The sequence below is a fragment of the Mesoplodon mirus genome (genome assembly GCF_964341445.2).
Source record: "Mesoplodon mirus genome assembly, chromosome: 6".
NCBI classification, from domain to species: Eukaryota; Metazoa; Chordata; class Mammalia; order Artiodactyla; family Ziphiidae; genus Mesoplodon; species Mesoplodon mirus.
In genome coordinates, this window is record NC_138982.1 from 145,505,183 (window position 1) to 145,566,130 (window position 60,948).

Sequence of the window (60,948 nt, forward strand, 5' to 3'; positions counted from 1 at the left end):
GACCTGGAAACTCCCTCCACGCTTTCTGCTCCTGTGCAGTGTTGGCTGGGTCCCCGTCCTGTCACTCCAAGGTCATGCTCTTCCCAGCGCCAGGCCATCAGCACTTCCCAGGCTGGCTCCCCAGCTGGGTGAGGGCTCATCCTCTTGTCCACTTAACATGTCCTGATCCTGCAGAGGATGGGCCTGGCAGGGGCTGGGCAGGGCTGCAGGCTGTGGCCAGGAGATACCAAAACCTAAGAAGATGAAATGGCAACTCCCAGGCTCAGAGAAAATACTCGAAACACTTTCACAATATCTGACAAATATCCATATCTGGAATATGTAAAGAACTCTTGACAAATTAATGATACAAGCAAACCATTTTTTAAAACAGGCAAAAGACTTGAACAGACATTTTGCACAGGAAGATACACCAGTGGCCAATAGCACAAGAATATTAGTCATCAGGGAAATTCAAATCAAAGCCACAGTGAGGTGCCACCATATACCCAGCAGAATAGCCATAATCAGACATCACCAGGAGTTGTGAGGATGTGGAACAACTGGAACCCTCACATGTTGCTGGTGGGGATGCAAAATGGCACAGTTGTTTTGGAAAACTCTGCGCTCCCTAAATTCATATCTACCCTATGGCCCAGGAATTCCACTCCTAGCTATTTACTTACCCAAGAGAACTGAAAACCTTGGTCCAACAAGGACTTGGACAAGAAGGTTCACATTAGTTTTGTCCACAGCAGCCCAGATGTCCTCAACAGGTGAGCGGATGAACAAGCTTGGGAGTTTCGGACAGTGGAAGGAATGAAGAACCAGCACTCACAGCCACATGGAAGAACCCAGACGTACTCAGAGTGAAAGAAGTCAAATGGGTAAAGTTTCATACCAGCCTGTTCCCTTTATAGAAAGTTCCAGAACAGGCAAAAGGAATCCACAGTGACCCAAGGTAGATCAGAGGTCCCTTCCAAGAGGTGGCACCAAGGAACTTTCTGGAGAGATGGAAATGTTCTGTATGGTGATAGGGGTGTGAGTTACACGGGTGGGCCCACCTGCCAGACTCAGACAGGCACTCAGATCCGTGCACGGCACGGCAGGGAAACTATAGCTCAGTAAAGGCAAAACGGGGACTCACCAAGGAGAGGAGCTTGCAGATTCATCTTGTCACGGCTGTAGCGCTCTAGAATTTCTACCGAAAATAAAGGTCGATTTTATAGAACCAGTGGTCTAAGAGCAGAACAAGAGAGAGTTCCCGGTGCTGCCTTTCCCGGCTGCTCCCTCCCCCTGCTCAGAGCCCCCTCTCCAATGTCAGCACCCAGCCTTGCCCCACCCCACCCCACAGGCCTTGTGGAAACATAGGTTGCTGGACCCTCCCCAGAGCATCCGACTCTGCAGACCTGGGACTCTGCACTTGCCGCTCCCAGGCAATGTGGATGCCCCAGGAGCCACATTTTGAGGTGGAGGCCTGAGCCAGACAGAGGGGTGGGCCGTGAACTGGCCGTGCTCCCAGCCACACGTTCCGGGGGCCACGCGAGGCCGTTGGTGGCTCCAGGCCTCCCTCCCAGCTCGACCATGGGATCCCCGCCTGGGCTGGGTCCCTCCCCAGGTGCACACGCGCTGGGCTTCCCCCTACGCTGCTGCCCTCTCAGGGGGTGTGCACCTCGCAGCCCTGCCCCCACCTGCCCCCCTCTCCTGGGCTGCACCCCACTTCTCAAATGGCTCTGGGGTCGGCAAGCTCACTGGTGACCTGTGACTGGCTCAGTCCACAGGCCAGCCCTCAGTCCCACGTCACGTGGTCCGCCTCCCAGCCTGACCCTCCCAAGGCTTTCCGGTCTCAGCTGACGACGACCCCATCCCTCCCGTTACCAGGGCTCCTCCCTGCTTCTCACACCCACAGCCAACCTTTTCTTTTCCTCTGTCTCTTAGTATTCTATTTTATTTAAAAAATTTTTTGTTGGAGTATAGTTATCTACAATGTTGTGTTAGTTTCTGCTGTACAGCAAAGTGAATCAGTTATACAGATACATTTATCCACTCTTCTTTAGATTCTTTTCCCATAGAGGTCATTACAGAGTATTGAGCAGAGATCCCTGTGCTCTACAGTAGGTCCTTATTAGTTATCTGTTTTATATATAGTAATGTGTATATGTCAATCTCAACCTCCCAGTTTATCCCTTCGCCTCTCCCCCCTTGGTCCCCATAAGATTGTTTTCTACATTAAGCAAATCCCTCCCCAGACACACCCAGTGTTGGACTGTGCCCCACCCCCCCCACCTGGTCCAGGCCACCATCGGCTCTCTGGTCACTGGGGTGGATTCCTGTTGAGTCTCCCTGTCTGGTTTCACTCTGAGAAGGGTCAGACTCCCAGGATGAAGTCTGCAGCTCTTATCACCTGCCCGCTCCCCGCTGCTCCCTCCTGCCCACACTGCTGCTCAGGACACACTGGCCTCCTTGCTAGGCAGGTGCCTCCACAGGGCCTTTGCACCTGCTGCCGCCCTGCCCCCCCCCACCTGGAACACCTGTTCCCCAGAGAGCACATCTTCAAGGGCTTGGTTCAGAGTCCTCCTCTCAGGCTGCCTCCCCTCCCGCTGCTGTAAAACCGGACCCCACACCCCACACCCACCTCCCCTCCTCCTCGCTGTCCTGTTTCCTCACCTGCACTTATGCCTCTAGTATGTACGGGCCTCTTACCTGTTCTGTGCACTCTCAATCCCCTCCCACTAGAGCAGGAGCTTCTTGGGCAGGGAGCTTGGTCTGTTTTGTTCTCCTGGAACACTGGCGGGCACGCAGTAGGTGCCAAATAAATGCTTCCTGTGGGTCTTGGAGTCACACATCCACACATCACTTACCAGCCTCCTTCATACTCTCGCTACCATGGACTACGGGCTGAGCTGGGTGGGGCTCCTCGGCCCTTGTCCACACCCGGCACACCTGGCACAGCTGGGATCCAGGGAAGGGAGCATGCCCGCTGTCCTCTCGCTGACACCTTTTACTCAAAGGAGGAAGTGAAGAAACCCTAGAACCTTCTGTCATGGCAAAACCACCTGAGCAGCTATGCACAGGCTGGACAAGCGTACATTTAACACATGCTCGAAAGCAGCAGTGTTAGTCTGGGAAAATGATAGATGTGCTTTTCTCTATTCCTCTAGCTAAGTCTAACTCAAACCCCTGGACATTATATACAAAACTAATATAAGAAAACTCTGAAAGGCAGAGAGGGGAAGGCAGACCAGCCAGGGCCCTCAGAAAAACTTGGTGATGAGTCCCCTGTTTTGTTCTGTTTGTAATTTTTGCCTTTCATACCCCAGACCTGCTATTGGAGATGCCAGCAACACAGAAACACCAACAGGCACAGCCAAAAAGAGCCATCCAATCTGTCGAAGGCCCGAATAGAATAAAAAGGCTGACCCTCCCACAAGTGAGAGGAAGTCCCCCTGCCTGACTGCCTTGAGCTGGGACATCTTTTCTGGCCTTTGGATTTGAACTGAAACCTTGTCTCCTCTGGGGTCTCCAGCTTGCTGACTGCAGATATTGGAACTTCTCAGCCTCCATAACCATGTGAGCCAATTCCTTATAACAAATACATATTATTTATATAACCTCCTATTGGTTCTGTGTATTTAGAGAACTCTGACTAATGCAGCCTTATTTGAAGTGTTTCAGTGAGCAATTACAAACACATTAGAAACAAATGGAAAGTTAGCAACTCTCAGTTAAGAAAGTCTCTGGGGGACTTCCCTGATGGTCCAGCAGTTAAGACTCTGTGCTTCCACTGCAGGGGGCACGGGTTTGATCCCTGGTCGGGGAACTAAGATCCCACATGCCACAGGGCCAAAAAAAAGAGAAAGTCTCAGCAAAAGACAAATATACATACATGAATATATATACATATACATGATATAAAGAAGGGCCAAATGAACTTAACTAAATAACTAAAAATTTTAAACCGCCCTGGAGCGATCAGATGAAAGGATAAGTGGCCTGGAAGGTAGGACAATAGAAATCACCCGATTCAAACAACACTGAGAAAACAGACGGAACAAAGTGAACAGAGCCCAAGGGACCTGCGGGGCTACACAAAAGATTTCTGTCCTTAGAGTCCCAGAAGAGGAGAAGAAAGAAGATGGCGCTACAAAGTACTTGAAGAAACAATGACTGAAAAGTTCCCAAAGTTCCGCAAAAGTCATAAACCCCTATACATTCAGGAAGCTGAACATACAGGATAGGACCAAAGAAATACACACCCAGACATATCATAGCAAAGATTCTAAAAACTGAAAATATGGAAAACTCTTGAAAGCAATGAGAGAGATCTGACATCTTGCGTATAATAGAAAAAAAACAATTTGATAAAAAGTAATAAAGATTTATTTTTAAAAAATCTGAATGTTACCAATTTCAGAAATTAGAGAGGCCAGGGACTTCCCTGGTGGTGCAGTGATTAAGAATCCGCCTGCCAATGCAGGGGACACAGGTTCAAGCCCCGGTCCGGGAAGATCCCATGTGTCACAGAGCAACTAAGCCCATGCACCACAACTACTGAGCCTGCACTCTAGAGCCCGCGAGTCACAACAACTGGGCCTGCATGCCACAACTACTGAAGCCTGCATGCCCAGAGCCCGTGCTCCACAAAAACAGAAGCCACCGCAATGAGAAGCCCACACACCACAACGAAGAGTAGCCCCCACTCGCCACAACTAGAGAAAGCCCATGTGCAGCCACAAAGACCCAACACAGCCAAAAATAATAATAATAAATAAATAAATAAATAAATAAATTTTTTTTAAAAAAAGAAAGAAATTATGGAGGCCAGAAACAAGGGGCACAATATTTCTCAAGTGCTGAAAAAGAGCCCTCCCAACCAGGATTCTACATCCAGTGAAAACCTTCTTCAGGGATGAAGAGAAATCAGGTCATTCTCAGATAAAAGAAACTGAAAAAATTTGTCATCAGCAGACCAACCCTGAAAGAGTGGCTAAAGAGTGTTCTCTGAACAGAAAGAAAATGATAAAGAAGGAATTCTGGAACATCAGAAAGGAAGAAAGGACAATGAGAAGACTAAAAATATGAGTAAAAACATTTTCTTTCTTCTCTTGAGTTTTATACATTTATATTTGACAGTGGAAGCAAAAGTTATAACACTGATGTAGTTCTAAAAGTATTTAGAATAAATATTTAAGAAAATTATATTATAACTGAGGAAGCTAAAAGGATGTAAAGAGAGATAAGCTTTCTACACTTCACTGAAACTGGTAAAATCTTGACCAGTAGACAGTGATAAGTTATGAATGGATAGTGTAATACCTAGAGCAACTACTAAAAATTTATGCAAAGAATATAAAATAGATAAACAACAAGGTCCTACTGTATAGCACAGGGAACTATACTCAAAATCTTGTAATAAACTATCATGGAAAAGACTATGAAAAATAATATATATATATATGTATATATATATATATATATATATATATATATATATATATAAAGCTGAACCACTTTGTTGTACAGCAGAAGCTAACACAACATTGTAAATTAACCACACTTCAAAATAAGTAAATAAATAAGTTCTGCAAAGAGATACACTCAAAGACACTACAGATAAATCAAAATAGAATTCTGTAAGATGTTCAGGTAACCCACAGGGCAGGAAAAAGTAATCAGAGAAAACAAACAGAAAACAAAAGTAAAATGGCAGATTTAAGCCCAACATATCAATAATTACATTAAACTTAAATGTTATAAACACACAAACTAAAAGAATTTGGCAGAGTAGTTTTTTTTTTTTTTTTGCTTTATAACAAATTTAATCAGTTATACATATACATATGTTTCCATATCCCCTCCCTTTTGCGTCTCTCTCCCACCCTCCCTATCCCATGGCAGAGTAGTTTTTAAAAAATGACACAACTGTATGCTGTGCACAAGAAATTCACTTCATACATAACCATAAAAGTAGATCAGAAATAACAGGATGGACAAAAACAGGTATATTATGCAACCACTGATCAAAAGAAAGCAGGCATAGTTCCATTAATACCAGATAAAGTAGACTTTAAAGCAAAGAAAATGACCAGAACAATGAAAATTGACCCTTTATCATCATGTGATGAAACAGTCAATCCACCAAAAAGACACACAAGCCTAAATGTGTGTGCAATAAACAACAGAGCAGAAAATACATGAAGCAAAACTAATAAAACCTAAAGAAGAAATAGATAAATCCAGGGTAATTGGAGGCTTCAAATCCTCCTCTGAGCAATTGATGGAACCATGAGACAAAAAACCAGAGAAGCTCAACATCACCATTGGCCAGCAGGATCTAATCAACATTTATAGAACATGCCCCCCAAATTACAGAATACACATTCTCTTCAAGTGTCCACAGACATAAACCAAGATAGACCATCTCTTAGGACTTAAAACAAGCCTCAACACACTTAGAAGAATTGGAACCACACAGTATGTGTTCTCTGACCACAGTTTGTGTTCTCCTGGAATCAAACTAGAAATTAATAGCAGAAAAAGAACAGAAAAGTCTCCAGACACTTGGAAACTAAACATCACACTTCTAAATAATCCATGGATGAAAGAGAAAGTCTCAAAAAATACACTGAATGAAAAATGAAACCAGTACATATCATAGGTTGTGGGATGTGGCTCAATCAGTGCTGAGAGAGAGAAGTTTGTAGCGCTAAATGCAGACTTTAGAAGAGAGGGTTATAATTATGCACTCACTTCAAGAACCTATAAGAATAAGAGCAAAATAAACCCAAAGCAAGCAGAAGGAAAAGAATAGTAAAGATAAGAGCAGAAATCAATAACATTAAAAATAGAAAAACAACAGGGAAAATCAGTGAAACAAAGAACTGGTTTTTTGAGAAAATTTTTTTAAAAATCAACAAATGTCCAGAAAGACTGACCAAAAAAAAAAACAAAAACAAAAAAAGAGGCAGAGAAAACACAAATTTCCAATTTTAAAACTGACACAGGCAGTGTCACTGTGGACCCTAAGGACATCAAAAGGAAAATGAGGGGAGATTATGAACAACTCTGCACTCATAAATCTGACAACTTACATGAAATGAACCAATTCTTTAAAAACCACAAACTGCCACAACTAACCTGATATAAAATAATTAGAAAATAGCCTGTAACTATTAAGGAAATTAAATTCCTAATTTAACCCCCCTCAAAAAAAAATCTCCAGGCCCAGATGGTTTCAGTTGGGTTTCTACCAAACATTTAAAAAAGAATTAACACTAATCCTACACAATCTCTTCCAGAAAATAAAATAGGATGAATATGGCCTGATTCATTGTATGAAGCTAATATCACTCTAATGCCAAAACCAAACAGATAGTCACAAAAAGAAAACTATAAGCCAAAATACCTTGTGAATGTAAATGCAAAAATCCTTAACAAAATATTAGAAAATCAGATTCAACAAGATATACCATGACCAAGTGGAGTTTATTCCAGGGATGCAAGTTTGGTTCAATATTCAAAAAAATCAATCCATGTAATTTGCCATATTAACAGCCTAATGAAGAAAAATCATATGATCATATCAATCAATGCCAAAAAAGCATATAACAAAATTTAATACCCATTCATCATAAAAACTCTCATAAACATAAGAATAGAAGGGACTTCGTAAACTTGATAAAGGCCATCTACAAAAAACCTACAGCTTTTCCTCTAGGATCAGGAACAAGGCAAGGACGTCCACTCTCATCGCTTTTATTCCACATAGTGCTGGGAGTTCTAACCTGTGCAACAAGGCAAGAAAAGGGAATAAAAGGCATACAGATTGGGAGGGAAGAAATCAAACGGTTCCTATTTACAGATGATAAAATTGTCTTTGTAGAAAATCTCAAAACAAAATAAAAACACTCCTAGAACAAATAAAATGAATTCAGCAAGGTTGTAGGATGTAAGATGAACATGTGAAAAATGATTTGTATTTCTAAAGGTTTTTTTTCTAATGAATAGAGACACAAAAATTAAAATTAAAAGCACAAAACTACTTACGCTTGCTCAAAAATTTAAATCTTAGGTGTAAGTATAACAAAACAGGTATAGAACTTGTGTGCTAAAAACTACAAAACATTGATAAAAGAAATCAATTAAGTTCTAAATAAAGGGAGAAATATACACACATGAATTAGAAGACTTAACGTAATAAAGATGTCAATTTTCCCCAAAATTGTAACTTCTATCAACATCCTAGCAATAATTTTGTAGATAGAGACAAGATTATTCTAAAATTTATATGGGAAATCAAAGAAACAAGAGTAGCTAAAACAATTTTGAAAAAAAATAAAATGGGAGGAATTGGTCTACTGGGCTTCAAGATTTATCATATAATTACAGTAGTCAAATATTTGTGGTATGGATGGATGGACATACACAGAGATTAATGGAACAGAATAGAGAACCCAGAAATAGATCCACACAAATATGCCCAACTGATTTTTTAAAATTGTGGTAAAATATACATAACATAAAACCTACCATTTTAACCATTTGGAAGTTTAAAATTCAGGAGCAATTAGTACATCAAAATGTTGTATTAATCATCGCCACTGTCTATTTCCAGAACTTTTTCATCATCCCAAACGGGAACCCCATACTTATTAAGCAGTGACTCCTTCCCCCGCCCCCACCTCCTGGAAATCTGTTTTCTTTCTCTGTGGATTTGCCTGTTCTGGGTATTTCACATACATGAAGTCACACAATAGGTGGCGTCTTATGTCTGGCTTATCACACTTAGTCTAGCATTTTTGAGGTTTATGCATGTTGTGACTGAGTGATATTTTATTGTATGGGTGGACAACACTTTATCCATTCTTCTGTAGATGGACAGTTGGGTTGTTTCCATCCTTTGGCTGTTGTGAGTAATGCTGCTCTAAACATTTGGGTACAAGCTTTTGTTTGAGTATCTGTTTTCAATTCTTTTGGGTGTACACCTAGGAGTGGAATTGCTGGTCATACAGTAATGTTATGTTTAACTCATTGAGGAGACAGCAAACATTCTTCCAGAATGGCTGCACCATTTTACATTCCCACCATCAACGTGTGAGGGTTCCGATTTCTCTGCATCTTCTCTAACACTCGTAATTGTCTGTTTTTTGATAAGAGCTATCCTAGTGGGTGTGAGGTGGTATCTCATTTGGTTTTAATTTCCATTTTCGTAGTGAGTAATGATGTTGAGCATCTTTTCTTGGGGAAACAGGTGCAGAGAGGGTCACACAGCTAGCTGGAGGACAAGAGGGTGCTAAAGTCCTGGCAGAGAGTCCCCAGGAGACTGAGCCTCCCCTGGTGCCCCACCACCCAAGGAGTCCTCAGGGGGCAGCCCAAGGGCCTCTCCTGCTCTGTTCCTCCAGCTGAGGCCTGGGCTGGCGTCCTGAGGACCCTGAGGGCATTCTAACCCAGGATTCCTGACCCCTGGGACCCCAGCCCTTTTTGGGGAGCCCCAGAGACTGAAACCTCTGTCCGGGGCAAAAGGAGAAGATTGTAGTGTCCAGGCTTCCTTGAGGGGCCAAGGCCAGCAGCTGAGGGACAGGACCCCCTCCTGTTCCCACCCTGTCACTGGGGCCTCCTCCTCCCCGACATCTGGGCATATCACTCAGGGAGCATTTCCTCCTCCTTGCAAGCTGGGAGTGCCTGACATGACAGGGCCTGACAGCCTGGGCAGCCAAGGAGTGTCCTGTGTGCTGAGAGCATGTACCTGGACACCATCCATCCAAGGCCATTTACTAGTTGTGTGACTTTGGTCAAGTTCCTTAACCTCTCTGTGCCTCAATCTCCCTATCTGTAGAATGGGGATGATAATAATGTTGAACGAACAGGGTGGTTCTGGGATTAAGTAAGGGCAATTGCAAAGTACTCAGAACAGTGCCTAGTGTGGAGTGGGGCTGGCGCGTCTAGACCATACGTGGCATCACTGCACTGCAGGAGAAGCTCCTGTGCTCGCTCCCTTGCAGGTGAGGGCAGAGGCTCAGAGACTCGCTACTGAGGGGTGGGCAAGTTGCCGGGCTGCTCGCTGTCTGGAGAAGGAGCTGAGGCTAAGGCCCCGAAGGCAGTGACCTGGCTGAAGGCAGTGCCGGCCCTCGAGGGGCCCCTCTGTGGTCGCGCAGGCCGCCTCCACACACCCTGGGCCGCTCCAGGTTGCTAGCAGGTAAGGGGCTGCTATGGAAACCCCCAGCGTAGTGGAAAGTCCGAAACTCTACAGGAGCCTGTTTGCTAATCTCCAAGCCAGAGCCTGGGTGACGCCTGGAGCAGTCAGGCCAGCCTCATGACAGAGGCACCTGCAAGGGTATCAGGGCTTTAAACAGTGAAGTGAAGACTTTGCTCTTCTTGGCAGTTTTTAATTTCCCTTGAACCGTTGGCTTGTGACTAAAGCGTTCCCTAGGGACCACTCAACCCCCCAGGGAGAAAATGCACTGGGTACAGAGTGATGCTGGAGGATCGTGATGCTGAAAGAATCGGGGCTGTGCGCCAGTCACCCCAAGGCCACAAACACAGCTCCCTGGCATCTGGGTGCTTCTGTGTGTGAAATTTGGGGTCACGCAGGACAGGCAGGAATGGCCCCCAAGCCCCACATCTCCACGGCTGCACCCACGGCACTGCAGCCTGTGGGCTTGGTGCCCTGGAGGTGGGCAGTGCCAGGGCCCTGCTCCTGGCTCAGTCCCCAGAACATTCTACCGGAGAGCTAGCCCAAGGGCTCCACGCTCAGGTCCTGGCCCTTGAGATGACAATGCCCTCAGCCCTCACCACCGCCCCCTGTGCCGGCCCCAGGCTGACGGAGCTCACGTCTCCACCTCCAACACCGCTGCCCCAGGCTTGGAGCAGCCCGAGGCCCAGAACTGAACCGTCAGGGGCCCGGGCCTGGAGGTGGGGACACGAAGGCAGGGCTCCCAGGTCAGGAGGGGACTCACAGTGCCCCACCCTGGACTCCCACCTCAGTGTAAAACATGAGGGCCGACGCACGTTAAGAAGTCTCGGTGACACCCCCATCTCATCGGTCACGAGTCCTTCCCCCTGCCCCATGTGGCCGGTCCCAGCCCAGTGCTGGCCCTGACCCCAGGCTTCCTGGAGCCCCCACTCACCCTCCAGCCCCGTCCCCAGGTGCTCAGCTTCGCTCCCTAACACAACCTGGTCAGACAGCTTCCTGCAAAAGTCCTCCCAACTCTGCAGGCTGACCACAGGGATGGTCCTTCCCACGGTGTCTTGCATCCCTGCCCCATACCCAGAGCTCAGCATCCCTGCGCCCCAGTCCACTGCCCCTGCCCATGAGTTCCCATCTCGTGGACTTAGGGACCTCTGCTGCGACCCTCCAGGAAGCCTTCCCTACTTCCTCCCGGAAGCTTCTATCCCCCAGCCTCTGTCCCCCACCTAGGAAGACTGCTGGGGCGCCCCTTCCTGGGCTGTGAGCCAGACAAAGACAAAGGTTCCCATGGCCCATACACAGGCATGTCTGTCCATGGGGCCAGCTGCCTTCTAGAAGCTTTACTTTCTAACACACCTGGAGGAAGTAGAAGGTGGGTATCAGCTGGGGACTCCTAGTGGAGTGTGTTCATTTTAAAAATGAGAGGACTGGAAGCAACCTAAATGCCCACTGGCAGATGAATGGATAAAGGAGATGTGGTGCATATATACAGTGGAATATTACTCAACCATGGAAAGGAACGGAATTGGGTCATTTGCAGAGATATGGATGGACCTAGAGACTGTCATACAGAGTGAAGTAAGTCAGAAAGAGAAAGACAAATATCGTGTATTAACTCATATATGTGGAATCTAGATAAATGGTACAGATGAACCTGTGTTTGCAAAGTGGAAATAGACACACAGACGTAGAGAATAAACGTATGGACACCAAGGGGGGAAAGGGAGGGTGGGATGAACTGGGAGATTGGGATTGACATATATATACTACTATGTATAAAATAGATAACTAGGGCTTCCCTGGTGGTGCAGTGGTTGAGAGTCCACTTGCCGATGCAGGGGACACGGGTTCGTGCCCCGGTCTGGGAAGATCCCACATGCCGCGGAGCGGCTGGGCCCGTGAGCCATGGCCGCTGAGCCTGCGCGTCCAGAGCCTGTGCTCCGCAACGGGAGAGGCCACAACAGTGAGAGGCCTGCATACCGCAAAAAAAAAAAAAAAAAAAAAAAAAAAAAGATAACTAATGAAAACCTGCTGTATAGCACAGGGAACTCCACTTCGCTGTACGGTAGAAACTAACACAACACTGTAAAACAACTATAGCCCAATAATAAAACAACAAACAAACAAAAAATGAGAGAACTGAAGGTCAAAGAAGGAAAGCAACTTGCCCAGCATCACCAGCCTCCAGGCAATGCCCAGCTCTGAACCCACTGACATGTACTAGTCATACCCCAGGTCCTCCATCAGGTGGGTACCTCCTCCTACAGCCCCAGGCTTGGGACCCTGAGCAGCTGCTGCGACGGTGGCAGTGGTGCCCACTCCCCACCAGGGACTCTGCCCCCGCGCAGCCCCGTGGAGGCTTCCCGTGCTGCCTCTCCCAGCTGCTGGGGCACCTGGGCAGCCCCTGCTCGTGTCTGACACTGGGCCCCAGGTGCGGTGAAGACACCTGTCCTGGCTTTTCCCCATTTGAACAGGGCCCTGTGGGATGCTGGCTGGAACCACATTTTGGGGATTGAGTCCAGAGGCTTCTTTAAAAAGGAAAGAAAAGCCAGCAGCCTGCTGGCGGGTGCACAAGGGGGCTGGCAGGTGGCTGGGACCATCTAGCTCTCGGGTTACAGGGAAGTTTCCGTTCCTGCCCCTGAGGAAGCTCCCTGGGCCCTGATTGGCTCGGGCTGAGCAGCCTTTGCTCTCTCCAAGGAGAGCCCGGTATAATAGAGACCCGGGCCGTGAGCTCAGACCCGCGGAGGCCGGAGCAAGGCCCTGGGGCTCCCTCTTCCCGGGCCAGGCGTGCCCGCCCAGGTGCCCGGCGGCGCAGGGGGCGCGCCAGGGCCAGGAGACTGACACGGCCCAGACGCCCCACAAGTCCAGCGGCACCCCGAGGCCGCGGAACCCCAGGCGGGGAGAGGGGGCCCCCAGCCCCGCGTCCCCGACCCCGCAATGGCGGGCGAGGCCCGGGCCGGTGGGGACACGGCGCTGCGCCGCCTCCTGAGGCTGCACCGCACGGAGATCGCCGTGGCCGTGGACAGCGCCTTCCCGCTGCTGCACGCGCTCGTCGACCACGACGTGGTCCCCGAGGACAAATTCCAGGTGGGCCCCTACCCAGAATAGCGACCCAGCAACGCGCCCCAGCCTTGCCCGCGCCCAGGAGCTGGCAACGTCGCGGAAGACCCGTTCCAGAGGGACCTCCTCAGCCCCGCCTCTCCCCTCTCTCCCGCCCCTCCCCTCTCTCCCGCCCCCAAGCCCCCTCCCCGCCCCCAAGCCTCAGCGCCAGGGTAAGGTCCCTGCCGCTAACCCGCAGCCTGCCCCACGCCCTACCCGCCAGCGGAGCGAATGGTCTCCAAGACAAGTTCCGGTGCCCCCCCCAGATCCCCAAAGCCCCCTCCCAGCCTCCCCAAGCCTCCCTCCAAGTTGACCACAGTCCCCTAAGATGAATTCCAGGTGGCCCCTGACCTCACCCCAGCACCTCCCTCCCATCCCCACACCTGCCCAAGCCAAGGGGATGGACACAGGTGCCCAAGTCTCCAGCGGCCTCCTCGGGGTCACCATTTGCCCTCTGGTCCCGCGGTGGAGGTGGCAGGGAGCGGGGTACCTGGGAAGGGCAGGGCCCCCATTCCCGCTTTGCTGCAGGAGACGCTGCGTCTGAAGGAGAAGGAGGGCTGCCCACAGGCCTTCCACGCGCTCCTCTCGTGGCTCCTGACCCAGGACATGGCCATCATCCTGGACTTCTGGAGGGTTCTCTTCAAGGACTACAACCTGGAGAAATACACCCGGCTGCAGCCCATCCTGGACAGCTTCCCCAAAGGTGGGGGCACTGGGGGCTGGGGTCCCAGCTGGCTCAGCCCCCCTCACTGGGGCTGGCAGCTGGAGTCATCCTCTCAGTCCCAGCTGGACTGTGAGAGGGGAGGCGTAGGCTGTTTAGGGAGCCCCGGACACCACCTAGATAGACCATCTTGGCTTCTAAGAGCAAAGAGCTGAGGCCTCACCTGCCTGAACGGGGCGTCAGTTCTGGGCTTGAAGCTCAGCCTCCGGCCCTGCACACGCCCGCAGATGTGGACCTCAGCCAGCCCCGGAAGGGGAGGAGGCCCCCGGCTGGCCCCAAGGCCACCGTGCTGCTGCCCAGGCCCCCCACCAAGAGGAAGGCCCTGGAGGAACCGAGGGCCACCCCGCCGGCAGCTCTGTCCCCGAGGGGCAGGTCCTCCAGCCCAGGTACCCAGCTTGAGGAGCCAGTGGGGTCACAGATCCCCTCACGGAGCCCTACACCCCCTGACCACACCCCCTCCCCGACCTGGTCCGGGAGCATCTGTCCCTCCTGCTTGGCCCAGAGCCAGCCTGGCAGAGGTCCCTCTAGGGACTTGGATGGACACCCTGTATGAGCCCCGCAGCCCTTGTTGACCCCCGGGCCCTGTGAGTAGGCAGGTGGGTGTACTTCCTGTCTCCTGATGTGGACACCAGAGCCCGGTAAAGCAAGAGGACACACCAGAGTCCGGGAGACCCCACCTGGCACTCTCCCACCTGCCCCCTGGCCTTGGCCCAGCAGCGGGAGGAGGGCCAGGCTGTCCCTGCTCCCCCACAGGCTCCCAAGCCAAGGCCAAGCCCTGCAAGAAGTCAGAGAGCAATGCAGAGCCACAGCGCCTCCCGCTGGGCAACGGTGAGCCAGGTCCCAGGTCTGGGGGTCAGGGGCCCGTCTTGGGAGCTGGGACCATGCTGGCCTGGGGTCACCCCACCTGTGCCCATCTGAGGCCCCATCCTTCAGGGCCAGCTCCGACTCTGCTTCCTCCAGAGGATCCCCCCTGTCCCTTGGCCAGATGCAACCTGGGACCTGGAGACCTCCCATGGGCCCCCGGTGCCGGCCTGCGGGCAGGCTCTGGGGACCCTGCCTCCCTCCCAGCCCAGCCCAGGGCCACATCCCAGCGTCTCTGTTCATTCCCGCCAGCTGGGTTCGGACGGCTCGTACACCACACACCAGACCACACCACAGACGTGTACACACACACGCGCACGCACTCCATGGCCCGTCTCTGCACTTACATGTGGGCTGGCTGGCTGTCTGTGGAGGGGCTGGACCCCCTCCCCGGCCTGCCCTGCGTGGAAAGCAGGAAGGATTCTGCTGCCCAGACGCCCCTCACTCCCCGCTGCCCGTGCTCAGGGGCCGCCGTCCCAATAGATGACCCCCCCATTTGGTGCTCCCTTCCCCAGGAATTCAGACCATGTCCGCTTCGGTCCAGAGAGCCATGGCCGTGTCATCTGGGGACGTCCCAGGAGCCCGCGGGGCCGTGGAGGGGATCCTCATCCAGCAGGTGTTTGAGGCAGGTAGACGGCGCTGGGGAGGGGCTGCCAGGGGATCCACGTCCCCGCTCAGCTCCCTGGTGGCTCCAGAGCAGCTGCGACACTGACGAGGCAGCCCCCACTCCCTGCAGTGGGTCTGCCATCTCTGGAGGGGATGGTCTGGGCAGGGCTTGGGGGACTCCTGGACTCTAAGCTGGACAACCTGCGGCCCCGGCCCCGCCCGCCCCATCCTTGCATCTCCTTCCTCCACTCCCTGTGCTGCGACACCCTCTGGGGACACCGAGGACCCTGGGAGCTGGTGCGGCTCCAGTCTCACCCACCAGGAACGGTCCCAAGGATCCCTACAGTAGTTTCCTAGGGCTGTTATGATGAGTTGCCACAAACGGGGTGGCTTAAAGCAACAGAAACGCCAAAATCAAGGTGTGGGCGGGGCCAGGCTTGCTCCCTCAGAGGCTCCAGGGCAGTCTTCTCTGCTTCCTCCAGCTCATGGCAAACCCCACGCCCAGGCCTGTAGTCACGTCACTCCAGCTGGTCGCCACAGAGCCTCCTCCCCGTGTCTCTCTGCGTCCTCTTCCCTTCTCCTAAGGGTGCTGTCCTTGGACTTTGGTCCAGTGCAAGCCCACCTTAACATCTACAAAGACCCTACTTGCGAATAAGGCTGCATTCCGAGACTCTAAGTGGATGAGAATTTGGCAGACGTGCTTCCCCCCAGCAGAGAGTCCCTCCTGTGTTCAGCACCCTGGGCCCAGAGCTGACTGGGGTGGGGTTTGTGGGGGAGGAACAGCAAGCTGTAGAGCCTCCCTGCCAGGCCTCCCGACCCATCTCCTCCCAGGTGGCTCCAAGAAGTGCATCCAGGTTGGGGGGGAGTTTTACACTCCCAGCAAGTTTGAAGACCCCAGTGGGGGAAAGAACAAGACCCGAAGCAGCAGCCTGAAGACCCTGGTCCGAGCCAAGGGGACCCAGGCTCCTGCCCCTGTAAGCGCTGCTGGGACCGCCCCTGGGGACGCCTGGCCCTTGGCCCCCTCCCCCAGCACCCGGGGCAGCAGCGTCAAGTCACCTCCGGTGGGGAGCTCTGCTGGGGCGGGGGACTGCCCCTCCCGCCTGAGTGCCTCCCCTGCTGGTGACCCTCTCTCTTCTCCCTGGCAGGGTGGAGGCGATTCGAGGGCAGGCCAGCGGGACAGGGCCCCGGGTCCCCCTGCCCTCCCCAGTGAGCCCCAGCTGCACCAGGTAACGCCCAGAGCACCCCCAGGATCCTGAGGGCGGGGCCTCCTGCCAATTTGCCACTTGTCCAGGGTAGTCACTCCAGGGACTGCAGGACAGAGGTCTAAGCTTCTGTTCACAGGGTGGAGGACTTCATTTTTAATAGTATTTTATTCTGATAATACACAATTGTAAAAATTCACATAGGTTAGAGCAAGTGAGTCCTCCCAGGCTCTTAAAACCACAGCATTTGGCCCAGCTGCCAGCTGTCCCACGCCTCACAGTTGGGCCCTTGGTGTGGCTGTGTCCCCTGCTAGGAGCCAGGAACCCAGGCATCACGTACGCCCTTGGGCTCCCAGCACCGTTTCTGCCATGGATCCCGACACCTCCGCCAGGCGCTGTGCTGGGCCCCGGGGAACCAAGAAATGAGGAGGACTCGTGCCTGCCCCCAGGAGCTCCTGGGCTGGTGGGGCCTGGGGGGCTTGCTACAATGAGTGCGCTCATCTCTGCGAGGGGCTGCCCAGCCCTGTAGTCCCCGGGGGACTTCTGAAGGAAGTGGCGTCCAGGGGGGCACGGTGGGTGCCATCCAGGCAAGGGCGCAAGCAGGCCTCAGGCGGAGGGCACAGCGGGTGCCCAGGGCCAACGGGAACACCGCCGGGCCTGCCCCTCCGCCGCCCCGTGGCTGTGGGCATGCGGTCCTGGGGCCACCTGGAGCACAGGCACCCGCGAGGAACCAGCCTTCCTTAAGGACCGTTCTTCCCAAGAGGGGTGGCCCAGCAGGTGTTCGGGGCTAGAGTCTCAGAGGTGGAGGGGGCTTGGGGAGCCCTGAGGAGCAGGCAGTCAGGGCGGGACTTCAGCAGGGAGCAGGCGAGGGGAGTCTCTCGGGGAGGGCGCTGCCCCATCCCGGGTCCTCCAGACGCTGCGTGTCTCTCACCTGTGCCAGAAGAACGAGGATGAGTGTGCGGCGTGCAGGGACGGCGGGGAGCTCCTCTGCTGCGACGGCTGCCCCCGTGCCTTCCACCTGGCCTGCCTGACGCCCCCGCTCCACCAGATCCCCAGGTGGGCCCGGCCCCGCCCAGCCTCCCAGCCTCCTCACTTGCCCGCCCTGAGTGGGAGGCCGCCCCACAGTGTCTCCACTCCAGGGACGGGCAGTGAGGCTGGCCTGGGAGGGGGCCTTGGCTTAGGTCGCCGGGCGGTGGGGCTGGGGCCCGGGATCCTCCCACCCACCTCCCGGCGTGGCCGCGCTGTCCCCCCAGCCTGGCCAGCAGGCCCCTGAGGCCCAAGGCAAGGGATGGCCATCCCGTCCCACCTCGCCCCATCTTCCCCCAGCCCAAAGTGCCACAAGTGGCTGACCGCCAGCAGTAAGCACAGTCTGACTCCAAGTCGGGCTGGGGAGCACAGAGGCCACAGAGCTGCCCCCCAAGGGCCGGTGGGTGCCCATCCTAGGTCCAGCGCAAGGCCCCCTGCCACGGCCCCCCGGGAGAGTGCTGTCTGCTACCAGCAGCTTCCGCAGGTCAGGGCGGCCTGGGTACGGGGAGGAGCACTGGCTGGGCATTCTCGCCCCAACCCTGCCCCGCTCACCGCATGACCTTGACCAGGTCACATCTCTCTGAGCTGAAACAAGGGGCTCTGGCCGGGTCATCCCTCAGCTCTGCTCAATGCTGCCCGTCTTCCATCCTCTTCCTTCCTGCCCTTGACCGGCTCCTGTTCTACTGGGCACCGTCCCCCCATGGAATCGAGGGAGGGCCCCAGGGATGCAACGAGGCCAGCCTAGGGAGGCCCCGCCTGCAAGGCAGGGCCCGTGAGAGACAGGCACAGGCCGCTGCAGGTTTGCAGGTGTCGGGGATTCTTGGGGCTCATGTGAGAAGCACTCGGGGGACGTGCCAGGCTGGCGAGGGCTGCCCCACCAGGGGTAACTACGCCGGCACCCCGGGCTCTCCTGCTCACCAGCCGGGCAGGCCCTTCCCCTGTGGCCCTGCCCGGTCTCCTTAGTCTCCCCATCGGGGAACGGAAAGGGTGACCTGCAGAAGCCCTCAGGCCTCCCCTGTGCTGCGGGCTTGGGAGTCCACTGTCCCCTCTGTCTCGCCCTGCATGTCTCTGGCTGGTGACAATGCGAGCAGCGGGACCTGGAGGTGCTCCAGCTGCCTCCAGGGAAGAGCCCAGCGGGACCTGCCCCGGGCTGAGGAGCCCCGGCCCCAGGAGCCGCCTGCAGAGACCCCGGTACACACAGGCCCACTCCCAGGCCCCCTGTCTGTCGGCTGCCTGCCTCCTGGCCACTCCTGTGGGTCAGGCCTGCCTCAGCCAGAGAGCCACGTGCTCCCCACCCTGGCCTGGCCCCATCAATTCCACTTTCTCCCGTGGGGCCACCGGGAAGCGGCTCTTACAACGGCCCCGCTTCTCAGTCCTCTGCTTTGGGGGCCTTCGGCTCTATCAGCCCAACACAGGGGACGCACTTCCACCACCGAGAACATTCTCCAAAAATGTTTTAAGTGTTCTGTTACCGCAAAGTCACGACGGATACGATGCGTGCCCCAGCACATGCCGAGTGTGTACTCTGACAGCCCACGAGGGCCATGGGGCCCCCACTTTAGATGGGGAAAAGGTCAGGGAACTTGCTGGGACCACAGAGCCGGGAATGGCACCCGGGCCTTTCCCACCCAGTGTGGCGCTCCTCCCCACGACGCCAGCCCCCGGTTCCCAGGGCCCCATTAGTCGTTAACTCCTGGGTGGTGCTGGGCAAGTCCCCTGCAACACCTCTAAGAACTGACCCTCTGGTTCCAGGTCCTCCTGGCACCGAGGTCAGCGGGAGAGGAGGCCAGGGGACCGCCCAGCGAGCGCCCCGCTGGAATGGATGTTGCGGTCACCTACAAGCACCTGCTGGCCTCACCTCCTGCAGCCCCCCCGCTTGTGCTGGACCCCTCGGCCCTGCACCCCCTGCTGTGTGTGGGCCCTGAGGGGCAGCAGGTGAGCGGGGTGCTGGGGTCAGGGTGGCTGTCTTCAGGGAGCTCAGGGTCTACAGGGGCAGCCAGGCGAGCCTGAAACAGGACAGTGACAGGCGGGGGTAAGGAGGTAGGATTCAGATGGAGGTTAGGGGTGGGGGCCGGGGGGAGGGCGGGCGGAGAAGGCTGGAGGGAGGCCCCGGGGCTCTTGGGGTTGCTAGATTACCCAGAAGGAGGTGTGGGCTCTGCGGGGGAGGGTGAAGGGAAGGGGGCTGCTGGAGGGATTCCAGAGGACGCGACCGTTCTCTCATCGCTCTTGAAAGCCCCCTCACAAGGACAGGACGATAAAGGGGGTAGAGTTCGCAGCCCCAGGTCTCCCAGGCCCTCCTGCCTCCTCTGGAGCGGACGCCCTTCTGGGTCCCCTTGACTAGCCCTGAAGGGGGTCCGGGCCCACCAAGGGGGACCGAGACGGGGCACCTAGTTTCGCCAAGCTGCAGCCCAAAGGTGCTGGGGCGCCCTTGACCTCGCCAGGCCTGGATCCCGAAACCTCGGAGTCGCCCCCCACCCCGTGCGCCCCTCCCGTCGGGGTCCCGGGGCCGTGCGCCCCTCCCCGGCCCCCGGTGACCCCGCCGTGGTCCGTCTGCAGGGCCCGGCGCCCGGCGCGAGGTGCGGGGTGTGTGGGGACGGCGCGGACGCGCTTCGGTGCTCACACTGCGCCGCCGCCTTCCACTGGCGATGCCACTTCCCCGCCGGCGCTGCCCGGCCCGGGTGAGTGCGGGGCCGGGACCGGGAGGGGGCAGGGGGAGGGGGAGGGGGGCCGGCGCCCCCCAACGACTTTAAGGTTCCGGGGTCCAGAGGGCACTCCCAGCCCTGCCCCAGCCCGGGCAGCCTACAGCCTCTCCTCCGCTCGCCAGGGCCGCCCTGCGCTGCAGATCCTGCTCCGGAGACCCCGCCCCGGCCCCCGGGGAGGGGGCGCCCGCCGCGAGTCCGGCCCCGAGCCCCGCCCGCCCGGCTCCCGGGACCCCCAAGCTCATCGCCAAAGCCGCCGCCGCCGGCCCTGGGGCGCAGGTGAGGGGGGACGCCGCGGGGCTGGGGGTGGGGAAGCACATCTCCAGGGGAGGCCCCGGCCCGGGCGCCAGCTTCGCGGGTGCGCACCAAACCTCCTGACCGCGTGTTCGTTCTGTACATACGATATATTTGTTTAAATCGACTTCCGTCTGAGAACTTAAATCTGCCGGAAAAGGCAACCCTCCCAAGCCACAGTGGCTCTGCAGCCGCCGGTTGGTTGTAGGCCCAGAGCTCCCCTAACCCCCCAGCTGCCCTGGCCCCTTCTGCACCCCCCCAAGTGCCCCGTGGGGTGGGGCGGGGCAGGGGAGAGCGGAAGGAGGCTCCACACCACGAGCGAGCACGTGTGACTCCACCCGTGTCACCTTGCCTCCAATCCTCCAGCAGCCTCGGGCCCTGGGGCCTCGGGGACGAGTGACTAGCCTCACTGAACCCTCACTTCCCAGGGCTCCCTCAGAGCCAGGGGGTCCTGTGTGTCTCCTACTCAGAGGCCTGCAGAAGGTGGCGCATCTGCCCGACTGCCCGCAGCAGGGGCCTTCCTGACCGCATCCCTGCCCCTGAAGGATCCTCGGGGGCCCAGGGTGGTGAGGCCCCGCCCCGTCCATGGCCCATCCTACCTCCCAGTCCCGCCTTGTACTCCCCTGCATGCACGGTGGGTGACAGGGCACGCCAGGCGCTGGCCCAAGAGGGCTCACACCGACTGGCGCTCCCCCTTCTGGAAGCCTCTCTCCTCATCCCCACCCCCCTGCACTGTGTGTACCAAGCCCTCACCCGGGCTGGCGGCATCAGGGCTGGAGGAGGTGCCGGGATTTGGCCGATTTCAGCTACACACTGGGCTATTGCATGTGGTTCCACTTAGCGTGGCCGCGCTCTGCCTGGCCTGCGAGCCAGGGGGACTGCGCCACGTCCCCGGCTCTGGCCCTCGCCCCTCAGGGGCACGGTTGGCCCCGCAGGCTTGCTGGGTGGCTGAAGGGCTGGTGTGGGACCAGGCTCCTTCCTGTCGGGGCCTCACGTTTCCCATCGGTGACGGGATGCCTTCCAGCTGGTCCTTGCCCCAGAGGGGTGGCAGGGACCTGGGCAGGCAGCCCCGAGCTCGCCCACGCCCACCCTGCCTCCAGAGCCGGATGTTAGAATTCAGTTCCTGGGGTCCCGCCTGGAGGAGCACGCAGCACCCCACTGCCCTGGCACGGACACCGCCCCTAACCCCTGCTGCTGCTTCTGTGGGGATGAGCCCGGCAGGGGTGCGGAAGGTGGGTTGACCTCCTCCCTTTTCTGGGTTCCAGGCGGGGGACGATTCTGCTGCTCACGAGCCAGTTCTGCACAGGGATGACCTGGAGTCCCTCCTGAGTGAGGTAACACGTCACCTGGCTGGGGCCACACCTGCCCCCCCCAACCCGCCTCCACCTCCGCGGCCTCTGAAGCAGCCAGCTCCCAGGCCACGGGAGCAGCTGGAGACCCCTGTTCTGGGCACACTGGACACCACAGGCCCACGTCACCCCAGATGGCCCTGGACCCCCCACGCTCAAACAAGCCAGAGCGGGCCCCGAGCTGCTCCCCTTTCTAGCTGCCCTGGAGGTCCCGGGGCCTGGACCCTGCAGACCTGGCAGCTGCCGGAACCGGCACCAGGGCCAATGAAGCCTGATGTGGAGGCCGTGACTTTCCCCGGGGGTGGGGGTGGGCGCTAGGCACTCTGGGACCACGCCCCCTTGCACATCCCTCCCTCCCCCTCCTCAACCCAGGCCCCTCCACCTGACGATGAACAGCTAGAATCACTGGGAAGAAAAGGTGGCTTTTAGAAAAGGTTAAAGTCCTCCAGCCACCCCCAGACCCCAGGTGGCTAGTACGTGTCCTCAGGGGCCTGGCGTGGCACCTTGGGCATCCCTTGGGTGGAGGGCCAAGCACGGGCAGGTCCCAGACACTGAAGCTGTCTTTAGAGGCCCCAAGAGGGCCAGGGGTGACCCGAGGTGCCAATATAGGTGGGCAGAGTGGGGCAGATTCACAGGCCCCTGTGGAGCAGGTCCCCCCTGTTCTGCTGGAATATCGGGCATTCCCACGGCTCCCCCAGTCCCGCTGGAGCGTCAGGCCCTGCGCAGACCTGTGCAGAGTGAGGGAAGGAGATGGCCCTGCCGAGACACCCGGGAAGAGGCCACCAGTTGGCAGAACAGCCGTGGTGGCTGTGCCTGGGCTTACGGGAAGCTCAGAGGAGGAGCGTGGGATGAGGCGTGCCCCCGGCCGATGTCTGGTGGGGCCTCGGGCCTGTTTCCTCATCTCTGTATAGGAGGGCTGGGTTGGATGGCGCCTTCCCATCACGATGTTTATGACTCAGGTGGCCCCGGAGGCCAGCGCGGGCCGGATGTGGGCCCGGCAGGCACACCTGTGCCCTGAGGTTCTGGCCGGGGCCCAAGCCCCGCTCTCTGCTCTGTCCTGCAGCACTCCTTCGACGGCATCCTGCAGTGGGCCATCCAGAGCATGTCCCGCCCGGTGGCCGAGGCGCCCACCTTCCCCTGCTGATCCAGGACCCCGGCCTTCGGGCAGCGTGGGATGAGGAGGGCAGGCACCTGAGGACACTGCCAGAGGCGGAGCAGACCTCATATGCATGGCCACTGGCTTGGAACGGGACCGAGGGGGAGGTTAGGAGCAGGAACTGAGATGTTCCAAGTGCCGTCAGCAGTCAGCTTGTCAGCAGCCGTGCCTGTGGTGGCACAAATCTGTCGTGTGCGCTGAAATTAAAGTCACTTCTGTGGGTTCGACATGCTCTCCAGTACAGTGTGCTTGTTCCGGGGCGGGGTCTGTTCCCCTGTGTTTCAGGTGCCCGTCGTGTAGGCTGAGCTGGCTGTAACGGGAAGAGAATGCTGTGAGCAGGAATCCCTCTGCTGGAGCCCCCAGGGGCTTGCCCTGCCCCCAGCACAGCCAGCGTCTGCCTCATGTGGCCTGGTCCCGCCCACCTCTGCCCACCCCAGGGCCTTTGCACGGGCTGCTCCCTCTGCTCGGAGTTCCACTGCCTTGGTGCTTGGCACGTGTTTTCTCACCTGTGAGATCTCAGCTCGTCATTCATTCATTCGGAGTCATTTATTCGGGAAACCTTTACTGTGGGTCTTCTATATGCTGAGCATTAGGGGTCCTATAGGAACATTCCGGTGACAGACCACTCACAAGAGGGGGTGACCTCAGAGAGAAGCAGGGAAGAGGACAGGGGTCAGGGGGCCGGAGTGTGCCAGGGGAGGGGCTGGAAGCTAGAGTGGTGTGTCCGGGACAGACATCAGGTCAGGTGATGGGGGCACAGTGGGCCGCCGTGGACAGCGCTGTGTTTATTTTGCTTGTGGCACCCACCACCGGGAGACAGCCGTCAGAATTGAGTTCTTTCCTAGTGGTGTCTGTCTCCCCTGAAAGAGGCCACTGTGGGACCTGGGACCCTGTCTGGTTCTCAGCCATGTCCCCAGGACCTGGCACAGATGCTGGGTCGGTGTTGGTGGAAGGAGATGTCAGGGCTGTCATAGCCCCCACCTGCAGAGACCCCCGTGATAGAAGCCCTGACAGGGGTCAGAGCCCTGGGGAGGGAGGGGTAGCTGCAGCCCTCATGTGCGTTGGGGGCAGAGGTGGGATGTGTGCTGATTTGGCACCTGTGGCTTGTGTCCCCACCCCGGGCGGGGGGGCCGGCAGGGAGTAGCAGCAGGGGGTCCCAGCTCAGGACACACAGCCCTTGGACTTCTGGGGGTCTCGTGGCTCACTCAGACCCTCTGGAGCCGCTCTGTGCCGGGCACACATTAGGTAGCCTCTGCGGGGGTGGGACAGGTCATGTTGGCCCACCCAGGACAGCACTGAGGAGGGGCTGGCCGGTGCCTTCCAGCGTAGGGGGTCACTACCCCAGGCCACAAGGTCGAGCCGTTTATTCAAACAGGGACCCACTGGTGAGGACACTAGCGTCCTATGAATGAGTAGGCAGCTGTTCCAGGCCAGGCCGGGCTACGTGGGCAGCAGTGGGACAGAGGGAGGCGGACAGTGATGGCAGGAGGGACACAGCAGCCGTGGCTGCACGTGGAGCGTTCCAGCTTGGAGGCCAGATCACATCTGTGGACAAGGGAAGAGCCAGAGGAGGGAGGAAACCAGAGTCGAGGCTTGGTGGGTGGGGGATGCCCCAGCAGAGTCCTCCGGGGTGGGGTGGGGAATGGAGTGGAGGCCCTTCCCGACGGGGGCGGGGCCTGCTTACCTGAGAGCCGCTCTTCCCCACAGAGCCCAGCTGCTGTCTCTGCCCCCCGCCACCCACCCACAGGACGAAGCCGGGCTGGATGAAGTCTGCAGAGGCCGGTGGGGACGACGTGGTGTGGGTACCGTGGCAGTGGTGGAGGCGTATATCGGGGAGCTGACCAGGGTGAACCCCGGTGTCACAGACACCCAGCCCATCGTTGTCACACCCTCCCAGGACCCCCAGCGCTGCTGAGCACAGCCGCGGCCGGCCCTCTTCTGAGCCCACTGCAGCCCTGGCACCACTGGGTCTCACGCCAGGCTCTGGAGACCCGGCCTCATCAGAATCCTTCTATGGATGGGTCCATAGAGACCCTCCAGTGGGGCTCAGTGCTCCCTTTGGTGGCCTCCGCTGCACCCGTGTCACTTCCCACAAGTTCAGGAAATGTCAGTTTCGGGAGCTGAGCACGGGGTGGGGTGGGGGGGTCGTGGCAGTCCCGAGTCCCGTCTGTCTGTCCGTCCGTGGGGTGCGTGGAAGGAAGTGTGGGAAGCAGGGGCCGTGAGCTGCATCCGTCCCTGCCGTCAGCAGCCTGAGTTTGCCGGTGCTGTGTGTGTCCCGCATTTTAAGCCTAGTGGACACAGGACGAGAGAAGGCCTGTCCAGAGCAGGCCCTGCCCTTCTGCAGCCCCTGCGCTTTGCTGTGCTCCTCAGGGGCTGACCGTCTATCCACTGCTCCTGTCTGTCTTTCTGTGGGGCCAGAAGCTGGTCTAGCTCATCCAGCACCGAACAACTGCCGGCTCCGTAACACCCTGAAGCGTGTGTCTGCCCAGTGGGTGAGTGGGCATCAGCCAGAGGTTGCATTTGTACATCTCGTCCCCGGGCTCGTTTCTTGGGCTGCTGCGACAAAGTGCCACAGACCGGGAGGCTCAAATGACAGACGTTTATTCTCTCCCAGTCCTGGAGGCTGAAGTCCAAGATCTGGGTGCGGCAGGGATGGTCCCTCGCAAAGCCCCCCTCCTGGGCGTGTGGACCACTGTCTCTTCCCTGGGTCCTCACATGGTTGTCCCTCTGTGCAGGTCAGTGTCCTGACCTCCTCTTCTCAGGAGGACACCGGGGCCCATCCTAACAACCCCATTTATCTTGGCCACCTCCGTGAGATCCTGCTTCCAATTGCAGCCACGTTCTGAGGTGCTGCAGGCTGAGGCTTCAGCATGTGAGCTGGGTGGGGGACACAGAGGCTGTCCTTGACCAGACTCCACTTGGGCTCCTCTGAGTTGGCTCAAACTTGGCCTCTGTCCTTGGTCCTTAGTTTTGGCAAGAATCTTGCCAAGTCAGTTTCGGGGAGATCCTCACCCTTGGACTCTGATGTCTCTCAATATCTGCTGCATTTCTCATCCCCACCCTCAACAGCTGGTCACCTGGCCCGCCCTCAGGAAGGGTCCCATCGAGGGGCTTAGCCGCATCCCCTCACCTCAGTGTTTGCTCTTTGTAGTTTCCATCCACTGGCCTCACCTTGCTCCTTGGCCATAAATCCCCACTTTCCACGTTGTATTCAGAGTTGAGCCGGACTCTCTCCCCTCCTGCAAACCCCAGTGCAGGGGTCCCCCTAGAATAAAGTTCCTTACCACCTTAGCAAGTGTCACAAGTACCTGTTTCTTTAACAGGGACAGAATTTGGCCATGACACCAACGTCGCTCTTTTCATCTGCACGAGGCTGGCAGAGGTCTTACTTTCCTGCACTTGGTTGGAGGTTTAGCTGTCAGTGTTCTGAAATTGTTAACAATCTGTGAATAAGGGGTGTGAATTTCATACCCTATCGTACTGGACCCTTGGACGGGGTCGGGGGTCATCGCTAACAAGCGGGGAAGAGCCCAGTGCAGGCGAACGTGTCGGGGGCTTGGTGGGTTTGGGAGCAGACAGTGCTCTGGACCCGGTCAGAGTCGAGATAACCGAGCGGGGCTGAGCTCTTGGCTGGTGGTCTGAACTGGACTGGACGCAGACTCATTCACCCCGTCACCCGAGCTCCGGTCATCTGACTGTCAACCTGCAGCTTCCAGGATGGTCGCCTCACCTCTGTTAATTCTCTTGGGACTTGCAGCCCCTCTGGGAGGTTGGTGGCAGCACTGCAGGCAGGGGTCTCACAGGGCTCCCGGGGACAGGTGTTCAGGGGGGACCAGGCTCCCGGGGGGTGTCTGACGGCCGCTCTGTTTCACCTGCGGCTTTTCCTGCAGCCTGGCAGCCCCGCTGAAGCCCCCCAGCCCTCCGACAGAGACCACCCACCAGAGGACACCCATCCCAAGCATAACACATCCCAGTCTCAGGGAAGCCCCTCGTTCTCGCCACGGCCTCCTCTCCATCCCTTCAGGGCACAGTTCCCTTTGCCTGGTTACTTGCTCTCTGACCATCCCCTCCAGACGGTGCGTGCCTGGGGCAGGTTTGCACAGAGCCCAGGCCGGCCAGCGCCGCACAATTAGCGAAACCGACTCTGAAAATGGACTAAACGTTCAGTATCCAAGGAGAAATAATCCCAGAGGTTGGGATGTTAACCAGACAGACAATAAGAATGATAAACACAAGCCCAGTGGGTGAACAGATACTTATTAAATTATATTTATATGTATGTAAAATCTATGTATACACACAGAGTGCACACATATGTACATACACTCTGTTGATCCATCTCCTTATCTCTTTATATATAGAGTGTGTATGTGTGTACTTAGAAAGTGTCTATCTATCTATCTACCTATCTATCTTTCTATCTATGACAGAGTATGTACAGTTGACCCTTGAACAACTCAGGAGTTACCCCTGTACAGCTGAAAATCTGAGCATAACTTGAAACTTAATTACTAATAGTCTACTGTTGATCAGAAGTCTTACCGATAATATAAACAGTTGATTAACGTGTATTTTGTATGTTATATGTATATATACATATATTTTATGCATTCATGGCACACTTAAGTTTTTCTTAACTTTTTGGATAATTCTAGGTTATGTGGCTCGTCTGCAAGTTTTTTTAAATGGTCACAGATTTCCAAAAGTTTTTCCAACATATTTATTGAAAAAAATCTGCATATAAATGGACCCACAGTTCAAACCCATGTTTTCAAGGGTCCCCTGTATATACATATACATTTAGAAAGTATATACTTATATATATAGACAGAATATATATAAAAAGAGGGCATATGTATATAGATGTATGTATGAATATGTGTGTGTACACGCATATATACGTGCATATGTACATGTGTATGTATATGCGTGTATGTGTGTGTGTACAGAGGGGAATACTGGAAGAAAACATTGAAAAGATGAAGACAGTTGTGTTGAAACAAGGATTATAGATGACTTTTCCTTTGTAAACTGTTCTGTCACTCTGGTTGATTTTTAAATAACTTAAAAAGTATGATTTCCAAAAGGCACAGCCGCTTCCCACCGTGTCCCTGCGTCCTGGCCGAGGCGGGCTGGTGCTGCAGGTGGCCAGGCTGTGCTCTCTGTGGCGGGCAGTCGCGCCCCTTCTGCCCCAAGCCCAGGCTGCCCGGCTTCACGGATCCCTGCACGAGCGGATGTGGGAAAGCCAAGGGCGTCCTCCTCCCGTGTGTTGAGGGGCAGCGTTCCATCCCAAGGAGGCTGAGCTCCCGGCACCCCGTTCTCTGTAAATGGCTCCCGTCATCCCAAGGGGGGTGGACGTTACTTTAGGGGCGATCAGGGGCAGCCCCAGGGATGGGGGTGGGACAGGTGCAGCAGTGCTTCCAGAGGTAAAGGGGCGCCCGGGAGGGCAGGGCGTCAGGGGGAAGAGGATCTCCAGCCCCGACTGCGCCCCCATCTCCCACGGGATGCAGGAGCCCGCCTCCCTCCTCCCCCACCCCCACGCCCAGACCCTCCTGCTGGGCCTCTTAGACACCTCACAGATCCACCCCCTCTCCACCATCACCGCCCCAGAACAGCCGTCACTGCTCATGGCCCCCAGATGCGCCACCCCCCCTCCATCCTCCACCCAGAGCCGTCTTCCTGAAATTCCTACCCTGTTCTGAACGGAACATTCGGGGGGCTGGAGGGGGGTGCACAGGGCCATCTTACTGCTCTCTCTGCCTACGTGCATGCTTGAATTCTCCACGGCAAAATGGAAAAGCAAGCCAACAAACCCCAGACCACAGGCCTTCAAGGCTCTCCCGAGTTGCAGGGGGATGATCAAAACCCCTGTTCTGCTTTCAGCCAGGTCTGACCTGCCTCTCTCCCGGAGGGGCCATCCTGAGCGCTCGTGGTCCACCCGTCCCCCACCTCCCTGGGCAGGGTCCCCTCCCCACGTCTCTGTCCAACTTTGTACCCCATGTGCAGCACCTGTGTCTCCTGGGCTCACAGACTACAAGCCTGGAGCAGGCAGACAAGGCTTGTGGTTGGAGCCCAGGAAAGGGTTGTGCCTGTGGTTGATGGGCTGGGATCTGAAGCGCTTCTGCAGCCAGTGTGAACAACCAGGCTGGGCCAGTACAAGGTCGGGGTCCCCCAGTATGCAAGCCGATCTACCCCTCACAGTCTTCCAGAAGAACCCCGTGCATAAACACAGTCCCCCTGGCCAAGCGTTGAGTGGTCCTGAGGCCTCAGCTGATGAGCCTGGTGGGAGAGGAGGGGTCAGGCTGGCTGAAAAATGGAGCCCCACCTCCCTCCCTCACCCCAGCAGAGGTCAGGAGCTCTACTCTGGAGGTCAGGCAGAGTGCCTGGACCTGGGAATGCCATAAACAACTGAGGCAAGGGGTCCACATGGAAAGTGCGTGGCTGGATCACCAGGCAGAAGGCTGCATGCGGGGCTCCAGCCCCTCTTCCTTCAGCTCCTGACCCGATCTTCCCTCCAGACAGAGACTGGAAGATTCTTTTCTTGAATCTGACCAACCTAAAGGGACAACAGATCTGGGGGCTACCCAAAAAATGGCCCAGAAAGCTCACCCTACAGCAAGACTCAACAACCAAAAGTCACCTGTCACGTTCAGAGGTTCTGCCTCTTAATCACAGATAGCCAAGGGTTCCCAGACATTGAAGAAGGCCTCTAGGATGGCAGAGACCAAGACAAAAGGAAAGAAAGAAAGCAGCACAGATGAAAAGAGAGACTCAGAAGGGAGGAATGAATGTTTAAAAACCAAATAAAACTGTAAGATTCTTAGAGAGATAGGCCCTGTATTCATGAAACAAGAACAAGACTCTGTTAAAAGGAACAGCTCTTGGAAATCAAAACCATGATGGCAGAACTGGAGAACTTTACACCAGGTTGGCATAGCAAGCTGAAGAAAGCTCTCTGAACTTACAGCAAAAATGAGTTATAAAATAGGAAAGTCAAGCTAAGACTTTCTAAAAATGGAAAGTAAAACTATATAGGATGTCAAAATGTAAATACCAGGAGTTCCAGAAAGAGTAAAGGGAAAATGCAGAGAGGAAAGAGTTGTCGGGGAAATGGTGCAGGAACTTGTCCCAGATACTTGTCCCAGTGTGTCCTACACGCACTGCTGCCTTGGAAGGACCCAGAACGTGCCCGGCCCCGCACTGGGAAGCAGACCCACACAAGGCATTTCCTGTGGAATTTCACAGCCCCCGGGAAAGGAAGGTCCTGCACACTTCTAGGGAGGAAATACTGGGTCCTGTGCACACACAGAGGAGTCAGGCGGCTTTGACTTCCCAGTAGCAACACTGGAATGATGGAAGCCACCTTCAAAATCCTGTAGGACGATGACTTCTCACCCAAGATCCTACACACAGCCGAGTCTTCAATCAAGTACCAGGGTCGAGAAAGGCCAATTTCACACGGGCAGAATCTCAAAAATGCCCTGAGCCCTTTCTCAGGAAGCTCCTGGAGGATGTGCTTTGCCCAAAAGAAGGAGGATGATTTGGGAGCTGGTGACCACGAGGTCCACAAGGGAAACTGATGGTGACAGAGACCCCAGGACGACAGCTGTGCGCCCAGTGGTGAGGTCACCATCCACACAAGGGCGGGGGGCCTCAGGGCACAGAGAGTTTGAGGGCTGCCTGTGAGTCCCTGCCATTCTTCCATCTTCTTAACCTGAGGCCAGAAGGTCAGTCAAGTGGCCCAGATTCTTATCCGTGCCTGACTTGGCACAGCTGTGACTAATGAGGTCCCTATTTCCCCTCTGTGATAATTTAAGAAATAGTTGTTGTTACTCGTGATAAGAACACTTAACGTACGTGTACCCTCTTAGCCATGTTTTAAGTGTCCACTACAGAATCATTAACTTCCAGCACCAGGCTGGACAGTGAGCTCTGGGACACACTCGTCTTGCAGAACTGAAACTCTCTCCCTTTGACTCATACCTCCCCCTTCCCCGACAATGGAATATTTTTACGTAAACTTTGTATTAGAACATAACATATATAAAGAAAAAGGCACAAATCATAGGTGATCAGCTTGCTGAATTTTCATAAAGCAAACACACCTGTGTCACCACCCAGCTCAAGAAACAGAATGCTACCGGGACTTCCCTGGCCATCCGGCAGTTAGGACTCCGCACTCCTAAGGCAGGGGGCCTGGGTTCGATCCCTGGTCAGAGAAATAGATCCCGCATGCCGCAACTAAGAGTCCGCATGCCGTTACTCAAAAAAAAGACCCTGCACACCGCAATGAAGATCCCGTGTGCTGCAACCAAGACCCAGCGCAGCCAGATAAATAAATAAATAAGTTAATAAAAAGAAACAGAATGTTACCCCACCCCCACCCCCAGCCCCCCACCCCACTGGGTGTCTTGGGCCCTGTCACGATGGATGCCTTTCCTCAAAGCCCCCGATTTGGTTCATGGTGACTCTCCCACCAGCGACCAGTCTTCCTGAGGGCAAGGGTCCAGTCTGGTGACTGGGCTGGATTCCCACATTTCCGGGGGTCTGGATCCGGGGAGGGGCTTCGTGGCTCCAAGTGACGGACCCACTGACCACCCAAGGTAGAGCCCCCTGTCCTGACCCAGGTGCCCACCCCACACGATGCCTGGTGTGCAGGTTTTCCAAGGGTCCAGCAAACATTTACTGAAGTAAGGGATAAATGAATGGATGGATGCTGGCTGGTTTTCCTAACTCTTTTCGCATCTTAATCATGCACCCCTCCGGGCGGGAGGGCCATCACCAGGGGTGCCCCGAGTCGGGGTAGAGCTTCTGTGGCTCCTGCAATAAACGAAGTTGAAATAGACCGGCGCCTAGAATAAGAAATTCCTGCGGGAAGCCGGGCAGGCAGCGATTGGCAATGGGACTCGTCTGGCCTCCCTTGGCTGGCCTTCCCTCAGGTCTGGTCACCGTGCTTGACCAGCTTTGCCGCGGTTGTGACTAACAGACCCAGACGGCCGCGATCCGCCCCCTCAATAAACGCGCCCCTTGTTAGACTGAACGGGTTTAGAAACTTGAACAAAAATGCCGGCGCTGCCGGGTCGAGGCCCACTTCCGCCGCCCAGGTGCCGGGTGCACGTCGGCCCCGCCCCGGCGTGGACAGCGGTGACCTCACACGGCGCGGGGCGGAGCGCAGGGCGGAGCGCAGGGCGCGGGGCGGGACCAGCGACAGCGGCGGGGCGGGAGAGCGAGTGCGGCTGAGTCGGCGCCACCATGGCCACCGTGGATCTGGAGAAGCTGCGGACGTCCGGGGCCGGCAAGGCCATCGGCGTGCTGACCAGCGGCGGCGATGCGCAAGGTGGGCGCGGGCACGCGGGGGCCGGTCGCCGGCGGGCGGGGTGCTGCTGTCCCCGGGTCCCTGGGGCGCGCCCGCACCCTCGGCAGGCACCTGGGGCACGCGGTCAGCAGGTCGTCCTCCCGGCCTTCGCCTCCCGCCTCCTCCTCCCCCTCCCAGCCCCGGTCCCCTTCCCGGTCCGCGTCCTGGACCCGCCCCGCGCCGGGGGCCCGCGTACGTGCCACCCACCACGGCCTCTGCGCCCGGCCCGCCGGGGGTGTGTCCGCGCGGCCAGCCGTGGCCGGAACAGGGTGCTCTCGCCGGCCGCCGCTCCTGCTGCCCCCAGGCCCTCCCCGCACGCTTTCCCGGTGGCGCGTGTCAGAAGCCCCATTTCCTGGAGGCCAAGCTGAGCGGAGGCCAGTGAAGGCTGGGCAGGTCCCCGCAGGCCCGCAGAGCCCCGGCTCTAACTAGTTATGGAACACGACCTGGGGGCACCGTGCTTCCCCCAAACCACTGCCTCCAGGGCGGCTCTGGGGCATTTTCTTTAGTGCAGAGCTGTTCCCACCCCCCTTGTACAGGGGAGGCCAAAGGTGGTGGCCTTCCTGCTGACCTGCCCAGGGTCCTGCAGCTGGGACCTGGCAGAGCTAGCTGAGTGCCCCTCCTGGGGTCTGTCCTGGTGCCCTGGACTTGTCCTGACTGCTGCTCTCCAGCGCCTCTGGCCTGGGATGGCCAGTGTCACACCTGTCGGGCTTGGCCGCATGGCCACACCACACACCTTGAACCTCAGGAGACGCCTTAATTAGCCCAGGAAGTAGGCCTGGAAGGCACCTAGCCGGCACTCTCAGGCTGCACAGCCGGGCCTGATCTGCGTCCTTCCAGATCAGAAAGTCCAGACACATAATTCCTCTCCCTGCCTCAGGCCCCCGACTCCCCGCTCCCCACTCAGAAGCAGGGAAGAGCCAGGAGGAGGGGGCTTTCACAAGAGAGCAAGCCCAGGAAGGCAGAGACATGAGCCACTGTCTGCGCCCCGGCCTGTGCGCGTTTGGGCTGAGCCCTCCGGACCTGGTCTGGCGGGCGGACAGTGTGCTGTGCTGCACGTCCGCAGCCCCGCGTGGCCAGAGCACTTGCCTGTTGCTGGGCAGCGGCGGCTCCCTCTTAGGGCCTGGCCAGTGGGCCGGGGCCAGGTGGGAGGAGAGTGGTCTTGGGGAAGCATTGCCCTGTGAGATTGGACCACGCGAAGGGCCTGGTATACGGGGGACAGACACTTCCTGAGAGGCTGGGTCCGCCTCTCCAGAGAGGCCCTTCCTCTGTGAGGCCCCAGCTCCCCGGCTCGAGCAGGCACAGGGGTCTCCGCCCAGGCTCCTGTCTGCACCGTGGAGACAACAGCGCTGGAGGGGGGCTGGGGAGATAAATGCGCGTTTAGGCAGGGGAGCCGAGCCGGTGGGCGGCACAGACTAAACAGGACGAGGGGCCAGTGGGGGCAGCGGAAGGGCCCGGGAGGAAGGGGCCGCCGGCCTGGGCCGGTGGGCCAGGGGAGGGCAAAGCCTGTCTGACCTGTGGGTCTCCCCTTGGCCAGCCCGGCCCTAATGCCCCACATGGAACGGGCAGTGCTTCCTGGACGCCCAGGAGTGTGGCCGTCAGCGCACCGACCGCCGGCTGGGTCCTCGCTTCCCTAGACCCCTGGCTGTAACGTGGTTTTCTGATCGGGGCTGTGAGAGAGGAGGGCTCCGCAAGCTTCCCCAGTTTAGGGCTTGGGCTGATGCCTGGGGGAAGATGCCAGGGCCAGCTGGCTCTCTGGGGGGCAGGGAGCCTTTCTGTATTGTAAGTTCTGAAGGCCAGCCTGTGGGTGTCCGCGCCGGGCCTGCGCCCTCTCGCCGGCACTGCTCCGGGGAGCTGGCTCCAGACGGTGGGTTCTCGGTTTGCCCTCAGGGGCCCCCGCTGCCTTCCAAACAGAGGCCGACCTCTAGGGACCTGATGGTGCCAGGCGGGCCCTCCCCACGTGCCCTCCTGGGTGGGCGCGGGGCTGACAGCCGCCGTGGAGAACGGGCACCCACCCCGACCTGCACTTGCCTCCCCGAGGCTCAAGTCTGCATTTGTTGGAGTGAGCGGAAACCAGCCAGCCTCGAGGCAGTGGGCGGCGGGGGAGCGGGCAGACCCTGTCCCGGTGGGGCCGGCCTTGACCAGCTCTCTGACTTGACCCGAGCACATCCCTCGGGCCTCAGTTTCCCCTTCTGTAAACAAGACAAGCCACCTGGCGGGTTCCTTCCAGCCAGCCTGAAAGTCGCGTCCTCTGCCCTTCCCGTTGGCGGGGAGGAGGTGTCCGTGCGTTGAGGGAACGTGGTCGTTCCGGATGTTACTTTGTGCAAAAGTGACTAGAAGCCTATAACATAGCCACGCTGCCCACTGGCTCCACCACTCGGTCTCGGCCCTGGGGCGGACCCCACCCTGCCCCTCAGTAACACGCAGGACCTGCCTTTTCTGGGTTGATCCGTGTGGACGTTGACATCCTGTATTTGCGGGTGAGGACCACCCCCATCTCGTTACGTCCCAGCCTGGCTCCACGTGTTCATATCGACTGATGATTAAGTGTGAATCTGCGGGGCCCCGTGTCCTGCCAGGATCACCTCTTTCGTGTACATTTTGTTTTCCCGGAAGCTAATTGTGAAGAAAAGTCACCTTATGAACAAAGGCATCCACCTTCGGACATCAGTTTGGTGGTGGTGTCGATTTCCTCCAACAGGAAGTCATCTGTTGCAGCGTCCCTGGCCCATTGGAGGCTGGAGGCTGGAGTGGAGGGGTCCAGGGCTGGTCCATCAGCGGGAGATGCAGCTGCTCTCCCCGCTGCTCCTCTGGCCCTGTGGGGCTTGTGGCTGCCACCCTGGGTTTATTTTGAGGAAGAAAAACAGATTAAAGGGCAATTAAAAAGGCCCTTTCAGGAAGGCAGCTTACAGTGAGGTTTACAGGGAAATCCTCGCCCTCAGGCCTCCGTATCCATGGTAGCTGGCACACTTCCATTCTACGACTGAAGAGTTTTCCTGTAACACGGTCATTTGTTCTCCGCTACAAGACTGAGCACACTACCCTAAGCCTGGGGCCCTTGGCAGTCCCTGGGTCTCCAGCCCCCGCCCCTGCCCCTCCCACCACCCCATCCGGAACTGCTGGCCTCCCTCCTGTTGCCAGGGGGTGGGGCTTGGACCGGGAGCCTGCAGTGAGCCCACAGTGGCCTCACCCCAGTGAGGGCAGCCGGGGAGGCAGATACCTGAGGGTGGAAAGCCTGGGCTGCCCAAGGCCCCAAAGGCGGGCCAAATGCTTCTGCAGGACCCAGGGCCTGCTGGGGCCGGGGGGGGGTGCAGCTTTGCAGGTGTCTCATCTCCCTCCCGCCCCTGCCCTGCCCCCCGCCAGCAAGGGCAGGCAGGCCAGCGAGGGGCAGGCAGGCCAGCGAGGGGCGGGGAGGCCAGCGAGGGGCAGGGAGGCCAGCGAGGGACAGGGAGGTCAGCGAGGGACAGGCAGGCCAGGGAGGGCAGGCAGGCCAGCGAGGGGCAGGCAGGCCAGCGAGGGGCAGGCAGGCCAGGGAGGGACAGGGAGGCCAGGGAGGCCAGGGAGGGACAGGCAGGCCAGGGAGGGCAGGCAGGCCAGGGAGGGCAGGCAGGCCAGGGAGGGACGGGCAGGCCAGGGAGGGACAGGGAGGCCAGGGAGGGACAGGGAGGCCAGGGAGGGCAGGCAGGGCAGGGAGGGCAGGCAGGGCAGGGAGCTTGCAGCTCGAGGCCCCCTGACCTGAGGCAAGAGGACTGTCAGCCCTTCGGGTCCGGTCCCTGGGGCAGCCCACTGTCTGGGGGGGTGTGGGGTACACTCTCTGGGCTCCTACCCCTAACTTCAGTCACTGAACCCCACTTCCGTTCATTTGGGGGACGTGAGACTTTTATGATTTCTTTAGAAATGGGGTTCTTCTGCTAAAGGCAGGTGTGTCGGCTGTGAGTGTGGCCTCTGAGCTCTGCCAGCCGTGACATCTGGGCACCTCTGCCCCGGGAGTCCCTGGCTCTGGACGTCAGACAGCAGGAGCCTCGGCTGCCGGCTGGGGACAGGGCAGCTTGCTCGGCCCAAGGAGGGCCCAGGGTACATCCTGGCACTGCCCTCACCTGCCGGGGTTCCCGCAGCTCCCCTGCCTTCCCTCTGGAACCTCGGTTTCTCATCTGCAAAATGGGGGCAGTGACTGGGCTGATTTCCTGGGAGCCCGATGCCCTGAGCCTGCACTGGGGTAGGCTCTGCCCACTGCGCTCTTCCTGAGGTGCCATACGCTATATAGCCCTCCATGGTCCTCTGGGAGCTACCTGCTCCCCCTGGGCCCGCCTTCCAGGCTGGAGACAGGGTGAGACCAGTGTAAGTACGGTAAAGGTCGAGAGTCTTCACATGAGGGTCACCCTGTGGACCACACAAGCTACGAGGGACCCTGGGGGTGACGGCACTCCCGCAGGACGCCCAAGCTGACGGGCACTGCCCCTCCACCAGCTCAGAGGGCCGAGGGCCCGGGGGTGGGGCAGGGCTCCTGGGGCCTCGGCCACCCTTGGCTGGTGCCCCGCCCCCTCCAGGGAAAGGCTTTCACAGCTTAGGGACAGACCACGGGATGTGCATGTGCTCTGGGCCAGGACCACCAGGAGGAAGGCAGGGGGAGCAGGGGTGGTCCTGGGGCCAGACCAAGCACAGGTCATGTCTGCAATCCAGCCTCCAGACCCAGGGTCAGAGGCTGGAGCCCAGGGCAGGTGACTGGCCAGCCATCTTCCTCTCTGAGGACGTGGGGGCCGCCCTGCCTGCCCCTTTGTATCGAACCACTGACATCTTTTGTGACGGGCAAGAAGGTTTGAGGCGAATTGCCTGCAGCCGCTGATTCCAGGCTCCTGCCCCCTCAACCCTTTGCCCCTCGCCCGTCCCTGGGCCCCAGCCAGGTGGCAGTCAGTGTGGAGGCTGGGCCCGCCCCAGGTGCCCGCACAGGGCCCCTGACCTGGCCCCTGACCTGGCACTGTCCAGGCCCGCAGCAGCTGCAGCCCTGGGCGGGGCCGCGTCCCACCCACAGACAGGGCAGGGCCACCACGTGGGCCCACTGCTGGTGCTCGAGTCTCTTGTGGGGCTGCCCACGGGGTCTTCTTCAGGTTGTGCCTTGTGAGCCTGACTGTGTGCGAGACCCCGGGGACACAGTGGGACGGCCCCCCGTGGAGGGACCTCAGGGACGCAGTGGGGTGCCTCCGACCCCGTGCAGGGACCTCAGGGACACCTTTGCCTTCTCTGGGTCTCAGTCTCAGAACTGACCACGAGGGAAGGGGACTGAGGTTCCTCTGGGCTCTTCTGAGCATTTCCTGCTCCCTCGTCTTGCCCTATGAGTGTCCGCCTTTCCAGGAAGCCTATACTGCAAGGTGGCTGCCGTAGATGGGGGGTGGGGGCCGTGGGGGTCCCAGGGCTGGGGGACAGGGAAGAGAGGTGACCCGCTGAGCCTGGTGGCCCTGGCATACGTTTGCAGGCTGGGGAGCAGGGGCGCCGGCCTGCTCCACTGCACTGGGGCCGTCCGACCCCCAGGAGCCTGAACTTGGCCCTAGGGGGTGCTGTCCTCCTCTCCTGTCTCATGGAGCCCACCCTCCAGGCCAAGGGGCAGAAGGCTCATGACCCCAGGGCCACAGGCACCGACCTCAGGGTGCTCCCCATGCTGCCCCCCAGGGTGGTGGCCCAAGAGTCTAGCAGAGGCTGCGGGCGCATTTGGAAGGCGGCTGCCCCTGTGTCCCACCTGCCCCGTTTTGCATCTTGGGGCCATGTGCCCAACCTGCTGTGATTCCCCCAGGTCAGGGCCCTGGGGGCCGGGGAGGGGGGCTGTGCTGAGCAGCAGAGGCCGCAGGTGAGCATGGGTGGCGGGGATGCGGCCGGAAGCAACGTCGCAGGTCTGTAGGTGCCTGTGCTCTGGGCTCAGGGGGAATCGGGCCCTGGTGGGGACCTTCCCGGTTTAACTCCGGGGCGGCTTATTTCCAAGTGCGAAGCCGATGCAATGTGGGGGCGCTCACCCCATGCCGGACTCGGAGTCCTGGCTCGGCGCCCCCCGAGATGTGGGAGGGACGGTCCAGGGCGCCCTCGCTCCGCGTCTCCACTGACAGGCGTCTCCCTGACCCCTTCGCAGGCATGAATGCTGCCGTCCGAGCCGTGACGCGCATGGGCATTTACGTGGGAGCCAAAGTCTTCCTCATCTACGAGGTAAGGTGCGGGCAGGGCGGCCCTCGCCCCACGCTCTGGCAGGGAGCAGTGTGGGGAGAGGGGCGAGGATGGCGGATGGGGCCGGGCTGCCAGGCTCTGGGGAGTGGCTGGGGAGTCCGCCCTCAGCCTGGGCGCTCATGGGTGCGCGTGTCCCCTGTGAGAGACGAGGGCGTGAAGCTGCTGTTCTCCTCAGAGGCCGGGACCTCAGCCCCACCCGTCCTCCTGCACCCTCATCACCTAACCCGAGCTCGAGCTCCCCAGTGACGGCAGTACACGGCCTCCTTACGCACAGCAGCAGAGAATCGTTGTCCTGTGTCGTTCTGCCTGAAGCTGGGCGCCCTGTGCTTCATCCCCCAGTTCCTATCCCCCCAAATCCCTAGTTCAGATTTGGGGCAGACCCCCCCTCTCTCTCACACACACACACACACACACACTCTCTCTCTCTCTCACACACACACACACACACACACACACTCTCCCTCTCTCTCTGTCACACACACACTCCCTCTCTCACACACATTCTCTCACACACACACACACACACTCCCTCTCTCACACACACACACACACTCTCTCCCTCTCTCACACACACACACACACATTCTCTCACACACACACACTCTCTCCCTCTCACACACATACTCTCACACACACTCTCACACACACACACTCTCCCTCTTTCTCACACACACACTCACACACACACACACACTGTCTCTCTCACACACACTCTCATACACACACACTCTCCCTCTCTCTCACACACACTCACACACACACACACACTCACACACACTCTCACACACACACACACTCACACACACACACACACGCGTCCTGGAGCTCTCTCCCGCCGTGTTACTGTTTCCACTCTTTGCTCACACACACACACACACACACACACACACACACACACACATGCACGTCCTGGAGCTCTCTCCCGCCGTGTTACTTTGTTTTCACTCTTTGCTCACACACACACACACACACACACTCTCTCTCCCGCCGTGTTACTCTGTTTCCACTCTCTGCTCACATGTAGCGACTCCCGACCTGCTCTGCCCTCCCCAGAGCTTCCCTCCCCCCACCTTGGGTGTGTCCGCATCCCTGTGCCTTTACTCTGGTCCAGGTCAGGCCCTTCCTCCCCAGCCTTGTCTGTATGGGGCTATCTGAACGAATGAATGGGCGGGCAGTTCTGCAGACCCCTCCGTCCTGCAGAGTCCAGACCCTCAGACCAGGCTTGGATGACCAGGACCCTGCAAAGCCTTAGGTCATGTTTTGGGAGCGTATCTCCTCAGAGTCTCAGGGACCTGTGGCCTCAGGAGCTGGGCAGGTGGAACCCATGCCCTGATAATGGTCTAGAACCTTCTGAAGGACAGGGTGAGATTCTTCAGGGAGTGGCCTAGTTTTGTGAACAAGTGGTCTCCAGTCAGGGTGGGGTGGGTCCAGGGCCCGGCTCCTGGAGGTTGTACACATGTGACAGGGGCATCCCTGCACCTCCCTGACCCTCGGTCTCTTCTTCTATGAAGTGGGGGTGTTAGGGCGAAAAGCTAATGCAACACTGAGAGTTGAGGCACTTTTCACAGCCCCTGGCGCCAAGAAGGGCTCAGTGAACGGGGCTGCTTTATTCACCTGAGAGCCCAAACTGCACCTGTGGGCCCAGGGCCGCCACAAGGATGGCTGCTGGAAGTGCCCTGGGCCTGCGGCCAGTTCTGAGGCTGCCTGGGTGCCCAGCCAGGTGGGAGTGGAGAAGGCAGAGGAGTGGGGAGGGGAGAGGTGATACCAAGTGGATGGAGGTGTGCAAAGACATTCCAGAAGGTTCCCAGGCCAGGAAAGGAGGACTGTGTCTGTGAGACTCTGATTCCCCCTGGGAGCACCGCGGGGCTGGGGCGAGGCTGCGCCATGCTGGGGTTTTGCAGACTCAGGGCGGCCTCTTTTGTCGCTGCTTGCTCTGGACAGTGTCTGAGGGTTTTCAGGTTATCTTCCTGCTTCTCGGTGGGGAGGGGGTGGGGGCGGGGTGGGGTGTGTCCTAGTGGCCAAATTCCTGACCGGAGCGAGAGGGGGCGAGAGGGGGCCAGGCCTGGCCTGAGCTGGGGAAGGTAGCTTGACGATCCCTTAGACGGGGGTCTCGTCCTGAGGCCCTTCTCCCCCTCTATTCCCCCTCTATTCCCAGGGGTGGGAGCATTTGCCCCGCCCGCCCCCGGGCCCTGCTGCCCAAGACCCTGCAGGCCCCGGCTGCTCTAAGGACAAGCGTGGGAACGGAGGCGGCGGGTCGCAGGGCTGAACCCCAGGCAGGAGCGCTGGCTCGCGGCTGCTTCACTGGAGGGGCTGGGAGGGCTGCACGGAGGAGGTGGCCCTGCTCATTTCCACTCGGCGGTGCCTCGTCTTTTCACCATCTGTGAAAGCACGTGTCCTCTCTCCAGACTGTATAAAAAGCTCCTGCTGATAAGAAGGGGTTGGCCACACGAGCGGAAACAGGCAAGACACTGGAATGCTCCGCCCTCGCAGAGGCTGTGCAGGTGGCCTGGGGCTTATGTCATATCCGAAACAGCATGTGTCATCAGGGGAACGCAGGGGAGAAGCCCTGCAGGGACCACATACAGCCTCCGGGATGGAGACCAGCGTGGCCCGGAGCTGGGGGTGGGGCGCTCTGAGGCCCTGGCCGCGTTGCTGATGGACGAGGTGGCCACGGGCGCCTATGGGCACCGTGTGGCAGCGCTGTCGGTGGCTGCTTGCACACCCAGTGACCCGGGAGTCCTTTCCCGGGAGATACGGAGCCCCAAACGGGATCCCTCCAGAATGTCCATCAGCGGTGGACAGGTCATAAACTGTGGGCGTGCGCAGGGGACCCCTGCACGGCAGCAAGCGCAGACACAGTCGCATGTGACCTCGCGGGGCCTTGCAGATGCCCGGCTGAGCGAAAGAGGCCAGACGCAGTGGGGACGCTGTGCTGTCATTTCCGCATCTAATCGGCACCCTTGGGGGGCAGGGCAGCGGGTGTCTCCGGCAGGGAGGGTCCTGGAAGGCAGAGGGGCTGCTGGGCGCTGGGCTGGATCTGGTGCTGACCCGGGCGCGGTGACCCAGCTGCGGCCCGTGGGCACGCACCCCGGGGCTGCCTGTGACGGGAGCGCGGCCGAGCAAGTGGTGCTCTGTCTGTAACGCGCTACCCTGCAGGCCCCACAGATCGTGCCTGGGGAGGCGTCTGGGCACCCCGGCCTCTCCCCTGACACCCCTGAACCCAGCAGACCCCGGCTTTGTCCTCCGAGGCCCTGGGGGTGGAGGGGCCTCCGTGCTCAGGACCCCTGGGCCCACTTCCTGCCAGATGGGCTTTTGGCCGGGTTCCACGTGTCCTGCTGCCGTGGGCGCCCGTCTCACGCCTGTCCCCTCACTTTCAGGGCTACGAGGGCCTCGTGGAAGGGGGCGAGAACATCAGGCCAGCCAACTGGCTCAGCGTCTCCAACATCATCCAGCTGGTGAGGCCCGCGGCCCTTCCCGCCATGAGCACGCGTGTGCACCGGGGACATGCACAAAGGCACACAGAGGGACACACAGAGGGATACACAGGTGCACACATCAGACACACACACAGACAGACACACAGGCACGCAGGGGCTCGGCTCCCGGCTGACTGTCGTCCGACCGCCTTGGGGACGCGGGAGTGGGAGGTCATGGGGTTGCGATGGCCCCAGGATGTCTCCGCTTCCAACTGCGGGCTCTGGGAGGAGGGGACGCCCTGGAAGAGGCTTGGCCTCAGCGGCCTCTGCGCCTCCCCCGCCTTCCCCTTCGTCATCCTGCTTACTGAGGGTGGGGCGCTGAGCGCCTCGCTGGGGCCAGGGGTTGCTAGGAGTGGGGGTCTTGGCACCAGGTCTCTGTAGGGAGACCGGAGTCCTCCCACAGAGCAGGGACTGGGTCACCTGTGTATCCTAGACCACCAGCTGACACCTGCTTATTTAAGAGGCCTGGGTCAGCGGAGCAGTGGGCGACGGGCCTGGACCCTCGGTCATCCAGGCACAGCCAACCCTGCCGTGCCACCCACCCCTCCTGCCCAGGGTGGACGTCCCCAAGGGACCGCGCTCTCCAGGCGCTCGTGGGAGCAGGCCCGTTTGTTGAGCCCTCGATGGTCCAGTGGGGCACGGACAAGCCCTGTTCTTGGGCTTCATCAGAGCCCCCCACCCCGTGTCCTCCTGCTCTGGTGTGGTGCTCCCTGACCCCGTCATGGGTGGGGCTGCAGCCTGGGTACCTCGTCCTCCACCCCAGGGGTCCAGGGAGGGCGGCCATCACGCCTCAGGCCTGGATCCAGCCGTTGCTCTGCTCTGAGCCTGTGTCTCAGACACAGATGGCTGTGGCCTCTGTCCTGAGAGACCGCCTGGGGAAGGAGCTTTAGGCCAAGTGTTAGCTGGGGTGTGAAGCTGCATGAAAGGTGGGCAGGTGAGGATGCGGGGCCGGGCTGGTGTTTGGAGAGAGGTGGGGAGCGTAGAGCACGGGGGCAGCGGGGAGGGGCACAGGAGGAGGCTGGGCCGGGCCAGGGCCGGCTCTGATCTGCGTTTTCTGTGAATCCTGGGGCCCGGGGCCCAGCCTGGTGCTCTTGGTGCTCTGGGGAGCAACACGTCGTTCCCACCAGCTGGCCGAGTGCAGGGCCAGCAGTTCTGCCTGTGGGCAGGGTCTGGGGAGCCTGGGCTGAGGCTGAGCCGGTGGGGGGGGGCACGTAGATGACGGCACGAGCTGCCCAGGCACGTCCCTGCGTTGGTGCCCGGCCATGTGGGCCAGAGTACGTGCATGTGTGCGGGTGTGCACGCCTTACACACCTCAGCCTGCTCATCCCTCACCTGTCAAGCTCCCCAAGCCTGACGGCGGACAGCCTCCTCCTTGCACACGAGGAGAAAGTCCGGGGGGTCGGGGGGGTGGGGAGGCAGACACCTGCCCAGGCTTCTGAGGAGCCCCTGGACTTGGCCCTCTGTTCCTTGGGGTCTCCCAGGCCGCCCGTGCCCAGTACCCGGGTCCCTCTGGTGCCCCGTTGGCCCAGGCTGCCCCTCCTCCGTGCAGGGCGGCACCGTCATCGGCAGCGCCCGCTGCAAGGCCTTCACCACGCGGGAGGGGCGCCGGGCGGCCGCCTACAACCTGGTCCAGCGTGGCATCACCAACCTGTGCGTCATCGGCGGGGACGGCAGCCTCACGGGCGCCAACATCTTCCGCAGCGAGTGGGGCAGCCTGCTGGAAGAGCTGGTGAGCGAAGGTGGGTTGGCGGCGGAGCAGCTGCGGCCGGGGGCAGGCAGGACCGGAGGCAGCAAGATGCTGCGGGGCTGCTGGCCGGGAGGGGGGCCCTGGCCCGAGATCAGGCGGACGCTGGGTGGCTCCAGGAGCCACGGGCCCGGGTTTGGCCAGTAGTGAGGCCTGTGGGGACCCAACGTCAGGGACCCCCAGGCAGTGCTGTCTTCCTGATGCCGCATGGCAGTTCCCAGTCTGACTCACCCGCGTGGTGAGTGATTCACTCCCCAGTGTGGGTTACGGACTTGTCACAGTTTGCAGAAGTGTGAGAGTTAAAATTTGATAACATAAGACACAGAGTCCTGGGGGTCACCAGTCGGAAAGTGACCTGTCGGAGCTTCATTGGTTCTGTGCTGCTCGTGGGGGACCCGGAAGTGAGGGGTGCACTCTCCAGGGCTCCCCTGGACGTCTCCCAGAGGGTGACAAGTCCGTAATCAGCGGTTCAGCCACTGCCGCACGGCCCCAGGACCTCTGCTGCAGGACCTGGGGACCTGACCAAGCTGCACTGCCCAGTGGGCTGGGGGAGGGGGTGGGGATCGGGGTCCGGGCCCCGTGTTGTGGCCAAGGGGGCCGGGTGGGGCCGCTGCGGCTGCACCTGGGCTGGCCTCCTCCTTCCCAGGCAAGATCTCACAGAACACGGCTCAGACCTATTCGCACCTGAGCATCGCCGGGCTGGTGGGTTCCATTGACAACGACTTCTGCGGCACCGACATGACCATCGGCACGGACTCGGCCCTGCACCGCATCATGGAGGTCATCGACGCCATCACCACCACCGCCCAGAGGTGAGTGAGGCCCGCAGCCCCCCGCCCAGCCAGGCCACCAGGCAAGCAAGCCTGGGATCCCGTCTCCCGGCGAGGGGCTGAGGCTGCCTTTCTGCAGGGTCAATGGCTTGTCAGCGTAATTCCATCCCTAGGAGCCTGTACTGGCTGCCCCCAGCCCCCAGGTCGGGGGAGACTTACAGTGGGGTGAGCAGAGGGGCTTGGGGGTCTGGTCCCCACCCTGCCAGGTTGTCCCGAGCCCTAGGTGGGCAGTGGCTCTGACAGGTCTCCTACGGCCCTGGGGCAATGGTGCACCCCACAGGGGGTCCTCAGGCTGCTGGCTGGTGACGGCCAGGCCCCAGCAGGGTAAATGGCCTTCAGCCTCAGGAGCAAAGATCGGTGAAAACCAGCGTGAAGCTGGCCGTGAGCCCGAGACAGAGGTGGCCCTTCGCCCAGGGCCTTGGCCGCCCTGGGAATGACCAGGGCTGTCTGTCCTTGGGCTGCTCCTGCGTCCTCTGTCTCTCCTGGGCACGCCCTTGGCAGAGCTGGGGCCATGGGTGGTGTGGCACGAGAGGCCAGGCTTCGTGGCTCAGCTCCGCTCAGGGGGACTTTGCACTGATGCCCTCTGCCCTTTCCACATCCACAGCCACCAGAGGACCTTCGTGCTGGAGGTGATGGGGCGGCACTGCGGGTAAGGGGGCTGCCCGGGTCAGCCGGGGGGCCCGGGGCTTCGGGGCAGTGGGAGCAGGGTGCAGCGCCTCCAGGGCTCCTGGCATGTGGCAGGTGCTCACTTGACACTGGGTGTGAGAGCCGGGGTGTGGGGAGTCCTGACTGTGGGGCTGGGTGCCGCTCAGAGCTGTACCTCTCCTGTGACCCAGGGAGCGGGCCCGTGGTGTTGGGTCGGGGCCCACCTACTGCAGCCCCTCGCCCTCCCACCCCTCCAGGTACCTGGCCCTGGTGTCCGCCCTGGCCTCGGGGGCCGACTGGCTGTTCATCCCTGAGGCGCCGCCCGAGGACGGCTGGGAGAACTTCATGTGTGAGCGGCTGGGTGAGGTGAGGGCCCAGGGGTCTTCTCCCAGGGTCCCTGCCGTGAGCTGCGTGGCCCGTGTCCCCCACGAGAGTGTCCCTGGGGTCACGTGGCCAGCTTTGGCTGATTCACTTCCCTCTGGTTCAGCAAGCATCCCCCCTGGGGGCGGCACCGCAAGGAGTGGAGAGGGCTTCGGTGCCAACGCTGATAGACACACCCGGGGGCTGCCCCGGAGCACAGAGGGGCCTGAGGGGGACACTCACCACTGCCTCAGGCTCGGCTCCGTGTGGTCAGTCCTGACATGGGCGAGGGGCGGGAGCGGGGACACGGTCAAGCTGGCTCCCTCGGGCCCTGACCGCTGAGCCTGGGCAAGGGGAGGTGGCTTCGTGAAGATGGGTGGATGGGAACCTGAGGCAGTGGCTCCAGCAGAAGAGGCTGTGGAGGCGGGAGCAGATGGGGGGCTGAGGCCTCATCCAGGAGAGATGAGCAGGGGTGCCTGAGAGGGGGTGCCTGGAACGCGGCTCTCCAGGCCCTTCAAGATGGAGTTGGGGGGCTCTGGCACAGAACAGGCAGATACTCTGCCCTGGGCATCCCTGAGGCCCTCCAACTAGGATAGGCTGACCCCTTGGCTAGGCCAGTGGTGGACAGGAGGGCTGTGATGGGGGGGAGAGGTGCCTTCAGATCAGGGGTCGGGGGGCACTCGAGGGCTGTGGTCTGGGTTCAAGGCAGGGGAGCCCCTGAGACTGTGTGCCCAAGTTCACACTCGGGCCCAGTCTGGGGCCCTAACGGGCTCTGTCTACCCCCAATGTCCTCTGCATCCTGGCCCAAGGGCAGGACGAGTGTGGAGGCTGCCCGGGGCCGGGCCTTTTGTTTGTTCTGTTGTCCTGGGAGGTCAGTGCCAGGCCCTATGTTTCCTGAGGGAGGCGGGCGGCCCGGGGCTGGCTCTAGAGCGTCCCTGTCCCCATGTGACCGAGGTGGTGGCATCATTCCCGTCCACTGCCGGATGCTGCTCTCCCCACCTCCCACTCACACCCCAGGGTTCTGTACCCCTGCCCAGGGCAGTGGGAGGGGCCAAGGGTCATGACTGGCTTCTGAAACCTTCCCCAGTGAAGACAAGGATAGGGCCGAGCTGAGCCTGGCAGCGAAGCTGGCCAGAGACCTCTGTCCTCTCCTTGGGGGGAGTCCTTGCACCCCCGGGTGGCCTTGTGGGCTCGCCTGGGTAGAGGGGAGCTCTGGTGGTGATGGTCTCTGGCTGACCTCGGCCTTGGCCTACTTGCTGAGAACTTGGGGCTGCATCTTCCTGGAAGTGGCCTGGACTCAGGCCTGGCCTCACATCCTGGTTCTTTCCTGCTCTGTGTAAAGCCCTCGCCCCACCCCGCCCCAGGGTTCCCTGAGCTTCAGTTTCCCCACCTGTTACATGCAGATGTCACCCTCTGTCCTGCCCACCTCCTGGGCTGCAGCGAGTAAGGCTGAGGGAGGTGTGGTCTCTTCTGGCTGTCTCGCTTCACTGCACCACCCCCACCTCCTCCAGGCAGCCCTCCACTCCTGGCTCCCCCGCCCCTCTGTACCCGGGTCCTGCAGGAGCTGCTCTGACCCTATCTTTCTCTCTAAGTCTCTTCGGGTGCCGTGGGACAGACATCCGAGGCTGGTGGGTCAGGGTGAACCCCACAAACATTTGTTGAGGAAATAAATAAGCAAAAAGTACTTTCAAATCCCCAAAGAGCTTTGTCTTTGTAACAGTTAAGTGACGCTAATTCGTCCATCACCAGCTGATGGAGGAAATCTTCCCTCAGTCCGGGGAGGGGGAGGGGAAGGGGGAGGAGGAACCCTCCAGTCCCCCAGTCTCTGCCCCCAGGAGGGGCAGCGGGGTCCTGGTTCACCCACCTCAGTCCACCCGTCGCCCGTGTGAGCCCCGCGGCGTGGAGCCTGGGGAGGGCTTGCGGCTCGCGGCCGTGTCTGGGGCGGGGTCTGCGGGCTGGCGGCTGAGCCCCGCCGCATCTCTGACCCAGACTCGAAGCCGAGGGTCCCGACTGAACATCATCATCATCGCCGAGGGCGCCGTCGACCGCAACGGGAAGCCCATCTCATCCCGCTACGTGAAGGACGTGAGTGGGCGGGGCCCTGGGTCACGTGGGGGTGGGCGGGGCCTTGGGGAGGGGGATCCCCTTTATCTCCAGTCCCCAAGTGCTCTTGCTGGGGCCCCACCCCCAGCTCCTGGAGGGAGCTTTCTTGTCCCTAACGATTGCCAGATGTGGGGTGGGTGCGGCCGGGACCCGAGAAGCCGTGGCCCCTCTGAGGCTGAGGTGTGGTTGGGAACCCGCAACGCTCTGGTTTCCAGTCTTCATTCAGATCATCCCCCATCCTAGGGGCCCCGTCCAGCCCCCCAACAGTGTCCCAGTGACAGGGTCCAGCCCCTGCCAGCCCCCCGTTGACGGGAGCCCACTGCCTATCCAGTACCAGATTCATAACAGAACAACTTCGGGGGGAATCCTTCGTCCCTGTGAGCAGCACCCACCTGCCGGGTTCTGCCCAGGGCCCTGGGCCCCGGTCCCCCAGCACAGCCCCTGGGAGCCTCCACGCCCCTCACTTTGGCCGCCCACCCTGTCCTTGAGCTCCCAACCAGGTGCTGCCAGGAGCCGGCCCCTCCGCTGACCCTGTGCTTCCTGCCACAGTTCCTGGCAAGGCCTGACCCACAGGGGCTGGAGACTGTGATGAGCTCCTGCAGCCAGCACGTGTGGGAGCCCACGCCCACACACTCACATGGAAACACACACACACAGGAGCACACGTGCTCACGCTCAGGCTGTAGGCGTGAACCCTGGGCTGGCTCTGTGGGGCCCCTGGGGAGCTGACACCCTGAAATCCCTGAGGCAGGGTGGGAGGGGGAGGGGAGAGGGCTGGGGGCCACGGGGTGGTGGGACAGTGGATTAGAGCGACAAACTCAGGGACGCCCTTTCTGTCCCCACGAGCAGCTCGTGGTCCAGAGGCTGGGCTTTGACACACGCGTGACCGTGCTGGGCCACGTGCAGAGGGGAGGGACCCCCTCGGCGTTCGACCGCATCCTGGTAGGTGGGGCGTCACCCCGGTGCTGGGTGTGCTGCACTGGTGGCGTGGGTGTGCAAGCGTGGGTGTGCAAGCGTGGGTGTGCGTGAGCATTTTTTCACTGCTGCTGGTGCTTGTGGGTGAGACCACGGCCTGGCAGCCTAGGCCGCACCCTCCTGGCGATGGCTTTAGCAGGACCTTGGGAACGGAGGGTGGGGTGAGCAGCAGGTCGATGTCTGGTTGTTCTGAGTCTGGCCTATGGCCTGGGTGCCCAGCTGCAGGGCCTGGGTGCCGAATCCTGATTACTGCTGGTCCCACCCCACCCTCTGCAGGGTGGGAGTCATGCTGCAGGCCCACAGGGACAGGGCCCGGGGCCAGGGAGGCCCCGAGGTGGTGAAGCACCCGCCTGTGAGGCGCTGGTCACCGGGGCTGGGGGCTGGAGACTGCAGGGCTGGCCGGAGCGGTGTCTGGGCCACTGTGCTGGGTGAGGCCGGGTGACCAGTGTGGGCCTGGAGGAGCCGCTGGACCGAACCTCTCCCAGGAGGCCTCAGTGCGTCCCCATCCACACAGAGCAGTGGGGACACTGACCTCAGAGGGTGTCTGGCCCCAGGGGTGCACTCGGGACGGGGGGTCAAGCACTGGCCCTCCACCAGGCCTGGCTGTCGAGTGCCAGCATGGGCCCAGGGTCTCACCTGGTGGCAGGAGAATGGGCTGACCTGCTGGTTTTGCAGATGGTGGAGACACCGGAGGCCTGGGTTGGCGACAGAGGGGCGCCAGAGGCACAGCTTAGTGCTGGTCCCCGAGCCCAGGTCCTGCAGGGCGACAGCTGCACACAGTGGGTTACAGGAGAGTAGCCGTCACACGGTTCCCGAGGGACACAGGAGCTTTCTCCCGGGCTGTTCCCGGCACCAACTTGACCAGTGTGGGAGGCCAGGGGCGCGGTCTGGGGGCGCGGCGGAGGCAGAGGACGCCAATGTCTCACCGAGCTGAGCCGCGGGCCTTGGTCTCTGGCGTGCCTGTCTGTTCCCGTTGGCCGTGGCAGGACCCCTGTTTGTGATCTGTCTCCATGGAGGGCGGTCCTTACCTGACCTGTTTTAGCTGGTCCGGCCCGCCAGCCCGTGCCCAAGTGTGCACACACACCAGGACAGCTGTGACAAAGGAGCCCTAAGCGAGAAACTTCGTCATAGAGAACTCTGGAAACCGCGGTCCAGCCCTGGCCCTGCCACTGCAACCCCGGGGTGCAGGGGCCACGCCCTCCTAGCAGGGCCGGCTGAGGCCCGATGAAATGGTGCCGGGGGGCTGCTGTGAAACGTGGTCATGCTCAGTCACCATTTCTAGAATAAATAGTGTCGCTTACTCCAGAAGCTTCTAGCATGTGCGTGTGCGTGTGCGTGGCCTGGGGCTGGCTCCGTGCCCACTGCGCCTGCCTGAGCCCCACCTGCCCCTCTCTCCGCCCAGAGCAGCAAGATGGGCATGGAGGCGGTGATGGCACTGCTGGAGACCACGCCCGACACGCCGGCCTGCGTGGTCAGCCTCTCCGGGAACCAGTCCGTGCGGCTGCCCCTCATGGAGTGTGTGCAGATGGTGAGCACCCGCCTGCCCGGGCGCCGGCGTGGGGGCTTCCCAGGGAGGTGCCTGGGGCTCTCGTGCCCCCTTCCCGCCACACCCTGGCACTGCCTGTCCTTCCAGGCCTCTCAGGGCCCAGTCAGCAGGCCTGCTGCAAGCCCCCGCCCCCCATCCCCCTGGGAGCCCTGCCGCTCCTCCATGCATGCTACATGGAGCGGGTGGCAGGTGCGTCGCACCTTCTGTTGTGGGCCCCCTTCCGAGTGTGTTGCTGCGCCCCCCTGCGGGCCTCAGGGTATCCGAGGCCTGCAGTCCTCCAGGTGGGGGAGGGAGGTGTGAGCACATCCCCAAGGTGCCCCTAAGGTAAGACAAGCCCGAGACAGGTGTGGGAGCTGCAGGGAGCTGGGGAGCCCTGGGGAGCCCGTGGGGGGCCTGGGGGCGTAGCTGGGGGGAGCCCAGGACACTTAGCTTCCCAGAGCCAGTGGCCTGGGACAGACTGGCTTTGCAAACTGGGCAAGGTGGGGCTCTGGGGCTAGGATGGGAGGGGGAGGGGGAGCAGGTGGCCAGAGCCACCGGGACATCTCATGTGGTCGGAGCAGGGGCCACAGGAGCGGGGAGTGGGGAGCAGAGAGAGGCTGAGAGGCTGGCTGTGGGGATACTGGGGTGCGGGGCTCGGTAGGTTTGGGGGGCCCTGCAGCTGGGGGCAGAGCAGGGCCTTCCCAGGGGAGGTGGGCTGGCGCGGGAGAGGGGCCTCCCTGGCGCTTCTCCTGGAAGATCCTCCTGCGGTGACCTCCCCTGGGCCCCGCTTTCGGGCAGGCTGGTCGCCAGTGGGTGGCGGGTCTGGGGGCCGGAGCAGCCTCACCCTTCGTTCCTAGGCCCTGGCTGCCCCCCACCCGCTTCCCAGGGCTGAGGAGGCGCGAGGCCCGGGTGCCCCTTCCAGGGAGGGGAGGACCTGGCAGGCCAGGTGGGGTCCCCTCGGCCCCTCAGCCCTCTCGATTCCGGCAGTGACAGCTGCCCGGTGGGTCTGGGACAGGCCCCCCGCGTTGGGCTCAGATGCATGTGCCAGGCCTCCGCCTCCAGGCTGTGCATCTTGTTTTCTTTAAGACCAAGGAGGTGCAGAAGGCCATGGATGAGAAGAGGTTTGAGGAGGCCATCCAGCTCCGAGGCAGGTGAGGGCCTGGGGGGCCTGGTGCTGGGCAGCTGTCTGCTCAGTGGGGCCCACAGCAGACTCTGAGTGGCTCGCACACGGCCACCCCCCGACACGGGGATGTGCCCACCTGCAGAGGTGGCGCTCTGAGACCCTCCTCCTAGGGCGTGCATCGTGTAGGAGGGACAGGGCCCGACAGTGTCTGAGGAGTAGGCAGGCTGTGTGGATGCGCCCCGCAGGGCTGGCGGGGCCTGCAGGGCGCTGGGGGGATGGGGGGGACACAGCACAGGGAGGGCACCTGGGCAGGGGGAGGGGGAGACTACAGAAGGCAGCAGCGAGGCAGGCCCGAGGGGCCAGGTCAACTGGCCCTGCAGGTCTGCTTCCTGTGGTTCCCGTGGCAACGCTTCCTGCCCTGCTGCAGAGCTGCTGAGACCACGCAGGCTGAAAGCGGGCGCTCGCTTTGCGGAGAGGGGCGTTGGGATCGCGTGTCCATGGGGGTCTCTGCCACCCGGCGATGGCGCCCAGCCAGGGTCCGTGGCGACAAGAGTGGGGAGGTGGGCCGCACCCGTGTCCAGTTCCTCTGAGGCTGTGCTGCCGGCCCCGTGCTGTGCTGAGCTGTTCGGCTGTGGGCTGCGCCACGCATGACCCGCTTCCTTTCCAGGAGCTTTGAGAACAACTGGAACATTTACAAGCTGCTTGCGCACCAGAAGATCTCCAAGGAGAAGGTGAGGGCCAAGCCGCAGAGCCCACACCTGGCTGCGCCCTCGGCCTCCTCCCGCCTGTCCTGCCACCCCGCCCAGGGAGCGGGGAGCTGGCCCCACTGAGCCAGGACCCTCCCTCCTGTCTGGGGTCTGAGCTGTGAGCTGAGAGTACCAGACCTGGCCTCTGCTTGACCAGCAGGTCCCAGACAGGCCTGGGGATTACGCTGGCCCGTTGCTTATCAAACGGCTGGAGGAATTTAAGTCAGGAGAGGAGGTTTAACTCAGCAGACGAGTGATGCAGTGTTAGGACACGTTCCGAAATAGCTCAAACCCTCAGGAAATGGACTCTCTTGAAAATAAAGATGACGGCAGGCTTCGTTTCTGAAACCACAAGGACAAGGAAAGGGTCCCACCAAGACAGTCTTGGACGGTGGGGTCCTGGCCCCCCCTTTATCCCGGGAGCTGGTCAGGGGTGGGCAGCGGCTTCTGACAAGGCAGGGTGGTCCCCACATCCCCTTCCAGAACCACCTGGGGCATGACCACCTCGGGTGCGTCAGGCTGTTATTACCAGGACCCACTAGAGCCAGGCTGCCCAGCAGAGCCGGTGGCCACACGTGGCTGCGGAGTGCTGGCAACATGGCTGTCCTAGTGAGGTGTGCCTGCACGCCACGCGGGTGCAGGTTCTGGGGAGCAGCAAGGGAAACGGGCGTGGAGGCGCCCGACAGCAATGTCTTACGTTGCTTCTGGGTTGAGGTGCTGACGTGTTGGTTCTGTCGGGTTCCCGCAGCCCTGGGACTGAAAGAGCATCGCCTGCTTCCTGGCACTTTCTTACCGTGGCTGCGGTGGCCCCCTTCCCTCCACGCACCTGTGCAGCTCGCCAGGGACTTTCTGGGGTGCTGCTGCCCCGAGCCCTGAGCGTGGGGTGGTTGCCCAGGGCTTCCAGGCAGGCGCTGACTCTGGCCTGAGCCACTGCTGCCCCCGCGAGCCGCGCTTGGCCAACAGCAGCCCGAGTCCCGCTCCTACCTTTGGCCGAGGACTTTGCAGTAGTGAGCGGGGCCTGCACCGTAGCTCATGTGGTCTTGGGCAGAGCCTTGTGGTGTCAGGGGGGCAGGTCTTTGTCATGCCCGGGGGAGTCCCATCTCTGGACCGTGTCCAGGCTGCCACGAGGACTGGGGCCTCTTCTCCGGAAGAGGCTCTCTCTGACATCTGTCTGGGTCGGCAGTCCCCCGTCCCGCCCCTGTGCTCATGCCCTTGTCTCCCCACCTTCTCTGAAGACCGGCTTCTCCCTGGCCATCCTGAACGTGGGGGCCCCAGCGGCCGGCATGAACGCGGCCGTGCGCTCGGCGGTGCGTACCGGCATCTCCCAGGGCCACACGGTGTACGTCGTGCATGACGGCTTTGAAGGCCTGGCCAAGGGGCAGGTAGGTGTAGCCGTGCCTGAGGCCGGGTGGGGGACGGGGCCTGCGGTGGTGGACCTGTGTGTCTTTGGTCAGTTTATGACGTGTCCCCGGCTTGCTTACAAGCAAACAAGTACCAAGGGGCTCGCGATGTGGGTATAAAGGCCAGGCCAGGTCCTCTCCTTGGGGTGGAGTGGGAGCAGCTGGTTCCACTTTAGCCTGGCCCAGCCCCCGAGACCCCGCTCTGACCTGTGGTAGGACGGTCAGTGCCAGGCACGACCTCTGTCCCCCCTCCCCCAAGGACGTGCTCTCCCTGAGGACAGGTCCATCACCTGAGGAGGGGTGGGCCAGCGCCCCTGGCCTGCCCCCCTGAAGCCGTGCCTCCCCTCTGCAGGTGCAAGAAGTGGGCTGGCATGCTGTGGCTGGCTGGCTGGGGCGTGGTGGCTCCATGCTGGGGACCAAGAGGTGAGCACCTGGCTACCGAGGGCAGCAGGGGGCTGGGATGCAAGGGAAACCAGCCCTGTGGCCCTGGGCTAGGTCTCCTCTGGCTGGTGGCCTGTCCAGAGCGGGACACAGACCCTCCTGCCTGGGGCTTCCTGGCCAAGAGCTCACTTGAAGTCACCTGTGTGGAGGAAGGCTGCTCAGGCGGCTCCACACCTACAGAAGGGATCCCCTCGGGCAGGACGTGAGGCTCACAGCCAGGTTGTCGAGAGGGCAGTGGCCAGTGCCCAGCAAGGGCATTGAATAGGTGCCAGGCTGCTGGTGGGCCCCGCCGCCCCCCTGTGCCTCACCTTTGCCTCCACCTCTAATTGGGAATCCCACCGCCACGCCCCAGGCCTGCCTTCTCCCGAGGTCAGGCACGGTGCGGACGTGGGTCCTTCCAGCCTGGCGTTCTGTACAGATGCAGCACGTCCATCTGATTTATCTCCCACTGCAGGACACTACCCAAGGGCTACATGGAGAAAATTGTGGAAAACATCCGCATTCACAACATCCACGCCCTGCTGGTCGTCGGAGGCTTCGAGGTGAGGGGGCGGCTGCAGGGGAGCAAGCGGGGGTGGAGGAGACCCCAGGGTGTGGGCCGCCGAGGTGGCCCTTCCGGAAGCCCCGCGTGCAGGAGGTTACCGTGAGCCAGCTGGACTGATGGGGCCACCAGGGTGAGTGTGGAGGGGCTGGTGAGGAGGGGGAGAGGGGAGGGAGGGGGGAGGAGGGAGGAGAAGGAGGGGGGGAGGGGCAGTGGGGGTGGGATGGCCCAGGCAGGAGGGGTGAGTGGCCTCAGCCTCCCGCTGCTGAGGTGGTGGTCCAGCGCGTCTCGGCGGAGTTCTGGGCGGTGGGGGCCCGTCGGCGTGATGCGGGGGCGTGGTCAGCCCCCGTAAATGACAGATACCCACGCCTGCCCTTTCACGCCTGCCCAAGCCCCCGCAGACCGCATGGAGCGGGCTGGGATCAAGGTGGGGTGGGCGGGCCTCCTTCCTGTCCTCCTCGGAGTCCAGTTTCCCCAGTGAAGGCGGCTGCAGAGCTCCTGGGTGGGGCCTGCCTGGTCTCGGTCCTGGGATGTGGCAGGTGGGCCCAGACGCCCATTGCCAGCCACACAGCCTGGAGCAGGACCCAGGGGCCCCTCCTCCTGCCTCGTCCGGCAGCCCGGCCTCTCCGGGGCCGGCCCTGAGCACCCCCCCTCCCCGATTCCTGCAGGCCTACGAGGGGGTGCTGCAGCTGGTGGAGGCCCGCGAACGCTACGAGGAGCTCTGCATTGTCATGTGTGTCATCCCCGCCACCATCAGCAACAACGTGCCGGGCACCGACTTCAGCCTGGGCTCGGACACCGCCGTCAACGCTGCCATGGAGGTGGGGCATGGGGCCGCTGCCCCCACCTAGGCCGGCAGTGGGCGGACGGGGCGCCTGGGAGGGGAGAGCGCCCAGAGGGGCTGCCGAGGGGTGGGATGGGGTGCGGGGCCCCCACCGAGGCTGGCGGCCTGCATGGGGAGTGGGCAGGACCCGGCTGCCCCCGAGGTCTCAAGGATGGCAGGGAGGTTGTGACTCTGGGGTCATCAGGGTGTGAGGATGACGGTGGTCAAGGCTGCTGCTGACCTAACTGAGCTTCTGTACTGGTGTGGACATCGGGCCACGGTTCTATCCGGTGAAGCAGCCACACGTGGCTCTGGGGGAAACCCAGGGCTCCGGTTGGGACGTGGGAGGGTGGGAGGTGGGAGCCCAGGTCCTGGAGGAGTCCCAGCAGGCTGGCGCCACCAGGGGCTCTCTGGGGGCATCCCCACCGCTGTCCCCACCCTCTAGACCTTTCCCACCTTCGACTGTGACCCCACATGAGCCCAGCTTCCCCAGGGGTTCAGCACCTCCGTTTTGTGGGGGTCTAAAGCTGGAAGGGGGCATGTTGCTCAATCAAGTGCTGCGTGTTTTTAGATGGAGGAGAAAATACAAGTGAAACAAGAGGCTAGAGGAGATCCTACCCCACCCCCATCTCCTGACCCAGAGTCCCATGATCCTCAGGGGTTTTCTTTGAATTTAACTCCCATCTGAACTGGCTGTGGGTCGCCCACGGCCCCTCTGAACCTTCTGGTGACCCTGCCCCTCGCCAGATGAGGGAGGACAGGGTTCGCTTTTAATTTGCGGCTCTGATTTCTGGTTGAGTATTTTTCTGTATGTTTACTGCCCATTTGTCAGGGGTTTTTTTTGAAATGACCTTTTTCCACCATTTGCCTATTTTTCTCTGGGCACGTTTTCTTTTTTATTTGTAAACGTTCTTTACATATGTAGGCGGTAGACCCTTTGCCAAACATTGCAGCCGTTTCCTCCACTTTGCTCTTCCTCTGTTACCTGGGGTTTATCCTCATACTTCAGACACCAGTAACCTACATACCTGTTTTATTTCTGTTTCCTCAGTTCTTTATTTAATGCTTGAATTTCGCTGAACTCTTCAGTTAGGATTGTCATCACTTGTCGTGTTACCATTAGCGTCTGCAGAGCACGTACTTCACGTGTCGTCAGGGCCCCTGTTTACGAAGACCCTGCCGTGGCAGAGTGTCTTCCCCCGTTGGCACATGAGCAGATTAAGGCCCAGTGTGTCCCTGGCCCAAGGTCAGGGAGAGCCTCCTAGAGCGTCCCTGGCCCCTACCCACTAGATGCTAGTGACACCCACCTGGTCCTGGGGGCACAAACACCCGGGCTGGGGACCCAATTCTGTGTGGGCGTGTGGTGAGGGCTGCCAGTGCCCTGGGCACATAGGGCAAGGGCTGTCCCAGCCGCTCCTGATCTTCAGTCACATTGGGAGAGAGACCGGGTCCCTGCAGTGTCGTGGGTCCCCGCGGTCCGAGGGGAGGGCTCTGACCCGCACCCTGGCCCTCAGAGTTGTGACCGCATCAAGCAGTCGGCCTCGGGGACCAAGCGCCGTGTGTTTATCGTGGAGACCATGGGGGGCTACTGTGGCTACCTGGCCACCGTGACCGGCATCGCTGTGGGAGCTGACGCCGCCTATGTCTTCGAGGATCCCTTCAACATCCAGGACTTAAAGGTGAGCCGAGCCCGTACCTTTCTCCCGGCCAGGCTGAAGGGGCCCCTCCTGAGACACAGGGGAGCAGGCCTGCAGAGGAGACGGGGCCCCTGCCAAGCAGCCACGGCCCAGCAGGCTGGGGGCTCGCTGCCATCGAGGGGACACATCCCGTGAGCCTCTGCACCCCTTCCCCGATCCCGGGCAGTGCCCCTGCCGCCCTGTGGCCTCCGTGGCCACCGCCGCCCCCGGCCCTCCCCCCGCGGCTTCACGGTCCAGCCACAGGCCCACACCTGCACCACCCACACAGCCCTCCAGCAACCGCAGCCGGTTCCCGTGCCCGTCCCCCCGCCCCCAGGCTGATCTGGGTCTTCTCAGCCCCCCCTGTTGGCTAGTCCGGAATCGGCCCTCCCAGACAGCCTCAGGCTGCGGGAAGGGGTGTGCAGTGCTGGCTGCTGCCCCGACTCCGCTCAACCCAGGTCTTCACCCCACAGGCCAACGTGGAGCACATGACCGAGAAGATGAAGACAGACATCCAGAGGGGCCTGGTGCTCCGGTGAGGCTGCTGGGCGAGCCCGCAGGGTCCGGCAGGGGGGGCAGCTGGGTGGAGCAAGGCTGGGGGGCTTAGGAAGGAGTGGGTGGGGTCGGGCTTTGCTGTGAGCCTGTGGCCCGGCCCGGAGGGGCTCAGCCTCCAGGCGAGGCTCAGGCCTCCCCTGCCGCCCCCACCCCCTTACTCTTCCCAGAAACGAGAGGTGCCATGAGTACTACACCACGGAGTTTCTGTACAACCTGTACTCCTCCGAGGGGAAGGGCATTTTCGACTGCAGGACTAACGTCCTGGGCCACCTGCAGCAGGTACGGGGTGGGGGAGCACGGATTCCGTGGAAGGCTGCTCCCTGGCCCCCGGCCCCCAACTGTGCCCGGGCCGACGGGTCCCAGGAGGCCATGGCAGGATGAGGACCCGTCTCGGTGCCCCTCCTCATGGGGCACCTGGCTGTAGGTGCCCCTTCATCCTCACACCCCTGAGCAAGGCTCGTGTCCTGCCGAGGCCTCAGCCTGAGGAAGGGGCGTGGCCGGGAGCCACCTCCACCCTGACAAGCCCCTCCCCTTCTGGCCCCCTGGAGGCCCTGCAGGAAGCCCGCGCTGTGGGTTCCAAGCAGACTGAGGGCCGTGTGCACCCCTAGGGCTCCCCTCTCCCGGGGGTCTTTGCTCACTGGTGGTGGGACCTGCCTGCCGGATGCCGGGGCCCCCTGAGGCCCCCCAGTCAATGAGTAGGCAGCCCACTGCCCGGCCTCTGGAGGTGGCTTTTAGGGGTTTTTAGAGGTGGGACGGAGAAAGGGGCCGGAGTGCTGCAGGTCGAGGGGACGGGGTGTCAGCCCAGCAGGGCTCACCTGAGGTCACGGCAGGGCCTGGTTGCTGGGCTCGGGCCAGGGCTCGGCTGCCTGAGGCCCAGCTCCTCCCTGAGGGCCAGAACCTGGCCTCATCCACTGTGTGTTTCAGGGCGGGGCTCCCACCCCCTTCGACCGGAACTACGGCACCAAGCTGGGGGTGAAGGCCATACTCTGGATGTCCGAGAAGCTGCGGGCAGTCTACCGCAAGGGTGCGTGAGGGAGGTGGTGGCTAGCGCGACCTGTCCCCGCAAGGGCCCTGGGTGTGGGGCTGCCAGCACGTGCCTGTGTCCACAGGGCGGGTCTTCGCCAACGGCCCCGACTCGGCTTGCGTGATCGGCCTGCAGAAGAAGGCGGTGGCCTTCAGCCCTGTCACCGAGCTCAAGAAGGACACCGACTTTGAGTGAGTCCCAATGAAGACAGGGGTGGACCGCCGGGCCCAGACCTGCCTGGACCCCTGATCCCACAGGGCCGCCCGGTCCCCACGCCCGGGGCTGACCCCGGGTCCCTGTTCCTCCCGACGGGGCAGAGAGTGAGGGTGGGGTCAGCCATGGTCGGGTCTGCGGGCGCTCGCGGTCTGCCGACCCCTCCTGGGGGCGGGGGCCCCGGCACCTCTGAAGCGCAGTGGCCGGAGCTAGCCTCCACATGTCCCGGGTCCTGAGGTCCAGGTGTCCCGAGGGGGCGTGCGGGGCCCAGGTTGGGGCAGTGGCCCGGGAGCTGCCCCGCCCCGCCGCTGGCCCCGCCTGCCCCGCCCCCTGGCCCTGACCCCGCCCCGCCGCAGGCCCCGCTCCCGCCCCTGACCGTGTCCCGCCCCGCCGCTGGCCCCGCCTGCTCCGCCCCCTGGCCCTGACCCCGCCCCGCCGCAGGCCCCGCTCCCGCCCCTGACCGTGTCCCGGCCCGCCGCAGGCACCGCATGCCCCTGGAGCAGTGGTGGCTGAACCTGCGGCTCATGCTGAAGATGCTGGCGCACTACCGCATCAGCATGGCCGACTACGTGTCCGGGGAGCTGGAGCACGTCACCCGCAGCACCCTCAGCATCGAAACAGGCTTCTGAAGCCGCGTCCCTGCCCCGCCCCGGCCTGCTCCCGCCTCTCCCCCGCTCACCTGCCCCCACTTTGGAGCCTGGGCTACTGCCGCCTGGAGCCTGCGGGCAGGCGGGCGGGGGGTGCGCCCTGGCTCCGGGACTCCCACGGCCCCAGGTCCAGCCTGCTGTCCGCTCGGCCCTCCCCCAGGACAGGGCACCCTGGGCACCCACCTTCCAGCGCAGGGTATGTGGGGGCGTCCGTGCTGGGACACCGCCGCCCCTCGGCCTCGGTACCCACGTGGCCCGGAGCCTCTCCCCAAGCCGGCCGTGCACCCTCACCAGCCCGGGGGCGCAGCAGCCTGGGTCTCTGTGCGGAGGGTGGGGACGTGCCCCGGCTCGCCTCACTGTGGCCCTCCCCCTGTGTGCACTGGCCGCAGGGGCTGAGCAGCGCTTGTCACCTTTTTTAGAAATAAAGTCACCCCGACTGTGGGGTGCTGTTAGTCTCGGGAAAGCAGGGCCTCTGGAACCTTCCAGGGAGGGTGGGCGGGCTGGTGGTTGGTAGCCCCCCACCTGCACACACGGGTCTGGGGGCCTCCTCTGGGCTCGGGGCTGAGCCCGGTCTCAGGGACACGTGCCCTCTGGGGCCGCACCCTCATCCCAGGACCAGCAGCCCCTGTCCGTGTGATGAGCTGAGCCCCCCCATCCTGCGGGGTGACCTGGGCCCCCCAACCCCGTCCTGAGGGGTGATAGGCCTGGCCTCCCCCCACCTCTTGGGAGGACTTCTGAGCCTAGTTCTTAGGCCCCAAGTCCGACCCGGAACGTTCCCCCCGACTCAGCCTGGGGTCTCAGAAGCAGAGCCCAGGATCCCGGGGCAGGTGGCTGAGGGCAGGCGTCCCTCGCTCTGCAGTGTGGCGCTGGCACCAGCGTCCTCGGAAGGACGAGCTGGATGTTGACCTCGTGGTCTGTGCTTGGGCAGGTCCCCGTCACCCCTGCGCAGGCTGCCCATCCACGTGTGTTCCCACTGCAGTCACCTGGGCCCTTCATCCACGACTGCTCTGCCTGCACTCCTGCCCTTGGCACCCTTAGAGGTCAGGATGAGGTTCTGGGACCCAGGAGGTTTTGTGGGGAGGCCCACAGGCCAAGTTGGGGGTCCCCGGGTGGGCCGGGGTCTCCCTGTTGGGCCCAGGCTGGGGCCCACCGTCTCAGGCTGCCTTCGTGTCCTCACAGACCCTGGCAGGGAGCCTCGGTGACTCCTGGGCGCTGCAGGCCTGGCTGGGCTGACCTGTGCTGGGGGCCCACGCCAGCCTCACTGTGTTGCCGAGAGCCTGGGGGCTCCTGGGTGCCCATTTCTGGAGCTGGGGCCCCTCCGGTCTGCTTGGCCAGCCCTGGGGCAGGCCAAGGGGGGACAGTCC

The 60,948-nt window shown here is 60.5% G+C and overlaps 2 protein-coding genes across 2 annotated transcripts; both read left to right on the forward strand.

Annotated features, from left to right (window-relative positions):
* Nucleotides 1-12,997: 12,997 nt before the first annotated feature.
* On the forward strand, nt 12,998-23,248 carry AIRE (autoimmune regulator). The gene is made up of 15 exons (XM_082624389.1): nt 12,998-13,252; nt 13,793-13,967; nt 14,213-14,371; nt 14,739-14,813; nt 15,362-15,475; nt 16,284-16,426; nt 16,598-16,678; nt 17,595-17,710; nt 18,772-18,871; nt 19,433-19,615; nt 20,237-20,358; nt 20,505-20,658; nt 21,144-21,896; nt 21,939-22,007; nt 23,086-23,248. Exons 1-15 carry the CDS (start codon nt 13,103-13,105, stop codon nt 23,164-23,166), a joined length of 2,475 nt encoding a protein of 824 aa, XP_082480515.1. The 5' UTR covers nt 12,998-13,102; the 3' UTR covers nt 23,167-23,248.
* Nucleotides 23,249-32,377: 9,129 nt separating this feature from the next.
* Nucleotides 32,378-60,047, forward strand: PFKL (phosphofructokinase, liver type). The gene is made up of 22 exons (XM_082625929.1): nt 32,378-32,515; nt 38,646-38,719; nt 42,115-42,192; nt 43,763-43,952; nt 44,604-44,769; nt 45,392-45,436; nt 45,690-45,798; nt 47,782-47,877; nt 48,745-48,837; nt 50,273-50,398; nt 51,482-51,546; nt 52,186-52,249; nt 53,500-53,646; nt 54,017-54,087; nt 54,560-54,647; nt 55,315-55,467; nt 56,984-57,148; nt 57,619-57,680; nt 57,868-57,979; nt 58,625-58,724; nt 58,810-58,915; nt 59,419-60,047. The coding sequence occupies exons 1-22, from the start codon at nt 32,431-32,433 to the stop codon at nt 59,564-59,566; spliced, it is 2,343 nt and encodes a 780-aa protein (XP_082482055.1). The 5' UTR covers nt 32,378-32,430; the 3' UTR covers nt 59,567-60,047.
* Nucleotides 60,048-60,948: the final 901 nt, after the last annotated feature.

Excerpts from the sequence above, each read along its gene's own strand:
- PFKL (XM_082625929.1), top strand. The coding sequence starts at position 32,431 with ATGGCCACCGTGGATCTGGAGAAGCTGCGGACGTCCGGGGCCGGCAAG. Across the intron at positions 42,193-43,762 it reads TCTCCAACATCATCCAGCTG|GGCGGCACCGTCATCGGCAG; the intron begins GTGAGGCCCGCG and ends TCCTCCGTGCAG. Across the intron at positions 57,681-57,867 it reads CAGAGGGGCCTGGTGCTCCG|AAACGAGAGGTGCCATGAGT; the intron begins GTGAGGCTGCTG and ends TACTCTTCCCAG.
- AIRE (XM_082624389.1), top strand. The coding sequence starts at position 13,103 with ATGGCGGGCGAGGCCCGGGCCGGTGGGGACACGGCGCTGCGCCGCCTC. Across the intron at positions 13,253-13,792 it reads TCCCCGAGGACAAATTCCAG|GAGACGCTGCGTCTGAAGGA; the intron begins GTGGGCCCCTAC and ends GCTTTGCTGCAG. Across the intron at positions 21,897-21,938 it reads TGGGGATGAGCCCGGCAGGG|GCGGGGGACGATTCTGCTGC; the intron begins GTGCGGAAGGTG and ends TCTGGGTTCCAG.